The sequence below is a fragment of the Ochotona princeps genome, chromosome 20 (genome assembly GCF_030435755.1).
Source record: "Ochotona princeps isolate mOchPri1 chromosome 20, mOchPri1.hap1, whole genome shotgun sequence".
Classification (NCBI taxonomy): Eukaryota; Metazoa; Chordata; class Mammalia; order Lagomorpha; family Ochotonidae; genus Ochotona; species Ochotona princeps.
The window spans coordinates 12,947,480-13,019,568 of NC_080851.1; the positions used below are offsets into that span (position 1 = coordinate 12,947,480).

At 46.3% G+C, this 72,089-nt stretch overlaps 1 protein-coding gene across 1 annotated transcript; it reads right to left on the minus strand.

The window, feature by feature from the left end:
- Positions 1 to 35,700: 35,700 nt before the first annotated feature.
- Positions 35,701 to 54,405, minus strand: ASNS (asparagine synthetase (glutamine-hydrolyzing)). Its single transcript, XM_058678211.1, has 13 exons — positions 54,277 to 54,405; positions 51,274 to 51,309; positions 50,470 to 50,740; positions 45,854 to 46,091; positions 42,164 to 42,349; positions 41,829 to 41,930; positions 40,602 to 40,729; positions 40,309 to 40,435; positions 39,375 to 39,481; positions 38,484 to 38,584; positions 36,807 to 36,888; positions 36,571 to 36,726; positions 35,701 to 36,057 (listed from the first exon to the last, which is right to left on the minus strand). Exons 3-13 carry the CDS (start codon positions 50,716 to 50,718, stop codon positions 35,848 to 35,850), a joined length of 1,686 nt encoding a protein of 561 aa, XP_058534194.1. The 5' UTR covers positions 50,719 to 50,740; positions 51,274 to 51,309; positions 54,277 to 54,405; the 3' UTR covers positions 35,701 to 35,847.
- Positions 54,406 to 72,089: the final 17,684 nt, after the last annotated feature.

Below are 72,089 nucleotides of genomic sequence, written 5' to 3' on the forward strand. Positions count from 1 at the left end.
ACACCAAATTCTCAAATATATTGCCTTGCATGAGTTTTTCTCTCCCTGCTTTATTTCTATGGTGCCTATCTTGCCCAAATTTCACTCTTTCACTCACACACACACACACACAAATAGAAGTAGTACAGTAAGTACCAAGTACCATATATTTAAACTATATTGGGTGCCACAACTCTTTCTATGGATGATTTCTGTTATCTACTGTGTATACATTTCTGTCCAAAGGAACACATGGTTAAAACAGAATCAGGATAATGCTATTATGACATGTTTTGTAGTGCAAATACTCAACTTTCAACAACGAAATAAGAGGTATATTTTTTAAGATGATAATCTGTATTTGAAATATGCTACAAGTACTTAAATTATTCCATATAGGTGATACTATTTTAAAAGGCCAATGTTACAGGATTTTGACTTTCAGAAATACTTCTTCAAGAAAGAATCAATCCAAATAACTGTGGATCGGTTTTTCCCACATGCTACCAACTTTATCACTGGTGTACAAGTTAGAATCTCAGACACTAAGGGTCTTTCACTTCCACAAATATATAAACCATCTCCTTAGGAAAATAAGCCAGCAAGATGAATTGGGTTCACTGTAAGCCATTATAGTTAAATGATACTTAACATCTGCCTTAATGCTGGTATTGAAACCATAAACATTTATTTACAAGTATAATATAAGAGCATCTCTACAACTTTGTGGAAAGATAGAATTTAGCAACAGTTGCATTTTCCATGAGCTTTTTGAGGTCCCTTCATAGACAAGATTATCCATTCATCTAAAGTGACACAAGTGCAAATTCTCTAACCTTTATAAAGCCGATACTTGAGTTGATTGGACAATGCAACAAACACAGTAAGGACAAAAGGGTCCATGATCAATGCTAAAAAAAAAAACTGGACAACATAAACAGTATCACAGAAGCTCACGGGAGAAAGATTTCAGAGGGTTTAGTGAGCAGACTTTCTTTCTCCAGGTGGTCTCCAGGCATCCATTTGTAACATGCAGGCACAGGTTGATGCATTCAGAGAAGGGATCCCTCTCCACTCACCTTCATTTCATCTATTTAGATCCAGGAAGAGCACATTACACAATGTTGCTACTTCCATTATGGCAGACAGAAATCCCTACAAAGAGAGGTTTGCTAGCAGTAGCCACTGCCAAATAATCAGTATTGGCAGGCCAGCAAAAGCCCGCCTGCCAGGCTGTGGGATCCCAGCTGCACAACAGGGCTGTACCCCAATGCTTAGTACACAGCTTGATACACAGTGAATCTCTAATTTTAAAAAATGAGCTTGGGGTAATGAAGTTATTACATTCCATAGTTGTGTTCTTATTAGGGTATGAACTGTTTCTTCCCGGGTGGAGTATTACATGCCACTGTTGTCCAAGTCCAGGGAGGGAGTCCCTAGGACAGGCTCACAGAGTTGGGGCAGTTAAGTGGGGTACTAATGAATCAGGGAGATATAGGGTCCTGAAAGATGAGGAGACTGCAAGTATCAGAAACCTACAAAGTTCCTGAAAGGTTGGAATCAAACAGCCAAATTAATGGCATCATGTTCAAGGGAAAATGACTTTATTAAACCTGAGGGAGGTTATTGCCCCATCCATGGATTCCCTTTGTAAGAATTATAACATACAACTGACAAATAAATGTATAGAAAAAGCATCGCACAGTTCAGAGAGTAATAATGTAATAAACACCCACATACCCACTAGCCAGGCCAAGAAATGGAACCTCACCATGTCCTACAGCTGCTCCCTCATTGAATGGCCCCCTAAATTCCCAGACATAATTTCCATCCCAAAAGTGCTGGCAACCATCCTCTGGTTTTATGACTGAATATTTGCAATGGGATTGTACTCTCTTCTTCCATGACTTCCTCCTGTTGAAGCTGACACCTTTCCATGTTGATACACACACTGGAAGGGACTCTTTTCCTGTGGTACAGTACTTTACCATACAACTGTGAAATACTTATAGATGTATCTTGCAAATTTTGAATACTTGGGTTTCCCAGTTTCCCTATTACGAACAATGCTCCTGTAAATATCCATGAATGGAAAAGCTTTCTTGTCCATGAGTGGGTAAGTTGAACATCTGTGTCACACCCTCAGTCATGCTTGATTCTGCTAGGCACTGCAGCTGTCTCTCAGCACTGGCTGCACCAGCAGGTGCTTTTGTCAACAGTGGATGGAAGTCTTTCTGGGTCTGTCCCTTTCATGCAAAGTTCTGAAGCATCAAATACGATTTCTATTCTTTGGCTGATTTCCTCCACAGGCTTCCGTATCTCATTCAGAGGAATTCTTGATCTGCACTGGATACTAACCTCTAACTAACCTGAGTTCCAAAATATGTTTTTCCTGATTATTGAATTGCCTCATCCCCTTCATTATGACATCTTTCAAGATCCTAAGAGAGATAATGTTAATGGGTTGAGGAGGGGAGGGAGGGCTTACTGGGCAACGCCAGATAGCCTAGGGCAAGGAAGTAGAGATGGATCACATACAGAAAGATGGAACAAGAAAAAAGAATCGATTTGTAAGACAAAGCTAGAAAAGCTGTGCTGAGGTTCATTCAAATGTAAGTCAGCCTGATGTCATACTCCATTGTGTCATTCTCTTCTCAAAACATCGTCTCTACTACCTCTCTCTGTGTCACGTGCTCACATGTTTCCACTCAGTTGTGTTAGAAGGGCCATCATACCCACCCCAAACTAGTTACAGCTTTGATCTCATATACAGCAGCAGCTATCTAGTCAACTAAAAATATTAAATGGAAAATTCCAAAAATAAGCTGTTTACTGGGTATTTTTAATTAACAAGATTTATTTATTTATTTATAAGAAGAATTACAGAGAGAATAGACACACAAAAGATCTTCCATGTTCTGGTTCATTTGTAAAATGTACAGAATGCCTAGGGCTGGGCCAAGCTGAAGCCTGGAGGTAGGAGCATCTTTCAGGTCTCCTACATGGGTACAGGGGCCCAAGGATTTGTACTATCTTCTGTTGCTTTCCCAAGTGCATTAGCAGGAAGCTGCATTGGAAGTGGAGTAGCTGGGACTCAAACAGGCCTGCATATGGAATGCCCATGTGGGCAGCTGTTGGCTTACTCACCTAGCCACAACACTGGCCCCAGTTTGCAAGTTTTAAACAGATGTTATTATACTATATCATTATAATCATTCTAGTTAATCACTAGTTGTTGTTAATCTCTTACAGTGCCTAATTTCTAAGGCGTAGAAGAAAACTGTAAAGGGGCTTGGTACCTTCTACGGCTTCAGGATAAGGCAAGGGACTCCCGTACATTCTGCAGGAAGAAAAACATGTTTTTTGTACTCTAAACATTTTCTGGAAAGAGAACCTCTGTTTGTTATGGATGTGAGTTATAAAGGCAAAAAGCTAGTGTAAATAGATACCTCCCACAAGCTAACAGCACCTATCCACTCACACAGTTTTCTAGAAAAATTTCAGATGCACAAATCCTTTGGCTTAGGATTTCTATTCTCTAGCATTTATCCTAGAAATATTCATGTGCGTTTATCAGTAAAAGATTGAGTAAGGCATTGTGGTACACCAATTCAAAGACACATGGCACAGTGGTTCAGTAACGGATTGTGGTACCCCAATTCAACATCACATGGTAAAGTAGTTCAAAATGGCTAAACTTCAAAAACAATTCTGAGCCCAAAAAAGTAAACTTTGCATAAGATACATAACTTTACCTAAAACTTCAAAAAACACAATGTGATAATACTGCCTATTATACATGGACACCTACATATGTCACAGAGGAATTACAACACTAGTAGTAATGACAAACATAAAGTGCATATGAGGTGGGCCCCAATAGTGCATGTTTTGGACCACTGCAGAAGCTGAGAAAAGTAAACACTGGTGTTTATTGCCCTCTTAATCCTTTTTGCTGTGCTTGGAATATTTTGTATTTAAAATTACAAATTTATTTTAAAGATACAGGTTTTGGCCTGGCAGACGAGCCTCCATTTAAGACTCCTACACCCCACACTAGAATGCCTGGGTTACAGTTCCCAGGCTCAAGTCCTCATTGCAGCTTCCCACTAACTCAGATCCTGCAGGGCAGCAAACAGCCCCAGTAGCTGAGTTCTTGGCAACTACCTGCAAGACCTGGGTTAGAGTTCCTGGCTCCTGGATTCCGCAATAGGCATTTGGGTAGTAAACCAGAGAACAGAAATGTTGGTGTTCATTCTCTCTCTCTCTCTCTCTCTCTTAAATCTATGCTTGTTTGTTTGTTTGTTTTTAATTACAAATCAGAGCATTCTGATGAGAGCCTGCTAACAAAGCCCCTTCTCCCAGGGTACACTGTGCATCGGATAGAGACCCCTTTCCAGGGGACCATGCTCCTTCCACTGTAGCATTTGCTCCCTTAACCCCTTAACTTGGATCATTGTTCCTTCTTCCTCATGTTCATCCTCATGAAGCACCCACTTTCCCTATGTGCCATGCCCTCTGCCCCTAATCAGCCACTCCCACCCTACAGCATCTTCCCATTAGGCCAGGCTGCTGCCTAGAGACCACCACAGCTTCAGCTACGTCCATTTTCTCCAGCACAACTCAACTGTATGGTATGTTCTAGGAGCCATTTTTAGGAGTCATTTCTGAAACTACCAATAGCATGGTATTAATAAAACATCTCTCCCAGAGCGAGCATTTGTGAAATGTTCTCATTACTGAACCTCAGATGGTGTCTGTCCAGTGACTTATTTGCTTGAATAGTTCTTGCTCACATTCACAGGGAGCTCTCCCATTTGATATTCCGCCCAAATATCTAGAACTCCATGTTTGATAGTTAAGTACAAAAATGACCTGAGATTTTACTGCCACCATCGGAATGATTTTCTTATACTCTTGTTGCACACAATCCAGAACTGAACTAGCGTTTGGTAAAATGACGCCGATCTGCCATCATTGTGAGGTTTTTGTGCAGATTCTCCTGCATTTCTACCAAAGGACATTTTGAATTTTGAAACATTTGAATTCCCTGAAATTTGGCAATCATGTTGTGCAACTGTCTCTGCACCTGGTCAAATCAAACAGACCAACAGGACAGGCAGTTCTTTTCTGGGTTCACCTTCTGAGCTCTCAGTGAACATCCCTTCCCACCTTGTGGCTGGTGGAGCTTTGGCTGCTGGTGCAATTCAGATCACCACTCACTGAACGCTGGTGATGTATCAGTCACTGCCACACCACACCATTGTGTCCACTGCTTTCCTGTGTCTGTCAGTCTCCAGGTGCCCCTCTGCTGCTGTTCTGTCCTCTCCTATTTCCTGGAATATGCCCTCTCTGCTTCACACTGACTGATGTTTCACTGTCTGTTTAAACATGTTCTTATCCTAGCCTATCATCTTAATTCTCCCATTTTTCCAACCTTTTTCATTTTTTGTGCCTACAACAAGGTCTGGAACAAAGTAAGTACTTAATAAAGATTTTTGAATGAGTGAACATGTAAATGAATATCACATGAAATTTTGTGCACAACCTGCTCTGCTATTTTTTTTTCTAAAAATTCCTAGATATCTTTTCTATTTCTTTAAAATATTTTTGCATTTATTTTTTTTTATTTAAACGCAGAGTGACAGAGAAAACAGAAAGAGGGGCAAAGGACAGAAAGATTCCATCTGCTTGTTCACTAGGCTAGGGCTAGGCCAGGCAAAAACCAGGAGCTTGGAATTCCATACGGGTCACCGACATGGGTAGCAGGGGTCCTAACTGTTGAACCATCATTCACTGCTTTTCTGTCCACATTAGACAGGAACTTGATCAGAGGCAGAGCAGCTGAGCTAGGACTCAGAACCAGCATGGGATGCTGGTACCACAGCAGCGGCTTCCCCTGCTGGGTCCCCATTGCCTCCACTTTTATGCACCTATCAGATATCAAGCATGACTCCACCAAGTATCAATTCCATCATTTTCCCCAGCACGTTTTCATTTATCTGCTTGTATTTCTAGTTAACATACTTGTCTGGGAGTCTCTCGTCCATCGTCTTCTTCCCTCACCTCGTGAACCTGGTAAAGGTCTTTGCTAGCTGCTCATCCTGTCTGTTGAGACATGGTGCAGAAAAGCCTCTGGTGTTGGAGCTGAGCCACACAATTTCCAGGAAGCATAGCGCCACCTGGAGCCTGGGCCAGTCCCCCAGCAGAGCATTGCCTGGGAGAAGTGTGGGTTTCTTCTCCCACCTGTCGCACACTGGCTATCTATCCACAGCTGCCAAGAGCCCTGCCACCCAAGTTCTTCCTAGGTGCCTTCCTCTGCTGTCCACAAACCCTCGCTCCTCACAAAGAGGAGAGAGAGCCTTCCTCCTCAGCTGGCAATTTTTTCCCAAACATTAGAGTTTTTCTGATGAGGCTTCAGGAGTTCCCAAAGTCCTTGGTCCACTCTGTTTTCTGCTACCTGCACTGCCTGCCTCTCAGGTATCCTGGGGAGGGTGTGGCTTGGAATCAGGTGCATTGCTTAGCCTCCCAGCCCCAAACACCAACCATATACAAGAGTGCCCCGTCATGGTCCTTCCCTGCTCGCTTAAGCCTTGTTCTCCCCCACAGAAAGCCCAGAAATCTAGAACAGCATAGTGGGCACACATGCTAATGGCTGTGGTCATTTCGCCACAGCAAACACTTCACTTGTGTTGCCTGTAATTTGAGTTTATTTTTCCTAGAGGTTTACACAAGATAGATAACCATAAATTAGTGGAATATACATAATTATAGAAGACATGGCTTGCCTACAGTATTTCCACCCTTCTGGTGGGGTTGCTGAAATGAATGCTGATGACTCAGAAATTAAATTTATCAGGTTAAAATCTACTTTGCCAATGGACAGACCAGTGCTTGCCAATTTGGTGAATAGGTGAAACAGAAAAGTGAGTTTCTCTGAAACTCATCTAATACTGCATTGAAGACATAGGAGATAAATTATGTCTACCTCCTTCCCTGGTTTAAAGGAAAATCTTTTAAGACTGCACTTCGTTTTCACTCTGAAATGCCCTGCCTGAGACAATGCACTTAAGAGCAAGGCAGACAAGCTTTCTCTTCCTTCTTCATCATCTTTTATTTTCCTTATTTCCTCTGCATCTTAGCAGCTGAGCAAGGAACAGATCTGAAAGATGGAACTTCGGGGAATTACACTTGTCTGAGCTCTGCGATTTCACAAGCCATTTCGTGTCTGTTTATTCATTTCCGGCTGGTGACGAACTGAATGTCTTTAATGTCTGTTTGCAGACGAGAGCCCAGGGAACGGGAAGATGAGCATGCTATGGGCGATCACCAGCAATCGCTGATCATGGAGCCGCCGCTGTGCTCCGGCCAGCAAGCAGGGACAAAGCAGGGACAGGCTAATGCAGACAGCGCACCACACCCTGAAGGACCAAAAATCACCTTCTGGGACAGAGATGGTTTATAAGAGCAGAAATAGGAGTATTGGAGTAAATTTCAAAGCTTAGAGGTAAGAGTAGCTACACTGCCTTATTTATTCCAGCACCTAGCACCCAGGAGACATACATTCATGTAAAAGAAAATGAGTGAAGGAATTAGAACCACTGAGGATTTTTGCTAATAGTCAACTTTTTTATCTTCACACAATTCATTCAATTAAAGATGAAAATAACAATCTGCTTTAAATGTTAGTATGAGGTAAATGATGTAAATTTTTGCTAATAGAAAAATGATCCCAGAAATCTTCATACCTACTAAATACCACTGAAGCTCTACCCCATTTATTCACTGAACTGGGAAACCAACTCCTACATCGCAGAGAACTGCTGCCCATAGGAGTGCTCCCGTTGGCTTCTCACTGTGCCATTGCTTGTTCTTCCCTGTTCTCCTGCAGGTTCATCGCTGGCCCTCTTGTGGTGTGCATCTATCCTGCTGGATGTGCCCACCCATATGTGGGTGTATATTCAATCCCTCTTTAAATAAACTCTCTCATTTGTTCACCTTAAAGATATATAAGCCACTGCCTGCAATGCCAACATCTCATATAGGTACCAGTTCAAGTCTCTGCCACCCTATTTCCTGTTCAGCTCTCTGGGAATGTTCCTGGAAAAACAGCAGAGAAATGCCCGAGTCCTTAGGTCCCTGTCTTCCAAGTGGGAGACACAGCAGAAACTCCTGGTTTCAGCGTGGTCCAGCCCTGTTCGTTGTGGCCATCTGGGCTGTGAGTCGGTGGGTAGAAGATATCTCTGTCTCTCTTTGTAGCTATGCCTTTCAAATAAATTAAATAAATCTTGACTAAAAAAGAGGAAAACGCTCATTAAAATCAACTACTAGAGAGGCAAGGAAGCCTCTCTCTGAATACCTGAGTAAGATTCCTCTTGGATATATTCTTAGCAGAAATGTTAGGTAAGTGGGATTCTTATCATTGATCTTATTAGATATGATCAATTTCACCTCCTAATCACTGTGCTCCTTCTAACTTCCTTGAGCCAAGTAAAAGTGATTTTCATCAATCTCTATCTTCACTAGCACTCGATCTTCTACGTTTTTACAGTGCAGGCAGTAGCTGTTGTGGGCTGTATTTTCATGTTTCTTCATTTATATGGGAGATGAAACATCTTTCAATATTTTACTAGCCATTCAGAATTATAACTTCACTCTCCTATGAATTGTTTCATGGCTTGTCCTCATTTTATTGACATTTTCATATTTTTCATATTGATATGTAGGAGTTCTTCATGCAACCTGAACACTCTGCTGGTGGTTACATGCACCAAAATGTACATTCAGCACACTGTCCCTTCAATATCCTTACGAACACTTTGGATATAGTTTCTATGTTAATTGAATCCACTGATCTTTGCTTTTATAACCACAACAGCACTGTACTTAATAATAATGAAAATAGAACCATGCTAAAAACAAATCATCAGGAAAATGAAAAATGAATAAATAAGCTCAAATGTACTCCAACAATAGAATGATACACAACAGTGAAGGAATTAAAGCTATATGCATTGGCCTATACATCTCACAAACAAAACACAGAGAAACACAAGTCAGAGAAGACGATAGGCAAGACAAGCATGCATACATGTAACACATTGAGCAATTTAGCAGGAAGTATTACATTAGTACATGACAAGATGATCAAGAATTCTGAAGCCAGGTTTATCATTCTGTTCCTTGTTTGCACTCATACTTTCATGCTAGAATGATCAGCTTGTACAGAGCAGTAGCCCTGCTGTCTGTCCCCCAAAGGGTCAGCAGCAACCTATGGAAGACCCTTGCGGCTGGCACTGATGCTACCACACCTGTGGCCACACCACCTGCCCCTCAGAGGACATTTTCCAGGGTGCAGTTAGGATGGTTTCAGGGCCTGGGGAGAGGAGGATCATCCATGCTGTTACGTCAACAGATATGAAATCATTATCACTGATCCTTCAGTCATGCAGGTCTGAGGAACCCCACCATGCGACACTTGGTGCTAAGCGTATTATTGGACATTGCCTTAGATTCTTCATTTTCCAGAAGACAGGAAGGCCAAAAGTTGAAGTCAAATACAGAACGAAGGGATTATACACTTCTGTCTCAGCTTTGGTTTAAAAACAAGCATGTGCTCATCTAGGCCAGCAGGGGATGTCAACTGCTGCATCCGAGGATGGAAAGCAGAACAGGCTGGACAATTCTCCTGCCCAAGCTTTGCAACATGTCCCTGGGTCTGTGGACGCACTGAGGTGGACTTTGTCAACACATAGACCTTGGAAAGATTTTTCTCAACCCTGAAGCATTGAAACCAACAACTTCTCAAAACTATCAAAACAACTCAAGTAACATCCTCAGAACACTCTTCCCCACATCAGACTATCCAAGGCCTCATCAAATGATTGGCTCGCATTCCCCAGGTGCTAATGTAGTCTGACAGCAAGGAGCAGCCTTTACCCCTCCTGTCCTACAGACATAGGAGGAGGAAAAAAAAAAAACTGAATCATGCTTCACCCACCTCCCTGCATCATTCTCAACTATGTAAACAATACTAAAAAAAATACTAAATAAGTAGATCTTGAAATTTAAAAAATGCATGTATGGAAACTAACTCTGTCAAACTGGGGTATCTTCATGGTACCAGTGAGCTTTACTGACTCCCATCAGTAGAGCACAAACAATGCTAGAAACCTCACCATTCCTTGCCTTGCAAACAAGCTGACTGTCACCACCAGTACTTGCGGCTTGGACAGGACGATCATGCTCACAAAACACAGGCTGACCTTGGGCACACGACTAGCCCTTTTGATGCATCCATCCTCACTCTTGAAGAACAAGATCTGCTTTGAAGACAGATAGCTTTCTCTAACCAAAGATCAACCATAACAACAGCAAGGTCAAGGACAACCAAAAAAAGACATTCGTGAGAGCAAGAAGTCTAACAGTTTTCTGCTGTTGGTGAACAAGCTAAATACTTGCAGCATCTAGGACAAAGTGTAGACTCATTCTTTCTGAATATTCCTTTTATTTTTTCCTCTTCCTGGCCTAACTATTCGGTCTTTTCCTCACTTAAGTGCCCCTTGTCATAAGCTTAGCCTCTTTTTCTTCACTCTTATGTACAGCACAAAGAGCTATGTATCTACACTAAATGTTTCCTCGGTGAGACTGAAAGCTGATATGTTCCATCATTAAAAAAAACAATAGAAGAAAAAAAATAGGAAGAAACAAAGAGGAGGATGGGTAGGGAACACAGGCCAGGGGCAGGATGTGAGAAGTATCAGTATGCTCTTAAATCTGCCTTGTGATATATGTGATTTTGTTCACCTTATATAAATAAACATTTAAAAGGAAGTGTTAAGTAAATAATTGTTACGATGTGTTGTCTGCAGAATAATAATAAGAAGAAAATCTGAAGAAAGCAGTGGACAATCTTTGTGGTTTACTGAGTCCTGTAAGGAGACCCTTGATCAAGCCAGCGAGGCCCAGGACTCCTGGCCGGCCGCTCTGCGTGCATCCTCAAGAGTCATCCTCAAAGCTAAGAATGCAAACGAGAGACTCAACCCCGATCTGGCACTGCTTCCCCCACACAGGGGTCCAGACCTTCAGCTCAGCTGCAGGAAAGTGTGATCGTGTCTGGCACTGGCTCCTCTTCTCAGCTCTCTCCATCCCTTATTATAACTGCTGGTTCCACCATGATGCCAAATAGGCACGGATCATAATTCTCTGCTTTAACCATCAGCCTGGTGAGCCTACTCAGCCCTGCAAAGCTGGGTGTATGGTATGCAAAGGTAATAAATGCGTTTGGTCTTGTAGATGTTGCTCGGATGAGGAAAACTGATGTGGATGTCTCAGGTGTCTGTCCAGTCCCCGGGTACAGAGCAAAAGGATAAGCCGTGACCATGGTTACCTGAGCAAGGGAGGGACTGAGACTGCAGCCAATCAAGATGAGGAGAGATGCAAGTCAATTCCACAACTTACTCAGACACGATCCCTTCATCATGAAGCCAGAATAGAAGCTGAACAACAAAGATAAAGACCAATGATGACGACAAACAGAAGACCCCTGACCAGGCACTGTCAAGTTGGCTTACGACAATGTCTACTAGCTAGATAACTGAATTTCTGAAAAGCAAGTATATACACCTTAAAAGAGAGGGAGAAAGGAGAGACGAGCAAGGTGCAAAACCCCACGTTTCTCAGCTGTATAAGAACACAGGCAGCTGAATAGAAAGATCACAGAGAAAGTAGGCTCCAAGTAGAAGAGTTCCTTGCCAGAGTGGGCAGGAGACCCCAGCTGACCTAGCATCTTTTCATCATCTGTCTGTTGTCCTGAGCTAAGAGTTTCCACTCAGCTCAAATAACACCAGTGTGGGGAATGCATTGCATAGTCACTTTACTCATCTTGACCCACCATTCACGAGGCCAGCCAGAGCCAAGGGTATGTTCTACCATATCACAAGCTTTTAAAGAGAACTCTGACAGCAGAACTTTATTTTAAATCATATGAAAACTTCAGAATAAATGTCAGTGGGCATCCTGATTATTTGAACATGAGAACACAGAGAGAGTACATTGTACTCAGCGATTCCAAAAACAAACGGAAACCCAAGGCACAACCTGGAATGTAGTGTTCTTCTCAAGCCAAGCGTCACACGAAATGGAAATGTTCCATAACAAATAGTTAATAAAGAGCAGAAAAGCACTGAAATAAAACACAGCAAAATGTGATAGCGGTGTCCTTGGTGTGAAGAATTAGAAGAGCTGGGCTTTTTCTTCTTTATGCTTTCTGCAGCTCCCAGCTGTTTTACAGTAATCACTTCTTAGTTTCACAAGAAGACTCTTTCAAATGTGCAGACCAACTCAAAAACAAAACAGAATTGCCAAAGCTGAGAGATACTGCAAAGGACCCTGGAAGGGATGAGGGAAGTCTAAGGAAATAAAGGCAAAACATACTGGACACCTGGGGATCTGGCAGGCTAAACTTCCAACCAACAAGGACAAAACAAGACATGGACACATTTTAATGCCATCATTTTAATGTTTAAATTGATGCTTAAGCTCCCAAGGAACTGAACAGGCTTCAAAACACAGAAGTGGGATAGGGGCCCAGTGCAATGGTTCAACTGGCTAATCATCCACCTCTAAGTGCTGGGATCCCATATGGGTGCCAGTTCATTTCCCAGGTGCTTCACTTCCCTTCCAGCTCCCTCCCTGCTTGTGGCCTGGGAAAACAATCAAGGATGACCCAAAGCCTTGGGCCCCTACAAACACGTGGAAGACCTGGAAGAGGTTCCTGGCTTCAGATCAGATCAGATCAGCTCAGCTCTGATCATTGCAGTCACTTGGAGATGAATCAGCAGATTGAAGATCTTTCTCTCTGTCTTTCCTTGTCCTGTAAATCTGCCTTTCCAACAAAAACACTCTTTAAAAAAATGGAAGAAGTAGGACTGGCATTTGGCCTAGCAGTTAAGACACTACTTCAGACACCACATCTCATACGAGAGTGTTTAAGTCCCAGCTACTTTACTTCCAATCCAGCTTGCTGCTAAGGTACAGTGGGAAGTTCTTGGGTCACTTCTACCCACATAGGAGACATCCGCACTGAGTTCCAGGCTCCTGGCTTCAGCCTAGCCTTGCCCTGTCTGTGCAGGCATTTGGAGCATGAACTAAAGGATGCAGGAATGTGGACGAATGGGTAGATGAAGATCAGTTGGTGTGTGTATGTGTGTGTGTGTGTGTCTGTGTGTGTCTGTGTGTGTATTTTCTCCTCATTTTACATGAAACTAAAATAAATAACTAAACATTGACCAAAAAAAAACTCAGAAGCTACAGAAGAATCAAGAATAGAACAGATTGTATCTCTTTATTTCCCAAGTAAACAGAGGATACTAACAAGACTTGACCATACACTTACTTTAAAAGAAGCCTGCATAAATCTTAGCATAATAAAACAGAAGTTCATAACAAAAATCGTAAGACTCTTCCACTTGGGACTTTAAAAACTCAGCATTTCGCCGTGCTTTGGTCACATTGTACAAGCTCAAATTTTAGAATTTCTAAGAATTTTGATACGAATACCACGAGTCAGAACCTATGTGGTACAATTAAAGCAATGTCAGTAGGAAGATTGGTAGCATTAAATGTAAATAAGATGAAAAATCAACTAAACATTCAACTCCCAGAAGCTAGAAGAATAAAGTAATCAACTCAAAAATTCAAAAGGATAAATGGAAATGTGAGTTCATATAAGTAATAAAAGGATTTGAAAAGGATAAACTGTTACCCTCATCAAGAGAAAAAGAACACTTCAATCACACGGTGATTGAATCAATAATAAATTCCAATGAGAGAGTAGCTATCCACAGAGGAAATTAAATATCAAGACATTGCTTGCATATATGCCAAAAACATGAACTAAACAACTGAAATGAAATTTGGTGACTTTCTAAGAAAACTTCACATAGAAAAACTAACCCCAGAAACATCTTTAAAAATACATTTAGACAAATCACTTTTTAGTAGAAGAAATGGCAAAAATAACCCAACTTATCCCTACTCCTATGAAAACACCAGACCTAAAAAAACATCACAGGGAAATACACTAACACTCAAAAGATGAATGACATTAAAAAAAGATGAATGACACCAATTTATTTAAAATGTTTCATTTCTTTAAAATGCTCTAAGAGTTTGACGTGTGCAATATTTCAAGAAAAAACTAATACTGTATGTGTAAACACAAGGTTGTATACACACGCACACATGCATACACGCACACACCAGAAAATCATGAACCACTAGCCCTTTCACAATACAAAAATCTAAGAGTATTAGCCAACAAAATCCAACAGCAAAAATATATTGGCACCAAGAAAATTTTTTAAGAAAATTAAGTTTATATTCAGAATATATATTTTATATATACTCACATAATATAAAGAAGTAATATATTTTGCACAAATCTATACATTCTATGTAAATATGTATGCATATAGTTTAAATATTTATATAAAATTATTACATTCATATTAAGAGATCAAGGAAGAAAAACCATTTGGTCTTATCCATAGATGTTAAAATTTATTCACCAGAAATTTTAATTTTCTCATATGGCCCAGATCTTTCAGCCCTGAGCACCAGGGGTGGGGTTCTGGTGGGGCTTGAGTCTCCTGGTCCAAGTCACTGGGCCCACTTGCATGGTGGCTGTTGGGTCCATGAGCCCCGGGAGGGTAGGGGGTGTCCTGGGTCACATATCTCACGGCATTGGGCCTGCCTGCACAATGGGTGCTGGATCTATGAGCCCCAGGGATGTGGGATCCAGGGAAGCCTGGGTTTTCTGGCCCAGGTCACTGGTCCCATCTTATTGGTGCATATCATGTCTGTGAGCCACAAGGGGTGGGGGGTGGTCCAGTGGGGCCTGGGTCTCCTAGCACAAGTCCTTGGGCCAACTTGCACAGTGGGTGCTGTATCCAAGAGCCCAGAGGGGCCTGGGTCTCCTGGTCCATGTCACTGGGCCCATCTGCGGAGTGGGTGCAGGGGGGTCCAGCATGGCCCAGGTCACCAGGCTCAGATCCATGAGCCTACCTAAGAGAACTGGGCCTCCTCAATGTAAAGGATAGAGTCTGGACGGCAGACCATGAAGCACATAGAGGACATGGTAGCCCACTGGGGCCTGCAGAGGACTTCTGGTACCATAGCAGAGAATGGAGAACAGAACATACAACTATCCTAGCCAAACGATGACAGCAAATATCTGAGCAAATGGAGATTATTAAATCAAGCGTGACAGCCAACGGACACTGGAAGGGATTCCTCACCCATAGGTCAGAGAGACTGACAGCATTTTGGAACTGTCACATCCACCTGGGCAGAACCCACAGAGCACGTACAACATTGTGACCCTGGGTTGATATTGGGTGGCCTTTCCATATCCTTGGGTACCAGGATGGTTGGGAGGCTAGATATGGCCTACCTTACCCCTCCCTCCTAGAAATGGAAAAAAGGAAGTTTGGAAACAAAGATCACAGCCACTTCTCCCTAATCCTAGATCCTTCCCATCCTGATCAACTATGTAAACATCATCTAAAGTAACAATTAAAAATAAATTTTTTGAAAGAAATTAAAATTTTTTTCTAATAAAATTTAATGTAGCAAAACATACTTCCTTAACAGGAATTCATACCTTATACATAGGAGGGGGTTTTTATGGGATTAATGCAAGATGAATATCAAGAAAAAAGCATTTTTGGATTTCAAAAATTCTGCACCAAAATAACTAGTTTTAATTCCATTTGCAATGAACTTTTATATATATTAGATACTGTATACTAGATAGAATATAGACTTCTAACAGACTATATTAGAACTCACACATTAGAATACATACTTAGATATTATATGTACATACATATAAATGTAATGTATTATTTTTATATACCTTGAGGAACAAGGGGACTAACAAAATTCTAGAAACAATGGGAATATTTTAATATGCATGATGGATGTTATTGCTAATTTCTTAATCCTGACTGTATTTAGAAGAATTATTATTTTTTTAAGATGTATTTATTTTAAAGGCAGATTTACAGAAAGAGAAGCAGAGACAGAGAGATCTTCATCCGCTGGTTCACGCTCCAAACAGCCACAATGACTGAAGTAAGCCAATCCAAAGCCAGGAAACAGGAGCTTCCTCTAGGTCTCCCACTTAGGTTCATCCTCTGCTGCTTTCCCAGGCCATGAGCAGGGAACTGGACGGGAAGTAGAGCAGCAGAGAGCTGGACAGGAAGTGGAGCAGCAGAGAGCTGGACGGGAAGTGGAGCAGCTGGGATGTGAACCATTCGTATGGGATGCTAGTGCTGCAGACTGAGGGTTAGTGTGCGGTGTCACTTCATGGGTCATGATGGTACTCTTTCTTAGGAAATGCATCCTGAAATACCTAGGAATTGGTGGATCACATCTAAAACCCAGTTTCAAATACTCCCACTGTCCCTGCAGTGACGGTGAGAACTGGGACATGTCCAGGACAGAGGAGGCCAGACACGCTAGTCTGAGGCCTCCGTGCTGTTTTCTGGGGTGGGAGGAGCCGTTCGCCCATCAGTCAGCTTTACATGTACACCCAAAACAACAATTACATCTTTTCCATTCACCACTTGTCACAAGCCCCATAACTGCTTGTCCATTATCTACATGGACTGTTGCAAGAAGAGCATGGGAGTGAGGAGCTGCGTCATCTCTCTGCAGCCAGACAAGTGACAACATGATTCATCCCGGGCAGCAGCAATTGGTTCCAGGGGGAAAGGAATGAATTGTGTTTCAGTAAATCAACTACACTGGATCCCTAGGGAACTGCACTGCGCAGAAGGCAATTTTCAGGTAACCAATATTCACCTTTAAGCAGCACATTCCCTCTTTTAAAATGCAAAACTTTCATCCTAAAATTCATACAGAATCACAAGAGACCTCAAATAGTTAAGCAATCCTAAACAGTAAAATTAAACTCAAAGTATCACAATGTCAGACTTCTGGACACATTACAGGGCAGTTATAGCCAAAACAGCCTGGTATTGGCACAAAAATAAACGTGGAGACCAGTGAAACAGAACACGGGCCCCAGAAATTAATCCATGCATCCACAACCAACTGATCTTACACAAATGAGCTAAAATCACTCCCTGAATAAAGGACAGTCACTTCAAAAACTGGTGATAAGAAAACTGGATTTTTGCATGCAAGACTATGAAACAGGACCTCTACCTTACACCCCACACAAGAATCAACTCACAATGGATGAGGAGCCCAAATCTAGGACCTAAAGCTAAATGCTAAGCTTTACCAGCTGTTGAGTCATCTTAGGCATAAGAATTTAATAAAATGTCCTCTACTTTATATTTATTGTGAATTGTTTTAATTACCAAATAAAGTTCAACTGGTAAGAGAACTCAGTCTTGGGTTGGAAATGTACAGATTGGACAGCCAAGCTCTAACTGCGGTTGACGCCTTCGCTTGCAGACACAACAGTAGTCTAACTCCCTCTGGAAGCCAATATCTCATATCCCAGAGTCAGCATCTTCAAACAGTGCCAATCCAAAAGAATTCCAAGCTATTTCCCCCAGAGCAATGGCTCTGCACATAGACTCAGCTTTTGAAAACATTTATCTTGTTGCAATTCAGGCATAATCTAAAAGCTGATTCCTTGGAATCAAGGACAGATCTGCCTAATCCAGTGAGTGGGGTGACAGACAGAGAACACTTCAATTGCCCACGCATATCTGTCTCCTGTTCCCTCTCCCAGACCGAGTTCACTGATCTGGAGAGCAGGCCCAGGGTCAAGAGTTGGAGCAGCTCTTCAGCAGATTCTAGCGCACAGATCAGGTTGAGATGTTCCTCAAAATTATTGAAACCTCAGATTTTCTTCCACTTTTCAAGCAATTTCCTAAAGTTCTAGAATTTGCATTAGGCATAATACTGGAGTAACAACGGGGAAAATGACAATGGTAGTCAAACGCAACCAAAAGAAAGACAGAAAAAAAAGTTTCTGGAAGAAAGTACTTTGGGGAGAAAAATATTATTCAGAAGAATTAAAGAGCTTTTAGAGATGCCAAGTGATAACAAGAGGGTACCTGTGTAGCAAATGAAATTGTTAAGCACAAGTAGAAAAAAAGCTGCTTCATTGGAAAGAAAGAGGTTACTTTCTGTTGATTTTGTTGTTCAGTTGAAACACTGGTCAGTGATTTTGATTTGATTGAGTATTTGCTGAATTCTCCTGGCCGTTGAGAAAAACTTGTTTGAGTTGTTTGCTCACATAAGTGCTTTGAGAAAAGAGAAGAATTTAGAAGGTGGGGATGCCTTAGAATTATTTCCAAATTCATGCTACAAGGCCCAAACCCAAAATCTGGCGAGAAAGGAGCAAAGAAGACTTGCTGCTGGAACATGGAAACATGCCAAGTATCTCTCCTGTTACAGTTCTCCATGACTCGCCATCTTGGTTTTCACCCACTGCCTGTGTCATGTCTACGTTCTTAGGTGATGAAGAAAGGGAACCACAATCCAGGGACAACGAATGGGAACAACCTGCCACGGTAGGAATGAGATAGCAACCGCCAGGAGCAGCCACTGAGCTCTGGGTAAAAAGCACCTGCCCTCTAGGACTCACTGCGCTTTTCTGCAGCAAGAATGCTTAAGATCATTTAGAGCTGAAAATAACTGGTAACATCAAGAAGTGTAAAAGATCAAGGAACACAAGTGTCTGCCTCATCCAAGGTCGCATGGTTCCAGACAATTCTGAACTTGCTACAGCAAAAGAAAGCCAGTGTATCTCTTCTTCCTGAGAGCAACTACTGTGTAACAGCCGAAGGAAAGTCAGCCCAAGGGTTTTAAAGCACTTCGCAAATGAGCATCTAGAGCTTCTCCTGTGATCCTCACTGCTCCTTCCCTGCCCTCACTGAGCAGCTGGCTACAGGGCTCCAATGAAAGGATCTGAACAGACTGGAAGGCACTGGAAGGCACCCATAAGTGAGAAGGTTAAGCACCTGAGTCCTCACTGGAAAGGTTGCCCAGAAAACACTCTCCAAGCTTGAAAAATACCCAATGTCTAGTGTGTGGAGTCAAACAGCAACCAGCTTTGTGGAGTCTGACAATACGCACCTCAAGTCCGAGTGGTTCATTCCATCCAGGCATTTGAAACATAATCTCAGTAAAAAAAAAAATATATATATATATATATATATATATATATATATATATATATATATATATTCAAATCATCCAAAGTATGCATTCTGACCACAGCAGAATTAAATTAGTAAGTAGATAATAAGAAAAAGAAACCTGGAAAGTCTTATGCTTGAATACTAAATAACACACTTCTAAGAAGCTGACCATAGAACAAAGAAACACTCAAAACGGAAATCAGAAGATGTTTTGAACAGCTGAAAACAAGAACTACACAGTGATAGTAAAGTAGTACTTAGCAACAATTACAGTGCACCGTTCGTATGGTTCTTTCTTTTTTTAAGATTTATTTATTTTTATTGGAAAGTCAGATATATAGAGAAGAGACAGAAAAGAAGATCTTCCATCCATTGGTTCACTCCCCAAATAGGCACAACGGCCAAAACACCAGGAGCCAGGAGCCTCCTCCAGGTCTCCCAAGCAGGTGCAGGGTCCCAAGGCTTTGGGCCATCCTCCACTGCTTTCCCAGGCCACAAGCAGGGAGCTGGATGGGGAGCAGGGCCACCAGGATTAGAACCAGCGCCCATATGGGATCCCAGCACTTTCAAGACAAGGAATTTAGCCATTAGGCTACTGCGCCTAGTGACTATTATTTCTTAAATAGATCATCTTTATAACTCTGTTTCTCTTTTTTGTTATATTCTTCCTGTCCATTGGAGGAAGGAAACTGTGGTTTCATCTTTTTATGTCTTACTACCAGTTACCATGATGTATCTGCTAAACAGACAAGCATCCATAGACGACCACTGGCCTGGACAAGGCTGGCTGTGTGGGAACACAGCAAACATCCAGTGAATTAGTATGTGAGAAAAGTTCAACTTGGACAACTTGGAAAGATGAAATTAAGAAAACAAAGAAAGTCGGAAGCTCTGTTGTGTGCTACAAATCAAAACATTATATTCTCCCTCAAAATCTTGATCCTATTTCTCCCTTAAAAGCCCAACCAGAAAAGCCCATCATCACATCACAAATCCAATCTGGCCATACCTAATGAATAAACATCCTCTGGCAACTCCCACAGGATCTCTGCCAGGCTCCTCTGAGCGTGCCCCCGCAAGACCACCCAGCGCGTCTCTTGGCACAGCCCACTAGCACAACACTTTGGACTTTCCTCCACACTGATGACTGTTTCATGACAATAGAGACATAAGCACCAGCATGGAGTTGGACCTGAACTGCTCCCAGCTCAGATGTCCCACACCATTAACACAGGACAACAAAGGCAGACTCGGGCTCGCTGTTACCTCAGCTTCAGTAGACTATAGATTTATCCCCCAAATTTCTATTCCCTTTCTCAAAACATCTTATTAAAAGACCAAATTTCAATATATGACCTTGATTAGCCACATTTGCATTTCTGTCATCTTGGACTGTCAGTACCCAGAAGGCACAGCTTCTTGCACCTCAAAGGTCACACAAGTCAAAGGTCACGCAAGTCCCAGTGATCACAAGGAAAAAAAAATGATTCTGACCCCACGTCGACTCTCCCTCCCCATTTTGGCTGGAGACTTACCTGCTGAGCTTGCCTCTACTCCCCCTACTCCCTCCCCTTGAATATATATTGTGGCTTCCAACAGCATATGTAACAGGAAGACGCTGTTGTGGTTTGAATTCCCCTACCTTTTTTTTTTTTTAAAGATTTATTCATTTTATTACAGCCAGATATACACAGAGGAGGAATGACAGAGAGGAAGATCCTCCGTCCGATGATTCACTCCCCAAGTGAGCCGCAACAGGCCGGTGCACGCCGATCCGAAGCCGGGAACCCGGAACCTCCTCCGGGTCTCCCACACGGGTGCAGGGTCCCAATGCATTGGGCCGTCCTCAACTGTCTTCCCAGGCCACAGCAGGGATGGGAAGTGGAGCTGCCGGGACCAGAACCGGCGCCCACATGGGACCCTGGGGCTTTCAAGGTGAGGACCCTAGCCGCTAGGCCGCCGGGCCCAGAATTCCCCTACCTTTCTGACAACTCCATCCAGTTTGGACGGCAGTGTTAGTGGTCTGCATTCCAGAATGTCTCTTGCCAGCATCTTCAAAGAATAATTAACCATTATTGCCACATCCTGTTCTGGAGCTGAAACTTAGAGTACAAAATATATCATACATTAAGAATGTTTCAGAATCTAATTTACTCAGATAACGTTATCTGAGTTTGGCCACAGTAATCAAATCCTATTCTCAAACTCTTCTGTCACTATCCAGTATTTTGCATAATCAGGTGAAATATGTTAATTTAAAAAGCCTTTAATGTTCTTTGCCTGACTACCTGATATTTTAAATGACATCTTGTTAAGCATATAAATTCAGCTCTCTCCCCTCCAAAGGCAGTGTGCGAATCGGAATAATTTTTATCAGAACACAATAAATCCTATCACTACATGGGCAAACTAGCACCTTGTATTTAGAACAAATTAATAGCCATAGCCATTTGTAGGTCAAAAAAAATCCTTTGGTTTATACTAACATGTTCTTAGATCAAAGGCAATTTCAAATGAACAAAGTAGTTATATTTCCAAGAGGAAGGCACTCACAGATGAAAACAGACTTGGTCAGTTCCTGCCCTGCACATTTGCAGAACAAATCATACCCCAAGCAAGGATGGAGCACTGGCCACCCTGGGGTCACAGCCTCATGGACCACTGGCCACCCTGGGGTCGTGGACTCTTAGAAAACCCAGAATGGACCCTGTGATGGGGATGGGATGCAGCCCAGTGGACCCCGTGATGGGAATGGGGATGTGGCCCAATGGGATCTGTCTTGGAGCATCATTCCCAACTCTGAGTTGATAAATCTAATTAATGTAACTCCCCACACAAGTTTTCCTGAGCAAATCAGCGCCTTAACCCACTTAATACATGGAAATGATGCTCGACTGGACTGTGCCTCTCAGAGGCCGCATCCAGCTGACGGTAGGTGTTCCGTGCTGGAAGCAAAGGTTGGGTGTGCTGAGCCGACTAAACTCGCACACACAAATCCACAGCAGAAAAAACTGCTGCAGTAACCCAACCAGACACACATTTTGACATCATGTTTTCAAGAAAAGGGTTGTTTAAGATGTCCTCAGATGACAGTCTAACCCAGAGTGTCCCATGGGAGCTGCCGTTGGCATTCAATATGGACAAGGCCTCATCATCTGTGATGGTTCAGCATTCCTGGATCACACTCCTCTATGGGCTGACGGACGTTCCCAGCTGTCTGACCATCAAAAATGCTCCCATGTATTTCCAACTGGCCCCTAGGTGAATGTGCTGCCCTCTCCCCCAAGTAAAGCCCTTTAGGAAGGTTTTCAAAAAGGCCCCAAAGAACTTCAGAGCTGGTTTCCTTAATGTGTGATGAAGGATTCTTCAAAGAACTTCTGAATCAGTGAGACAGAGGAGAGGGGTCAGCTCGGCACGTTAAGCCACCATTTGTGATATCAACATCCTGTGTGAGTTCAAGTCCCAGCTGCTCCACTTCTGAGGCAGCTCCCTGCTCAAGCACATGATGGCCCACGTACTGGAGTCCCAGCCACCCATATGGGAGACCAGGATGGAGTTCCGGGCTCTTGGCTCAGACCTGGCACAACCCTGACTGTAGTGGACATTTGTTGGAAGTGAAGAGGAGGAGGGTGAGGTTTAGCCAGCAGATGGAAGACAATCTCTCTCTTCCTCTCTCTCTATACCTCTGCCTTTCAGATAAATAAAAACCTTTTCAAAAGATACAAAGGAGCTAATGCAGGACCAGAGCAGTAGCGTGGTAAGCTAACAGTCTGTCTGCAGTGTCCGCATCCCTTACAGGCACTAATTTGTGTTCCAGCTGCTCCACTTCCAGTTCAGCTCTCTGCCTATGGCCTGGGAATGGCCCAAGGCCTTGGGATGCCGCACCCACTTGGGAGACCTGGGAAATCCTCCTAGCTCCCAGTTTTGGATCAGCTCAGCTCTAGCTTTGCTTCGCTATCGCTTCTCTCTCTGTAAAATCTGCCTTTCAAATAAAAATAAACGAATCTTTGACAGGGGAAGGAGTGCTTTCCAAGGATCACTTGTAGCGGGTCCTAAAAATGCTCATCTTCCCTCGGTTCCTGATGTGCGCACCTGGCTGAGACCAAGCATTTTCCGTTGAAGCCGGATTCCTTCGCTTTCAGAGTCGCCCGCCTGAACCATTTACCAACCCTCTTCAACAAACAAGCAAGCAAGGCTATAACACCTGTGTGCTGCATGTGGACTAGATCAGGGCCGCAGAATCAGCTGGCAGAAGCTGGCACTGGGGACTAATTCTGTCGAGTCAAATCACAGGACCACCTAAAGAGTGCATAAACCGGGACAGAGACCTGGGAGGGAAAAGTGGGTTCCCCCTTCCTGGATCACTATTCCTGTGGGAGGGCATGAAAACTAGGACAGGGGCTGGGATGGCTAGATAGAGAGGCACTCAACAACATCTGTGAGGGCTGGATGGTTGAGTTGATTAGATAGAACTAAGCTTTAATACCCATTGACAAATACCAGAGCCAAATGGGATGGGGGACAGACTGCTCTTCTGCTACACATACTGGCAAATCAGGGTAGGGGGTGGGCCTGGTGGGGGTTATTGTGGGTCGCCCCGACTAGGCTGCAGCTCCCACTGGTTGATGTAAGGGCCGAACCAGACTGGACTGCAACACCCATTGTTTCCAGTGCAACTCGGGACTGAAAACAGAACCAACCCAGCAATTGCAACCACCAGCTGATCGGGGTGATGGACTGTGCTGGGCCCTGTGCTTGCTGGAACATACAAAAAACTAATCTGGGAATACCTCAAAGTATCTTTGGAGATCTCCCCAATCGAACTGCTGGACTCAGAACTCTAACCAAGAAAAGACAGAAGACAGAACGGGACAGTCATTCATCTCAGCTATATGTTGGCAGCAAATTATGGGGCAAACGGAGACTCTATGATGGACCATATCAATCAGTGGACGACCTCATCGAGTGAAACTGGCAGCGATTCATAACTGGAGAACTATTAACACCACTTGGGCACATATCTCGGAGCATGCCCCACATCCGGGACTTGGGGTTGGAGGGAAACCGGGTGGGGTTTCTCCCTCAATGTCCCCCTTTACCTCAGATGCATGATGGAAACAATATGGACATAATGGCATTGCCCACTTTCCTATCCCCCTGAACATTTTTTTTCTTTTTTTCTTTTCCTTTAACTATAATTAAATATGTAAAGATTGTCAACAATACAATAAAAAGAAAAAAAATTAAAAAAAAAAAACAAGCAAGAGCACCACCTGCTGGTAGCTCACTTAACATGCACCGCACTGGAAATCGGTCACCCAGTGAACTGTTTAAGAGGTGATAGTGGCAATCTTGGTCTTCCACCTCAGCAGGTCCAGCGAGTAGGCTTGCCAATCTTTCTTTCTGCCTAGGATTTTATATTTCAGGGAGGTGATAATTCTGGTCAGACTGAGGAGTACAAGCATCCTGAACTTGCCCTGCCTGTACCATGTCACCAAACAGAAGAGACCCTGTACCATGTCACCTTCTGTGGACGGGTAATAACCTCTTGTAGCAACACACAACTTATCACATAGCATCAGATTCACCCCTTATTCCCTTATTCAGTCTTAAATGAATATAACTTTCCAGGGACTGCACAGCCCGGGCGGGGGGATATATCCACTGAAGGGGAACTCATTGACATCTATGTTCAGTAAAATGAATGTTGGACATTTACTTGGGCTGAGCTGTTGCACCAGGCCCCAGTAGACAAAACCAACATGGAGAAGCCAGAACCAACCTCCTGAGATGCCAGGATTCCGTGTTAGCGGCAGGGTTCAAGTCCCGGCTGCTCTGCTCGCGTCCCGATGCCCCGCTGACCTGTGGGTGTGCAGCTGCTGAGTGTCCAGCTTCCAGGCTTCTGCCTTCCTCCTGGACCAGGACAGGCTACTACGGCCTGTGGGATGAATCGACACATGGGAGATCTCTGTCTCTCTCTTTCTACTGGGTAAAATAAATCTTTTAAAACTTGTAAAAGTAGAGTAAATAAGTTAAAATCACGCAAGCTCGGGGTGAACATCAGCAAAGCGAAACTATATCGTTTATGTGCCTTCAGGAGAGACACGGAGAGCAGTGCAAACCCAGACAGCCCGTTTTACCCTGTAGGAAGTCCCCAGCCTAAACGCTTACCTGGAACGGAGCCTGCAGTGACGTAGGGTTAACAACTCCACTTTCCGCATGATGCCGTTCCCATGTTATGGCTTGAATTGCGCTATGCAGCAGCAGTTCTGCAAGGTCCAAAGGACCACTTGGCTGTTTTCAGATGAAGTGCCACCTAGTTTGCAAGTAGGAAAGAAACCCAATTAGCTCGTTGAACAGGGTCTGTAGAGATGCTGTGTTTTTGCACGTGAGCAGATCTGTTTGATTGTCATCCGGTGAGCAAAGCCTACGACCCTTTTCCAGCCTTTCCCGGGAGGTGGCGCTGTTGCCAGAAGCTGTAGGAAGATGCTTGAGTTGAGGAAGGAGGGAGAGAAACAGCAGGTGCAGGTGCCAGAAGCCCAGACTACCAAGCAAAGGGAGACTCCCAGCAGCTCCCTGCTGAGCCCTGGAGTGTCTCTGGGCACCTGAGACCGGGTGCTCAATGCTGGGGCATCTTGGACTTGGCCCATGAGAACGCCCACCTGCTGGTTCACTTTCTGAAGACCTACGATGGTCATGGCTGAGCAAGGAGTTGCAAGCAGTCTTGGCCTCCCACTTGGGTGGAAGCAACCCAACAACTTGAGCTATCGCTGCTGCCTCAGGAGCTGAGCCTCAGGTCTGAGTGTCGGAACGTCAGGCGGAATACTCTCCCCCACACACCCACTCTACCCTCCCGCCAGCTGCCGCTCCGGAAGGAGCTCTCGGGGTCAGCTTCCCTCCCCTTGGCTGCCCACCCTGCCGCTGGCTCTCCACTTAGCCAGGTCAGCCCCGAATGCCTCATGGCACATGCTTCACACCCAGAATGCATGGTTTTCCTGACAAGACCCTGAGTGATGCGGACATGTGGTAATAAGGCAAGCTGGTCCAGGCTGGAGAGGAGGCTCTGTGGGGTGTCAGGAGGACCCAGCGGCAGCAAAGCCCTCCGGTCTAGAAGGAGCCCGGAGACTTCCCAGAGAACGTGGTGTCTGCATCAGTCTTAAAGACAAAAAGCCAAATTTCCAGGCACAAGGACAGCCTTGGACGCAACGGTCGCTGGAGATAAAGGACATTGTCACCACCGTGGTAGCATCCCTCTAACCTTACAATATGTGTGGGGCTGGAACAAAAGTGCAGAAAGTCTCTCACATACTTTGTGTCTACATAAACAAAAGATCATGGAGACCCAACTACTAACAGCATTTGTTTTGCTCCTGCCCTGATAACGCACTTACAGTGTCAGAAGAACTGAGTGACACCACCCGTGGCCGCCTGGGTCTTTCTTAGCAATGAGATTGCATTGCAAGGCAGGTCCCCTCCGATTCTTGTCTGGCCTTGAAGGACACCACACCCATTCCTTCCCCATTCTGTGACTCACCTGGGACCGGAGAAGGGTTGGGGATCAGGGAGGACCTCCTCCCCCAACTCAGACCCCCACTGAGACAGGGAGTGAAAGATGAAGTGTGGTGGGGGGGTGTGAGTCCTGCAAAATCTGTCATGACAAGAGCAGACCACTGGAGGCGCCCAGCAGGAAGCTGCTGTGTGAGCTGGAGGTGTTTTGATCACAAGCACAGTGAGAAACAGGAGGATCAACACGCCCAAACAGAATGAAGCATGCAGGTAGAACGGGGTTCAGGACATGCCACCCCAAAATATGGCACTCTGACATCTTGACAAGCTGCTGTACATGTATTCTCCAGCCTTGTCCAAAGCAGGTCATGAGACCTAGGAGGGATTTTGCTGGTCTTTCTCCAAACGGTTCGCAAGACCATGGTACTAGACAGGTCCTGCTACACCCAGCGAAGCGGCATCCTTATCTCAGAGGACAAAGGAGCACAGAGAAGTTACACACCGACTGTCTCAGCTCGCCTCGGCTGCTTACCGTTAGGTCAGCCTGTTGCCAGGGAGACTGCCCTGTGACTGTACATCTACCCCAAACCTGGCACAGCAGTTTAGCTGCCCCGTGGGACTCTCGCACCCCATGGGGAGGGTCTGGCTCAGGTCCCCAGCTCTGCCACTTTAGATCCTGCTTGTGCACCCCCTGGTGGGCAGCAGCTCCTGCACATGGCCCCTTGACACCCTTTTGTGAGAGCCCAGATGGAGTTCTGAGCTCTTGGCTTTGAACTACCCCACGCGGACAGCTGTGGGCATTTGGGGAGTGAACCAATAGCTAGAAAATATCTATGTCTATGTCTTTACTTTATAAATAAACTAATTTTTTTTGAAATGCTTAGTTTTCCTTAACCATGAGTTTGCTGGCCCTTATTTTAAGAAGTCGGGGTGGGTTACTAAGCTGTGTGAATAGTATAGATCAACTTACACAGATTGAAGTCGGTATACTGAACATGTCTGATCTGAAGATTCTTACACATTTTTTTATTTTTCTATTGGGAAGGCATATATACAGACAAAGGAGAGAGAGAGAAAGACTTTCCATCCACTAGTTCAGTCCCAAAATGATTGCAACAACCACGTTGAGTTGATCCAAAGCCAGGAGCCAAGAGCCTGAAGCCAGCAGCTTCTTCCAGGTCTGCTATGTGGGTGCAGGGGCCCAAGGACTTGAGCCTTCCTCCATTGCTTTCCTACATCATAAAGACAGAGAGCTGGAACAGAAGTGAAGCAGCCAGGACACAAACCAGCACCCATATGGGATGCTGGCACTTGTAGGCAGAGGATTAGCCTGTTGAGCCACCACTCTAGCCCTTCAAGTTGAATTAACATGTTTGAGTTGGGATTTTTTCAGAAACATCTGGATGTCTGGATTCTCCTGCCAAGAACAGCAGTGTCACAATTGGGCACGGAAGGGCTGGGTCTCAGGGATAACTGTCATTGGCTCCACCCACCATCTGGGTGTGTAGTGTTGGGTTGGGTGACAATGCGTGACTGCTTATCCATGCTCATATGTCAACTGCTTGCCACACACTTCGCTGCCCAACACAGAACACGCATGTCCCCACCCCCCTGTGTCAGTGGGGGACCTGAGGTAGGGAGACCACCTTCCTCCTCCACCTGTCAAGGTGAGTCACAGATTTGGGAAATAGCTCCGGGTGGGTGGACCTCAACATCAGGCTGATGGTGGAGAGCTGGTTCCCCAACGGAAGCCACCCTCTGAGTCTTTACTATTACATGATCCAATATGGCAAAGCTGTTCACAAGGTCACCACCGGAGGTTGTGCCTTTTTCCATTTCTAAGGCCACAAAAAACCCACTAAACCAGGAGTGCACACATGCTGCGGGATTCAAGGTTATCTGGCAGGGAAAGTCCAGCTGCACACACAGAAATTTCCATCGACTATCCTCCAGCGCCACCTTGTGGGCATCCGAGAGCCACGCTGGGAAGAGGTCGATGAAGCAACTGGAGTACGATGGGGCAGTGTTCCAAGATCCCAGGACAGCAGTTCACGGAACGCTATCTGGTCGCGAGGTACAAAACCCCGGACATCCTGCCCCTTTGCCCGAGAAGTGATCATTCTTTCCAGTGGTGTTTTATTCTCAAGCCTTGGAACCTTGCAACCCACACCCAGGATCGCTTTCTACCCCTGGGCTTTCAACTCCCTGGCAGATCCCCTAACGTCGTGGTCCTTGAGAACTCAACTGGGAGAAGCTGCCACTTTGTCGGAAAGAACTGAGGAAGACATTTGCAAAGGCTGGTGCTCACAGCGACGGAGGCTCACCCAGCCTTGGTAGCTCATTGAACGACGTGTGAACACTGATCCGTGATACAGGACTCCTTCCTGGGACTTGTCATCAACAGGCAATTCCCTTGGCCACAAGCTGACCATCTTCTCCTTCACTGCTTGGGCTGCTTGGAAACGGCAACAATAGTGGGTGACTATGAAAATCAGTTTAAGTGGGTTTTTGGACTGCATCCAAAAAGCGAATCAAGAGGCTGGCATTGTGGTGTAGCAAGCAAGGCGACACCTGCAGTGCCCAGTCCCAGCTGTTCCGTTTCTGACCTGCCCCCTGCAAATCTGCCTGTGGAAGCAGAGGACGGGGCCCCTGAGCCCCTACATCCCCGTGGTAAGCCCAGAAAAGCTCCTGGCTCCTGGCTTCAGCCTGATTCAGCCCCAGCCCTGACCAGCAGACGGAAATCAACCTCTCTCTCTGTCTAATCCTCTTTAAAACAAATAGCACACTTCTACTTTAAAAAAAAAAAAAGCAAATCAACCCAGATTTGGGGTGCTCACTTCCTGCCATCCTCTGGGGTTGTGGGGAGCTCCCTCTTCTTAGGACACGCTTTCTGCAGACATGAGCTAGAGGAGGAGGGAGAAAAAAGACACAGTCTGGGGAAACAGAATTAAGAGAATTTTCTGCGAACTTCGGGACAGCCCCCACTCATAAGTGTTTCCATACTCTGTATAAAATCCCCAACTCTGCCCAGATTAAAACTGCTCACTAAAGCCCTCCTGGTGTCTGTGCTGCCGGGGCCTCTGAACGAACACGTCATCTCTTCCCTGTAGAATACATGAGTTTCTTCTCACCACTGCCCTGGAAAACTTTGCAAACCAGCCTGAAGGAGTCCGCATGCTGTGTTTGGTGGCTGCCACCTTGTGGCTTGGTGTGTTATTGCAGCCACAGAGAGCAAGTTCTTTAGATTGTTCCAATCCCCGAGAGACCCCAACCATTCGTAATGACGACTTTGTTTCTGAGTGGTCTTCAACATGCTCCAACTGGTGAAAGGACCATAAAGGTCATGGCAATCTCCTCCTGTCCAGATACAGGCTGAGGGCAGGTGAGAATTCACAGGAGACGCCAAGGACAGGAGGGACGTATGCCTAGATGGGCACGTTGCTAACTTTAAAAACCAAAATAAGCTGAAATCATCATACAGCTGTAAATTAGCAGAGGTACAAACTTACAAGCTACTCGAAAGGGAAATATATGTTACTATTAAAGAATTAGAGAAAATTATGAATTTTGTTTGTCCATGAATGTCATTGCACTTTCTGTTGCTATCCCTTTGAAATGGCACATAAAACACAGTGTGAAACTCAGGAACGTGGGCCCAGACATCCCACATCCTATTACTTCTCAGCTCTGTGCCTGATCCCTGAGCACATGCCCACAGCGTGGAAATTACCTCTGGGTGCATCCTATACTGGGTGACTCCGAAGACCGATCGTGCTTAGACCCAGTGTTGTGGTACAGTGGGGGAAGCCACCGTACGCAATGCCAGCACCCCATTTCAGAGTATCCTCCGATCCAGCCTCTGGCTGATGTGTCTGGGAAGGTAGTGGAAGGCAATGCAAGCACTTGAGTCCCAGGCACCCACCCACGGAGGGAACCAGAGTGAAGTTCAAAGCTCCTAGCTGCCGCCTACAACAGAGCTGGCTGCTGTGGTCACCTGCGGAACAGATGAGCAGACAGAAAGCGGAAGCGCAATCTTAATCTCTCTCTCCTTGACACTCAAATAAGTGAATAGATGTATCTTTTTTTTAATGTTGTAGTTTACAGGAGTCCCTGGCCGTCAGGACAGTCAGCAAACGTTAGCCCCTACTCTGTGTTACCAACATGACAACACGAGCCACATTCACATTACTGCCAGAAACCAGGCCACCACCACCCCCCCCGTGTTCCTGGTGCCGTGTTCCTGGTGCCCAGCTCACTCACGCCTGTGCCAGCTCTGCTGCCTTCTGCTGGGGACAAGGTGGCTGCCTGATTCGCCGTGTCGTCCCTTCCGTCCTCCAGCAATGAGAATGAGCTTTCCTGCTGCTGGTGCGGCTCTTTGGCCCCTACCCTAGCATGTACAGGACAGGTGGGGAACACGCACGTTGCATTCTGAGTTCCCACAGAAGTGCCCCGAAGCAAACTCCCACTCCAGCCCCCTGGTGTAGTTCCAGCTCACTCCTGTGTATGTGGTGGTGGCCGAATGGAATCCCCCTCACCCCCGTGAGAGGCTGAGTTTGCCCTGCGTGGGGAGGAGGGTGGGCTGTGAAGGACTCATGGAGTCGGTCTGCTTCGGTTACTACACTTGATTATAAACCCCTCCCAAATTCAAAGCTGTCTGAAGACCGCTCACGATACTCACGGATGCGTGGGTAAGGAGCTTGTCCGGAGCCTGCAGGGGTGGCTTCTGTGTGGGTCCTGGGCTGGAAGGCCCCACGCCCAGGGGCTGGACTCCAGCCGCTCACGCCCCACGTGCCCGGTGATTGAAGTGCTCCTGGCCGTGGCTCCCGCTCATGCAGGGCAGCTGTGCGCGGACAGGGCTTCCAAACAGCATGCGGCCAGAGCACGAGCGAAGGTTGGGGCTGGGAGGCGGCAGGGTGAGCCGCCACGTGGCTGTCGGTGTCCCAGACATTCCAGGAATCCTGCAAACCAGCTTCCTGCTCCTGTTCCAGGGTGGCAGTAGGAGTCGGCAAGTACTCAGGCCCTGCCACCCATGTGGGAGACCTGGGTGGAGTTCTGGGTTCCTGCCGTGGCCTGGCCCAGCCTGGCTATTGCAGGAATTTGAGTTAATCAGTGCATGGAAGATCTCCCCAGCCTCTCTGTATAGCTCTGCCTATCAAATAAAGACACTAAAAAAAAGGGGGGGAAAAAAGCCAAACTTTGTAAAGAGAGAAAGCAGGAGCCACCACGCTCTGTCACCTAACCTCGGAGGGCACACTGCATCGCCTCACCGCTCTCGTCAAGACTACGGCAAAATCCTGCCAGGCTCCAGGGGCGAGAGGCGAGCATTGAGGATGGCAGGGCTTGCCCTCCTGTCCCTGGAGGTAGAGTGAGCTCCCACAGCAACGCACAGAGCAAGCAGACGGCTGTGCACTGGGTCAGGGGCCACTCCCTGGCTCTCTAGCCTCTCAGCCACCGTTTCCCAATCAGGGAATTCACGCCAGGGATCCTGGGTCACAGGTCCCAGGCCTGACTAAAGTAACCACACAAAGGAGGGGTCTCAGAGCAAGCAATGACCTGCCAGTCTCAACGGAGAGCCCCCCCACCCAGCCTGACAGGAGTCGGTCCCTCACAAGAACAGGGTTCCAGTATTAATAGTATCACAATTCCTGGGTACTACGTCAACACGGCGCTGACACTGAAAACCTGGAGCCTGGCCCCTTGCCATCACAAGCTGGCCGTTTAGCCTCCACGCCGCCTTACTTCTGGCAATGAACGCTGTGTAGTCGCCGCCTGTGTAGTCGCCAAAGCATTCTTGGCACCTCAGCTTGGCTGGTGGAGATTTTATCAGAAACAGGCCAAGAACCAAGGCATGCTAAGCAATTTAAGCATAATCATGAAAACACCACAAACTGGGGACATTTCTAGAGTCTGGGGACATTCATACTTGCAGGTGAAGGCCCATACATACCCCAGCTCCATCACTGTCCTCCACTGTCCAAGCTACATGATTTTCCATCCTGCTTTCCCACCAAGGACTCTCCGGTTTACTTGTCTACTAGTGGCTTCCCAAAGTTCTTAGTAACTGAATTCAGCTCTATGGTCCCTGAAACACCTGTGAGCATTCAAAGGAAACTTCAGTTGATCATCCAATGTTTCCCTGACACCCCTTCCCTTTTCCAAGCCAGGTGATAGAATGACTTTTCTGTGTCAAAAATGCTTGCTTGGCTTGGATTGTTGGAGGACGGAGGCCAGCAAACGGTGGCTCAAGAACATTGAGCAAACTAACAGCCGTTTTCTGTTGCATTTTTATTTGAAGGGGAAGAGAACTCCTACGTGCTGGTTCACATTCCAAATGAGTGCAGCAGCTGGTGCTGAGCCAGGCCCACATGAGGGAGGATGTCCTCCCCACAGCCTTCTGGGGTGCCCGCTGGCAGGAAGCTGGGTTTGGGAGTGCAGCTGGGATATGGGGTGTGCATACCTCCAGGAGCGTCTTAACTGGTAGGCCAACCATTTACCTCCTGCTAGCTATTTTGAGAGTTTTAATGGGACACCATCCGGCCCATTGTAAGCGTATTATCTAAGCGACTATTTTTGCACCCCAAAGACAGCTGATACATCCAACAGAGGTCCACAGAGCCGGGGAGTCCAGCCCTCTACAAAATGAGGTTGGGCTAAGCACTTCGGTCACACTCCAAGCAAGTTACCTTGGAAAATATTTTCATTAGCTGAGTCACTAGAATAATAAATTCTCGCTTCCTACGTAAAGCTTGAGATGGATACATCTTTGAATTTTTACATGAAAATAACCTTCATCAGAATTCTCTCAAATCCACTCAATGCTTAAACTGTACTTTGAGTAAACTTGCTCGCTTCTTAAATGTTTGTAATCAGGCAACAAACTTGATCCAGTCGTGGCCAATTCCAAGCAAGTGCTTCTTGCAGTTCAAAATCAGAGAAATGATGGGATTTGAGGCTGTTTGAACATTTGCTTGGTGACCTCATTTACATAATGTTCTAAGACTCGTTTTCCTTAAGGAAAATTGTCATCGCACTTGAAATAAGGAATAGCAGTTTAGTGTAAGCACAGGAAGCGAATGTACACCACGCCAGTGGACGATTTGAGGCCTTTTTCTCCAACAGTCGTCTTGCCTTTCAGGAGTTTGAGCTGTAATTCAAACGCGCTGGAATGCAATCGCTACCACCAACAGCTGTTTCTCGTTTCTGTGGAATTAGGAATGCTTCCACTCAGCAAACAACTTCCAGGTTTCTCCAGTTTTCATGTTTGACAACTGCCACTATTTACTATGCTTGATTTCTAATTACATGATGACTAGCAGAATTTAAATATATTGAATGATTAATTGGCATTCGGCCCTTGTCCTCGGTAAGTCTTCAGAGATACTGGTTCAACCAAAAAAATCAAAAAGTCAATTAGAAAATAGGCACGCATGAGTTCTGTTGGGAGTAATGGGTGAGCGGAAGACCCCAGCCCCCTGGTGGGAATGAAGCCAGAATGGAGGTGCTGGGGGCGATGGGCAGCAGGGACGGGAAGGGAAACATGAGTGACAGACACAGCTATCTTTTGCTTTAAGATCTACTTTGAGAGAAATGGCACGGGAAATGGGCAAACACTTCACAAAGGAACAAACCCAAATGGCAAATAAACATATGAAAAAATGCTCAAGTTCCCTGGCAATAAGGGAAATCCAAATTAAAACATCAATGAGGTACCACCTAACGCCAGTAAGACTGGCCCACATGAATAAAAGCACCAACAACACTTGTTGGCGAGGTTGTGGGGAAAAGGGATCCCTACTCCACTGCTGGTGGGGCTGCAGGCTGGTACAGCCTCTATGGAAATCAGTATGGAGAATATTCAAACAACTCAAATTCAACATACCATATGATCCAGCAATAGCACTCCTAGGAATATATCCAGAACAATTGTTTTATGAGAAACCAACATGCACTCCTATGCTCATAGCAGCACAATCAGTAATTGCAAAAACATGGAAGCAACCAAAATGCCCATCAACAGAGGATTGGATAAGAAAGCTATGGTTCATCTACTCCATGGAATACTAGTCAGCTATTAAAAAAAACAAAATGCAGTTCTTTGTGGCCAAATGGGCCAAACTGGAAACCATAATGCTAAGGGAAATGAGCCAATCAAAAAAGGTTAAATACCACATGTTTGCCTTAACTTAAGATGATATGATGTTATGTATAACATGTTATGTTTTGAATGTTATATGTTGTGTATAAACTAAATTGAAGTATAGGTGAGGTGGTCACAGAAGGTGGCTGGGAACTCGCATTTACTTTCAACATGTTGGTTACTCATTACTATGTCATTTAATTCCATAATGATGTAAATTTTTGCTGATGGTATGATGGAGCTTTCAATTGACTGGGATAATACTCTGCTAGCTCTGTCTTCAGACCAGAGAGGGTATACCTAAGAAGACGTTGAACTTGACTGGACAATAAGATGCTGGACTCTATGTTTGGTGTATGCTTGCAATGGGGGAATCTCAACTGAACTTGAGCTGTGGTTATGCAACAAGGTGGAGGAATCCACCATGGTGGGAGGGTTTGGGGAGGGGTGGGAGAACCCAAGTATCTATGTAACTGTGTCACATAATACAATGTAATTAATGAAGTTAAATAATAAAAAAAAAAAAAAAAAAAAAAGATCTACTTTGAGAGAGACAGAGATCTTCGCGTCTGCTGGATAGCTCCCCCAAATGGCTGGCTGCAACAGAAGCCACGAGCCAGGAACTCCAGCTAGGTCTTCCACAGGGTGGCAGAGAGACCCAAGCCCTCCGGCCACCTTTCTGTCCCTCCGCTGGTACATCAGCAGGGAGTTGAACTAGAAGTGAAGTCAGGACTCGAACCAGCAGTGCTCCTATGTAAGTGGCCCTCCAAAGGAATGGCTTAACCCACCGGGCCACACGCCAGCCTCAGACCAGACACGGTGAGCCGACTCACCCATGGCCTCACTGACCCCCAACAAAAGCTCTGAATGAAGAGACATAACCAAACCTGCATCTTAGATGTAAGATGTTTATTTTCTTCACACTCAAGTAAGTCTGCGTGGTCAGCCCTTGTCTCTCCCAGTTGGGTCCCCAGCCCCGCACTGACACACACACTACAGGTCACATTTCCTCTCGCTGGGCAGCAGGGGGAGTCCCTAGGCTTTGGCGGCTGACTTGTAATGGGTGAGCGTGCGGGCAGAAGGGTCAGTGGCACTGATCCACTTGGGCATCCAGTAATGGGTCAGCCAGTCGGCCCGGCCTGGGTAGTGGCGCTCGAAGATCTGTCGGTAGTAATAGGCCTCCTTGGTTTTCGGGGTATTGAAGGGGAACTTCTGGGCTGCCGCTGCCATCATCGCGTCATCAACCTGCAGGACAAACAGCATCAGAGCCAAACAGCTCTCCAACGGCCCGGGGACTCTCATGTGCTTCTTCTGCCTTAGTGGAACCAAAAAGTGAAGAGCAGGCAGGTGCAGAAACTACGCAAGCAGCTCTTTGCATCACAAATCTCTTAGACATTATTAGAACAGTCAGAGGCCATGGAGGCGTGGAGAGCTGTAAGGAGCTTCACCTTGTACATTCCTAATTCTTAGTGGCTCAGAGCGCTAGAGTCGGCTGGGCCGAATGTTATCTCACACCCAGCAAATGTCGCATGTGTCAAATGAAGGCCAGGGACCACGATTCATTCAGCCCCTTTGCTCCTTTGAGTCTAAGATACTATTCTGTATGTTTCAGACTCCCTAACTTTTTTACAGTTTTTACAAAGGATTTTAGGACCCATAAGCCAATCCTGTATACATGAAATGCTCAAACTGAAGGCGAAAGGAATCGCGATTCAAGCCGTACATCCAACTTCTCCTACTGCAAAAAGGCTCTTTTACCTGATGTTCGACATATTCCTGCAAAATCTTAAACCAGGAATTCTTCACTGAGGCTATCCCATCACTGAAGGCTTCCTTCGGTCTCCAGAGAATCTCTTTGGGGATCAGGTTGGAGTCCTCGAATGTCTCTCGCAGGAGGTGTTTTTCTATCCCGTTCTGGCACAGAACACAGGCCCATCAGAGTGACGGCGGTGGCGCGGCGGGCGGCCGCGGCTCTCCCACGCTGCCCTGCTTACCTTTGGCACTCTCATCTCTGCGGGCAGAGACAAGTAATAGGAGCAGAACCGATGATCCAGGAATGGAACTCTCAGCTCCAGGCTGGAAGGACAGAGGGGAAAAAACCCACATCACAGCGGGCAGGCAACACCCCTCGCCAGGGTCAGTCAACCAGAATCTAGTTACGCATAAGATTACAAAGCCCTGGAAAATGCACTCTACACTAGCGGATAAGTACAAAGCATCTTCATGAAGGTGATGCGCACTGCCTCGTCCAGGAAGTGAGACTGACAACTTAAAGCTGTTAGGTCTGCTTTCCTTTCCATGAACACTTAAATGCATGTTTGACCCTGAGGCTGGTGCTACTGTGCAGTGGGTTAAGCTACTGCCTGCAGCATTGGCTCTTCTGCTTCCCAACCAGCTCCCTGCTAATGCACCTGGGAAAGCAGCTGAAGATGGCTCAGGTGCTTGGGCCCCTGCACCCGTGTGGGAGACTCAGATAAAGTTCTGGGCTCCTGGCTTCAGGTCAAATCACACCTGGATATTGTAGCCATTCGGGGGTGAACCAGTTGAGGGAAGATCTCTCTCTGCCCTCCCCACCTCCGTCTATCCCCATCTCTGTAACTCTAAATTCCAAATAAATTAATAAATAAATAAATCTTTTTTTAAAAAAATCACCTTGCCTAGACCCTTCAAATTAGAAAGGTTTATTCTAGAAGAACCCGCCTCTTCTCCTATTAACAATTCTATTACTAAGTGATGGACAATTTATACAAGCCACGTTCCACATCGTTTGTCCCCTGAACCCTCGTGTTCTCATGAAAGCCCAACAGAATAAAAGTGACAAATGAGTTCATTCCTCAACCCCATATTTAATTATCTCCAAGTGTGATTCCACAGAGGCAACTAAGGCATTTAATGTCAGTTGTTAATCATGAATAAGAAGAATCTTCATTTTTTCTATTCATGAAAGTGAAAATCTGAAACCCAAAGGCCCCTAGGCTTTCTAGCCAAGCTGGACCTTGCTTCCGGCCTCTGCTTGCCATCCCTGGTATCATGCAGGCACAGTGAGTGCTCAGGGTGGGCTACGTGGATTTTACAACCTTTGCTTTTCTGGAACAGACTTGGCAAAGGCTGCCCCGGTCTTTGAGGCAACGCTTGAGGCAGGTGCTCAGCCTCACAGGGAAGATGTCAGTCGGACACCCACACCCCACATCCCTGTGCTCACGTGCGAGTCCTCACTCGACCCGATTCCAGTTTCCTGCTAATACAGACCCCTGGGGCAGCAGGCCATGCATGGCTCAAGAAGTTTGGTGGCACCATCCACGTTAGACACCTGGCCTGAGTCCCCAGGTCCTGGCTTCAGCCCAGCCTCTCCCGGGCCATCAAAGGCACCTGTGATGGAGTGAACCAGCTGATGGGAGGCTGATGTCTTTCCTTCTGTCTACCTTTCTACTAAGTAATCATTTTTAAAAGCACACACAGCACGCAGATGTACACCGCGTATAACAGGAGCCACAGCAGCCGGGCTTCCCTCTGGCACTGTGCGAAGAGACAAGCATCACCCTCTCTGTACAAGTCACAACTTGCAGCATTTAACCAACTAAATTAAAAAAAATCAGCTATTGGGTCTTTTGGTTTCCTAGTTTCTTTCTGTCCTCTTCTCTTTGACAGTGCATCCTAAAGTCCCAAGTTACCCATGGGCGGCGGTGGTGCGATCCGCACGGAGGACGTCAAACAGGTACAGCTCCCGCAGCAGCCTCTCGCTCTCCTCCTCGGCCTTCTCGGCAGAAGGGGCCTAAGTCACGGACACACAACTCAGACACAGAACAGAACAGAGCGCCAGGCCACCACGTGGCTCACCCCCACCCGGCTCAGAGCGCTGCTCCCAGTCCAGGCTCGCCCGCCTCTGATGTCACTTCCACACTGACGCACCTGGCGTGACAGTGGCGATCCCACGCACCAGGGTCCCTGCCTCTCCCTGTCCGTCTGCCTTTCAAATAAGGAAGTGAATCTTAAAAAAGGAAGTTAATACTTCTTAATACTCTGCAACAGCCCCCAATGCCACAGAAGATGGAGGAATGTCACAAAAGTACTTCTTCTGCTTCAGTAGTTTTTAAATATTTATTCACTTATTTGAAAGGTACAGTGACAGAGTGGGAGAGACAGAACTTCCACCTGCTGCTGCACTCCCACAAATGGTTACAACAGCCAGCACTGGGACAGGCAGAAACCAGGAGCTCACCCAGGTTTGCTGCCTTCCCTGGCACACCAGCAGGGAACTGGACTGGAAGTGGAGCAGCCAGGACTCAGCGTGGCTCTCCGCTATGGGATCCTAGAATCACACATGGCGGCTTAACACAACGCCAACCCCTTTTAATTAGTTCTAAAGAATAACAATTATCTGACACTAAAGCAACTTCTTTCTTCCCCAAGAAAACACAGAGCAGGCACTAACAGATTTCCTCATCTAAACTCACAGGATACTCGGAGATCTTAATGTTTACCCCAGACTAGCAACAGAAAAGATCGAACAGTGCACGCCTTCTTTACTGTGGCTACAGGATACACCCAGCCAAAGGCCTTACCTTGTGAAAATAGATGTAACCCTGTGTCAGCTCATCCGATCCCTCCCCGGAGAAGATCACCACGCTGTCTGTGTTCTTGCGAATGTACTTGGAAATTAAATACATCCCTTCAATGAGAGAAATAACCATCAACATGAGATGGTGTCCGGAACTAACCACCCTCAACTGCGTCATCGATGTAGCTTCTAAAACAATGACCCCAAAAGGGGCTTCCAAGCAGCGAAGGCAGCGCCCACACTGTCAGGACGACAACCCGGGGCCATCCTACAATGCTGGAAGTCTTAAAATTCACACCTCGAAATTCAGCTATAAACCATGCCCTGCATGTGAGTATGCCTATACAGAAATAATGAATTCAGTCATTTCTAACTTTGTTCTCTTTTCTGCTGCCACCCCGTGTGTCCCGCATTCCACATGTGGTTGAGGAGACCTCATGTATGAAGCCCTGCCTTCCTGGTGCCTGGTGCCTGGTGCCTGCCTGGTGCCTGGTGTCTACCCTGAAGGCCTCGAAACAAGGACTCCTTCTCCATTTAGCTTTACTGAACCTCCCTCAGGAGCCTTTCAACTTTTTTTTTCTAATCCCATTACACCCTATAAAACTGCAGCAACATGGACCACTGTTTGTCTATTTACTGGGATCTGCGTGGTCAGAACCTTGGTCATCCCTAGGATATTTTTGCTCAGTCTAGCAAGTCCCTTAAAAAGACAGGCATACTGGGGTGTGTAGCTGAGTGGCTCAAGAAGCCTCCACTGCACGGCGGAGAGCCTGGGCTCCACTCCCAACCCCGGCTCCTGACCCCAGTGAGTGATGGTTCTCCCTGGCTCCCAGCTTGAGGTCCCATGAGCCCCAACTCTTACAGCACTCACTCACTTGCGCGCGTTCTCTCTTCGGTAATTAAAAAGAAACCCTTTTCTGTATCATGAAACTCCTTACCTACTGAAGCACGAACTGTTGTGATGTCGTAAGTTTCCAAAGAAAATATGACCTCATCCAGGGCCTGAATGCCCTCTTCCGAGTTAAAGAGGACTTCGTGGTGTTCACTTCCAATGTGATTTGCTACCTGAGTGCAGGAAGAAATAACCATACCCGTGTCATTACCACAAGTACCTATGAAGGTGAAACAAGGCAACAGGTGTTGGGCACAGTGCCAAAGATGCCCCTGAGGCTGCCTGGATCCCCACATCACCATGCTCTCCCGCCACCAGGGCAGGGAGACAGCATCCTACCTTCCTCGCGGCCAGCAGATCGGGGCTGTCCTCCATACCGATGGCAAAAGTCTGCAGCGCATACTGTACCTTGGCCTCCTTCAGCTGCTTCAACAGCGTGGCGGCCACGAGGCTGGAGTCCAGGCCCCCTGCAGGCAAGACGGCCACGTCCGTGAGATGGCACCGGAGCGATGTACGCTCAAGAGCCCCCGGTACCGCCAGCTGAAATCGACACTGAGAAGGCGGACAGCCAACAATACCCTGCGGCAGCACTAACTGTATTGCCATTTTGGGGCTTCCTAGTGCAGCAAGTGTAGCCACTGCTTTCAGGACACCTGCACCCGATAGTGCAGTGCCTGATTCCAGTCTCAGCCGCCACACTTCACAGCCAGCTTCCTGCTAATGCGCCTGGGAAAGCAGCAGATGACAGCACTCGTGGCTGGGACCTCCCCCCCACATGGCAGACCCCACAGCAGTCCTGTCTCCGGGCTCCAGGCTCCAGACTGGCCCAGACCAGGCTGTTGCAGCCACTTGGGGAGTGAATGAATGGTGGAAGATTGGTCTCTCTCTCTCTCTCTCATTCCCTAACTTTCAAATAAAAAAAAGAATATCAATCTTAAAAAAAAATACCTACACAGTATTCAAAAGAATGTGTATTCGCTCACTTTAATAAAAATTACTATAACTATAAAGAACAGATTTTGTGTATTTCATATGCACCTCATAGCTCCTTTTTATATTATATATACATCAAAATATGCTGTAGTATAACCATGAATACTAAATACAGCTTGTGAAAAACTTTTTCATGGGTCCAGCATGGTAGCCTAATGGCTAAAGTTGTCGCCTTGCAAGCGCCAGGATCCTATATGGGACATCGTGTACCGGCTGCCCCATTTCCCAGCCAGCTCCCTGCTTGTGGCCTGGGAAAGCAGTGGAGGATGGGCCAAAGCCTTGGGACTCTGCACACACGTGGGGTAGTTGGAGGAGGCTCCTGGCTTCTGGTTCTGGATTGGCTCAGTATAGCTACTGCAGCCACTTGGGGAGTGAACCAGTAAACGGAAGATCCTCTTCTCTGTCTCTCCTCCTCTCTGTATATCTGCCTTTCCAATAAAAATAAATAAATCTTTTTTAAAAAGTTTATTTTATAATAAAAGATTAATCATATAGCAAACATTCTACCATGAAAACTTCGGGGACAGCTAACCGTTTCTTCCCAGGCTGGCAGTGCCCTCTACTCGCCCTCACCTGATAAGAGGCAGCCGATCCTCCGGTCGGTCATCAGCCGCTTCCTCACGGCGTTGTCAAAAAGGATCCGGAGGTTGCTCTTCACCGTTTCTATCTCAAAGCCTATAAACACAGCAAATAAACAGAACAGCTCCATGGGAGCCTGGCCTGAACCAGCTTCCAGGACGGCGTGCACACCCTCCACGGCCACCGTACGGCACCTGTGCAGCCTCGGAACTGGGGCGCACTAACGCCCCGAAAACGGGGGAGCCAGGTCTTCAACCTGCAGTCCTTTCACTCTTCCGGAAGGCAGAGAAGGGGAGTGGGGTGGGAGCAGGCGGGCGGGGGCTTGTTACCTGGGAAGAGCTTCTCCACGGTGTCGTAGAGGGCGTGCAGGGGCTCATCCCTACAGTGATGGTATTTGACCATTTCCACGGAGGCGACTTTGCCATTCGGCTTCAAATCCAAAACTTCGTAGTGGCCCGGAAGAAAGGGCTCCACTTTCAAGAAGGGGGTGGTGGAGTGCTTCAGCGTAACCAGCCCTGGCAGGTTGAAGCACAGCCTTATTGAAATCAGCTCTGCACAGCACCCACCGAAACTCTCTCAGATACGTGCCACCCTGTAAATGCCAATTTAATTTCTCTTTGATACAAACACATGTCAGTTTCATAAGCAAAAGAGGGAAACCATTTCCGTTTACCTAAAGGCCTGCCGTCCACTTACTAGTAAGACAACAGCGGCTCAGAAACATGCACCAAATTATGCGGACTTCAACTCAAAGCAAAAGCAACATCTTCTGTATTCAGTTTCTTTTCCAAGGAAGGGATCTAGGGGCTGGCACTGGGCCTAGCCACGAAGATGACAGCTGGGATGCCCTGGTCCCATGTGGGAGTGCCCAGGTTCAGAAACCGCTCCTGGCTCCCCACTCCAGCTTTCTTGGAAGTCAGACTTGGGGAGGCTGCAGGAATGGCTGCCACCCTCACGGGAGGACGGGGCTGAGTTCTTGGCTCTGGGCATTGGTCTGGTACCGCTCCACTCTTTGTGGGCACCTGGAGAGTGAAGGCAGATGAGAGCTCTCTGTCCCCTTTCCTACATGTTAAAAAACATTTTTTAATGCATTCCCTATGAAAAAAAAGCAAGTATATAAAAAATATCTAAGCTATTTATGAAGCAAAGGGATGAACCTGAGCCTGAACTTTGTGGTTCTTTTTGGTCATCACTGAGATATTTTAATACAACTGCCTGGGTCCTAATCCTGTAACAAGCAAACCCGTCGGCTATCAGGGGTGCTAAAGCCGGACGTGACAAGTCAAGCATGTATCCCCGCGCGGTCATACACTGTGAGTAACGCTGGACACTTCAGATTTCATCAGCAAGTTCTTACAGGCAGTGACCAAACGGCCATCATCATGACCTCTGGTATGCACAAGACCCCCAAGGTCCTCTGGCAAACAGTCACAGCCTGTCCACACAGGATACTCTCAATTTACCAGCTGAGCATCAAATTCAAAGTCCAGACAAAGGCCTCTGCTGCCCTCCCAGTGAGCTCAGGGAGCCAAGGAGGAGCTGGCCAGGGAGTGCTCTGCCCAGAGGAGGACTCGGCAGGCTACCCCAAAGGGCTGAGAAAGGCAGACCCACAGGTCCCAGGCCCATCCGGTCTGCAAGAGGGCAGGCTGAGGAGGGAGAGAACACGAAACCCCAGAGTAAGTTGGGTTGAAGACTATCTCCCTATCAGCTGAGGAGGAGACGCAGTGCAAGGACCAGCCTCTTCCCAGGCCACCCTAACAGCGCTGGGGGAACAGGAGAACGCTTGAAAATGTGGCTACTGGGCCATGTCCCATTTCCCCATTGATTCAGATCTTCTTTCCCTCCTTTCAATCAGGCCTTATGGTTTCCGTAGTAGTACAACTTTGGTGCTTGTTTTGTTAAATTTCTTCCCAAATATTTTATCCTTTTCAATTTCTAGTGTAAATAAATTTCTTTTCTGATTGTTCCCTGGTACTGGGTAGCAAGTTGCTTTTGTAGCTTTTCGAGCTTCTGTCCTGCAACCTCGCTGAACATTGTGCTGAAATTTGTGTCTAGAATATTCAGTATGAGTAAACTGTAAAAAGATCAGCTCTAAGATGAATAATTAAAAAAAATGGGTAAGCAAACTAGGGCACAGCTATGCAGTGACTGTTATTTAGCAATTTAATTTTTTAAAAGTTATTAAGGCACAAAAAGACACAGAGCAATTTTAAGTGTACTTTCCTAAGTGAAAGAAGTCACTCTAAAAAGGATTCCAAGTATATGACATACCAGGAAAAGGGACACCATGGTGGCTCTAAACAGATCAGTATCATCCAGGATTCAGGGTGAGGAAGAGGGGAAAAATGAGCAGGTGGATCCCAAGAGACTTTTAGGACAATAAACTATCCTGTACAATACCATAAAGACTTGCATTTTGTGAAACTCCTAAAACCATTGACTTCGGTCAATAGTTAGTGTCCATTCATGAATTCTAAGCAACATAGTACAGCAAGGCAAGCATTCAAGGCAAGGGAAACTGGCTGAATGGCCTGGAGCCCATGGAAGCTCTCTGTACTTTTGCTCAACTTTTCTGAAACCTGAAACTAATCTAAAAATCATTCCATTAACTTTTTGTTTTAATTAGGACATTCCTACAAAGAAGAAATAAAATGGCCAAGACTCAAAGATGCCGGACATTACTGTAACCCGGGCAAGGCCAAGCATGTAAGAGTGCTTCACACACACTACAACGGCTGGAGAGCCCTTCAGGTACTGCTGCTGGGAAGACAGAACGAGGCAGCCAGCCTGGCCAACAGTATGGCAGTTCCTCAACAACTAACCTAGGTAGAACCCAGCAGTCCCACTTGTAGGTATGCATCCAAGCCTGTACGACTGCATGACAGCAGCAGTATTCATAGTAACCAGAACAGAGGAAGAGCACAAAACCCCATCAATTGGCAGATAAACAAAATGTGGCATTCCTAGGCAAAGGAATAGTATTTGGCCTTAAAATAAGTACAGAGGCAGGTGTTTGGCCTAGCTGGTGAGATATGGCTTGGAATCCAGCCCACAGGACCTAGGTTTGAGTCCCAGATCTCCTCCCAACTCCAGCTTCCTGCTAACAAGAGCACCCTAGAAAAAAGCAGGTGTTGGTTCTTATAAACAGGTCCCTGCCACCCAGGTGGGAGTGTGGGAGACCTGGGTGGCGTTTCCAGCCCCTGGCTTTCAGCCGGCCCAGACACAGCTGTCTCAGGCACATGGGGAATAAACCAGCAGACAGGAACACACACTCCTTCTCCCTCTCACTCTCAAAAAAATAAAAAAAGTATTTTTTTATAAAAAGAGCTAAAATATTTTATGACATGGACAAACCTTGAAAATGTTATGCCATGGGAGAGAATCCAACCACAAAATCCCTTGCAATGATATGATTTGTTTTATATGAGTTCTGCAGCGCAAGAAACCATAGACGGAGAAGAAGGTAACCTGGAAGCTGCCAGAGGCTGAGACGGGGCTAGGGGGTAAACATATGATAAACGGTGGAGGGTGGGCATGACAGCTAAGGGGCATAATAGTTCTTTGTGAAGTGGTTAAAAAAAAAGGCCAAAATGACTGGGCTTTCGACTATCCATGGCTATCCAGTAAGCTAAACATGTTAGGTGGGTAAAATACTTGGTGTGTGAATTGCAGATCAATAACCCTGTTTTCACAATGTGGGCTCTACCTACATCGCAGTACTGCAGTACAGCAAATGCAGAATTGCACAGCGACATGGGTAAACTGCAAACAGATGCAGGATCGCAGCAGATGCAAGGCTACGAGCAACACAGAAAAAGAGGGGCACCTACTAGGCATTCATCATCCAACCCTCAAGGATCGAGTTTCGGCAGTGAAAGCGACAATCCAACACCTTCGTATTTTCAAACACATGCTCAGAGGATCCATGATCCATTCAGTCAGGGGATCTTCAGATACAATCTGGGAAAAACCCACGGGTATGACGGTAAGGAAAATCAACAGAAAAATCCCATGAGTACCTTTAGCTTCTGAACACACAGCCAAAAATCCATCTTCGGTCATGGCTTTAAACAGCGGTCTGACTCCGTAAGTATCTCTACCCAGGAACACCTTCTTGTTGGCAGTGTCCAGTAAGATGAACGCAAACACTCCGTCCAGCATGCAGATGGTCTGCTCAATGCCTCCTTTGTCGTAAAGGTGTAGGATGATCTCACCATCCACTTTGGTTTGGTATTCAAATTCAAAGTGATGCTGCATCTTCAGGGAGCAACAGCAAAACACAGCATTAGGATCCTTGTGCACGCGTTCACAATGCTTTATGCCAAAGAAACTTCGGTTACGCCTGTGCTCCAAGAGTCCTCCGATTCCGAAGAATCAACTCACAATTCTGCAACATGTTTACAACACCAAACTGAACCCTGAAGTTTTTAGCTGCATCCTGAAAAGCAGAATATATAGTAACATACCAGAATAACACCTGGAGGGCGCAAATGCATACTCACTGTATATACTATGCAGGTAAAACATATATTCACATGGATGCTAATAGGTTGGCTGGTTGCCAGGACCCTCACAATGTGTTTTCCACAGCTGTAAACTTTTAATTTGAGAACAAAACCTAAGCTGAGGCTCTGCCAGTTCAGCCTCTAACTCCTACCTATGAAAATACAAAGTGGAGGACAACTCGGCTGTGTTCCGTAAAAACAGTGTTCCAGCACAATGACACACATGGCCCAAAGCACGTGCTGGCCAAGGGGAAGGCTGGCACATTCACTACTTCCATCCCTGCAGCGGCACTGAGGCTGTGCCCGCCATCACAGCAGGGCAGGGCAATCACGGTGCACCCACACTCTCCCACACACCTCTGCCAACTGTGAGGGGCAGAGGCCTCGCATGGCCCCCTTGGTATCTGTACTCATGTTCTCAATTGGCAATGGAGAAGCTATTGTGAAACCTGGTGAGAATCCTGCAGGAGTTTAAACATTTCCAACATGCTTTTAAATATGAAACCATAAGCCCATAGGAATAGGGCTGGTACATAAATAGGCTTCACGGCCTAACTGGTTTCACGATTTCTGAATTTGGAAGCAGGCAGCTAAGCGGTCAGAGCCTTCAATGTAGATGCTAGATTCCGTCAGGCACTAGTTTGCCCGCTGTCTCCCAGACTCCCTCCCTCACCGTGCTCTGTTCTGCTCCACTGTATCTCAAGTCAGCTCCTAGAATGGAGGCAGTGCTACAGCCAGCCAGGCGGGGTCCTGGGTCACAGACCCACGAGCTCACTGGCCCACCTCCCCCACAAAGAACACCTCGGGAGTAAGTCCCATCTTGAGGGCTTTTTCCAGAAATCCCAGGCCCTGAAAAAGAAGTAATTGCCACCTGAGCAAGCCCACTTTGCCATCTTCATAATTTCCAAAACGTGATCCTACGATCGAAGCAGAGCCGGGTACAAGCCAGAGACCTGCACATGAGCCCAATGTGCACATCTCGCCCCAACCTCCAACTGTAAAAACCTTTACCCATCAAGGAGTTGGGCAATCAAGCCACCACTGCCGGCTCCTGGCTCTGCACTTTGCAAGACACCTGCTTCCTTCTGCCACCCAGTGCCAGTGGCCGCCCTGCTGCACATTGGATGGGCCGGCTCGGGTTTGGGAAGCTCTATGACCAATTTGTCTTTATGCATTGGTAGACTTGTTCAGAAATTGACTTTGGCTGCATCCACGTAGTTAACCCTCCTGGCTCTGCCACACCAAAGGCGGGAGTGGTTCCTGTCATTGGCAGGTGCAGCTGGGAAACAGGCTGATACTTCTAGACTGTTGCACCTGCAGGACAAATATTCCTAAAGCACTGGATGACACTAGCAAGGAACAACTCCCTATATCTCCCCTACCACCCTGCCCGAATCACCTGTCTTTGACCTAAATCTGCAGGTAACTTACTCAGGAGAAGGACTCCTTGGAGGACACCCAAGTGTGAGACCAGGATGGAGTGAGTTCCTGGTTCCTGGCTTCAGCCCAGCCGGACAGACTGCTGTGGCCAGAGAGGGAGTGAAGGAACTAATGGAACTGCAGTATCAGTCTCTCCCTATCTCTGCTTTTCCAGTAAATAAATAAGTAAACTTTTTTTTTAATGCATGGGTTGTGACTTTTTTGGTAGCAAACCTCTCTTTCAATTCCTTTTTCCAGGAGCCAGTTGAAGCCCCCTCCTATGCCTCGGGACACTCTGAATCTGCCTGAAGCCTTCCACTGAGCATACTCAGAGTATTCAGGGAGGTTGCAGGAAGAAAAGGGACAAAACACAGCAAGCTTGGCTAACCTGGAGTGGAAATACTTTAAAATAATTCACTTTTGTAACAAATTATTAAGGAAATGAATAGAAGCAAAACTGTGATTCCCATAATAAAAGGCATTTTCCATCTCAATTGAGGCGGAAAAGCCAGCCTAGATTAGCATACCACAACCTGGCATTCTCACACGAACTCTGACCTAGGAAGCAGGTGAGTCTGTCCCCCCACCTCCCAGTGGCAGAAAAATCCATTCTTCCACCACAGCCTCTCCAACCACTCAATGAAATGATGGTAAAGGGACCCAACTGAATAACTACAAAGACTTCCTAAAGGAGAAGCCTGCTACCTAGAGGGTTCCCAGAAGCAAGCAGCAGGAAAAGCTACTGCTCGGACATAAAACTCTCAACAGGGTGACTAAAAACACAGGGCAGACACACAGGAAGAAGTCTCAAAAGACAGTAGGGCACAAGGCAACCTCATTGTTAACTCTGCTTTAGGCTCATTTCATTTATCTGAGAGGCAGAGTTAGAGAGAAAAGGAGGGGGAGACAAAGATCATTCAAGCATGGAGTCAAGCTGAAGGGTGGCCCCAGGCTGAAACCAGGAGTCAGGAACTCCATCCAGGCCTCCCGCATGGGTGGCAGGGCCAAGTTCCTTTGCCTTCCAAGGTCTTTACCAGGGAGTTAGATCGGAATTTGGCCTCCCAATGCATGAAAAGCTAATACTCAAATCCAGTAAAAACAAACGAACAAACAACAACAACGAAAAAAACAATAGCTGCAGTATCTCACATCGGAGTTTTAAGTCCCAGCTACTTCACTTGCGATGGAGCTCCCGGCTTACGTGTTTGCATCCCTGCCATCCACTTGGGAGACTCGGATAGAGTGCCTGGATCCTTGCTTCCACCTGGTCCAGGCTTAGCTGCTGCAGCCATCTGGGAATTGACCCACCAGATGAAAGATTTCTCTCATGTGCACTCTCTGTTACACTTTCCAATAAAAATTATTGGGACACTTGGGAAAATCTGAAGCTGAACTAAACACTGAAAGGTATTATAGGCTCTCGGGTTTCATAAAAGTATTGTTTAGGTCAAGAAAAGGTATTTATTCCCTGACAATAAATGCCTACATATTTGAGGAAAAAGACACCATAATACTGCAACATGCTGTAACAAGGAACCAGCCCAAGACCCAAAGTGGGTGTGCAGAAGCAAACAGCAGACACAGCGCAACACTGAGGCGTGTTCAGACCAGCCATCACTGCTCCGTTCTTCGTGCATCGCAAAGTTTCTCCAAACTAGAAGTTGCAGAGTCCTGAGCAAACAAAACAGAAACTGCCAACTCTAGGCTTTAAGAAATTTTTTTTTTTCATGAAACATTAGCCAGATTATCCCAGATTGGGGGGCTCTCATTAAATACAATTTCCTCAGGTTGGAATTTCCATTACCTACCCACTCACAAGTAACAGTAAGTTTTTCTCCAGATGAGAAAGCTGCTGCAATTTTAATGCTGCTGAACGCCTTACTCTTTGCACTCCATCACATCCAGCCACCTTTCTGCCCCGGCTCTGAGAAAGCGAGGTATGTATTTGCAATAGTATCCCAGAAGCAACATTACACAAGAGCTACAAATGGGATTATCTCCGTATATACCTTAAAACCTTCAACTGCCACACTCTCGGGTGGTTCTCTCATTGACGACCACAGCTACCAGGACCTGCTTAGCAGTCCTGCCTACCAGCCCGGCCGCAGCCTGCCCAGCTGCCCACTGACTCACTGCAAACCCGGGGCTGCCTCCCACCTGCTTCTACCCATGTTCTTCCTTCTGCAGGAACTGCTCTTCCCCATCTCGCCAGCCGGCCCTTGTCTACTGCATCTCGATTCACGGGTCATTCCTTGGAGAGGCCTGCATTGAGGACCCCTCCTCAAGCTGGACCCTCCCCATTCATTCTTTCAAAACATCTAGGAGAGAAGCAAGTTTCATTCTGTTCTCTAACAGACTCGGCTCCACTGACAAACTACATCTGCCAGGAAGCAGGAAGCCCAGCACACAGGCCTGGATTGACATTAACATTCCTAACAGAAGAGCATAGCCCAAGAATCAAAGACTCACACTGTGGCTTGATTTTTAATCACTGCTGTTTTGTGTGTACATATAAAAGACAGATCCAGACACTTTAGTTTATGCCTTGATGTATCAGTGCCTTGTCTATCTGCACAGCTGAAACAAATGAGATCATGAACATGAAAAGGCTTTGAAAGCAGCCAGCGTCATACGACATGTGTAGTAAATACTACAGTAACCAACCGGCTCTGAGGTATCATCCACACGCTCTCTGGTTTGGCCCTGCTTACCGTCTTATGGTTATAGATTTCACCGTTGTAACAAAGCCACAAATATGGGAATTTCTTCACTCGAATTGGCTGCATCCCAAACAGCTGGTCAACCACTGCCAACCGATGAAATCCAAAGCAGCAGTTGGTGTATCCATTGACGTTCTCAAAACGAAATGCATCTGGACCCCTGTGTGCAATCTTCATAGCACTCAGACACTGAACAGACAGGCAGTCATCGCTGCCAAAGAGGGCCCAGATACCACACATGGCGCCCGGAGCTACAGGCTCTCTACAGAGACAAAAACAGAACAAATGCTCAATACCCAGTCCAAGTGTGCCTTAAGTCCTGATGCCAGAAAGTTGAGTAACACTTCCAACACCAAGATAGAAACCATCTTATCAACAGCAGGTTTCCATTAAGCCAGCAGGTGGACACGAGTAGACAGTGACTTAATTGACTTAGAAATACCATGATTGATGAATGACCTTCACATCCAAGCAGGCACACAGCAGCTTGGCACCCACCAGCGCCTACGCCCTCCCCCGGGGGGCGGGCAAGCTGCACTCTCTCAGCAGGTGGAGTTTGCTCTCCAGTCACAAGGCCACATGCAGATGCCTCCATGTACAACTTTCCCACCCCAGAATCTCAAAAGCCTTCAAGGACCCCACAGCCCCCTAGAGTCCCATTGGATGTCTTTGAGGATTTACCGCCATCTCTTGGACCAACTGTAAGAACAGAGTGGTAGACCAGAAGGTCACACTGCTGAAGCATTAATACCAAAACACACAGCTCATACAAGCACTTCACAAGGTTCAGCTTACCTCTAAATGATCTGTTCAAATGTGCCGAAGGAAAGCCTAAAGAGAAAAACAAAGTAATATAATGAAATACTAGATATCCTGGCCTTGGAACAAACAAAACATGCCAATAGCACACACAAAATGTTCCCCATCAAAATGTCCTGGAGTGGGCATCTGGGGCAGCGTCAAGATGCAGCTTAGCGGTCCAGCAAGTTAAGCTACTGCCTGAAGTGCCCACATCCCATATGGACACAGGGTCTACTCTCAACTGCTGTGCCTCTGAGCCAGCTCCCTGCTAATGTGCCAGGGAAAAGGAGGATGGCCCAAGTGTTTGGGTTACTGATCCCCATGAGGGACCCAGACTTTAAACTGGGCAGCCCCAGCCATTTCTCTCTCTCTCTCCTCTCTGCTACTTTGCCTTTCAAACAACTGAATAAACATTTTAATAATAATAATAATAATAATAATAATAATAATAATGTGAGGAGTCAGATGGGCTAAGAGGCAGTTAGGGTCTCTGGGCCCTGGTGACGTTAGCATTTAAAATATAAAATCTTGCTTCTTCCCATTGCTTATCCTTCTGGAAGCAAGTTCTCCCTAGCTTCTCCCCCTCCCTTCCCAAGTCTCCTGCAGCGAGAACAGAGACAAATCAACAAAAGCAAGGAGACACAGCCTAGCGCAGCCCCCCATCCCCGCCGAGTTCCTGTCAGGGGAACGGCGCCTGAGATGTCAGCTTATCCGGATGGGAGGAGGAAGCCGCCTGTCACACATTTATGACGTCCATTCTGTCCTGAGCAAAGTGCCAGACCTGGCTGCCCAGGACGCGGCAGCTTCCCTTTTCCTCCTTTATTTTCTGCCCTCCCAGGAGTCCTGCTGCTCCTCCTCTCCTGAGATGATGCCTGGAAGACACCACTCCCACCAGTTCCTCAGGTTTTCCTCCTATCTCTACGGGGCTGGGTCAGGCTGGAGCCAGGAGCCGGGACTCCAAATAATTGGAGGATACTCTAAAATGACAGGAATCCTTGGATGTTATTTATTTCATTTTTGGTACCTAAATGCACCACAGCTCTGGCTGGCCATTCCCAGCAACAAAACTGAGGTTATGGGAGACAACATCATTTCAAGTGTCTTGAAAACCAAGCGTCACACATCCTGGGCCCTCTCTGCCACGCACCTGCTCAACAACCCATAATGAAGGGTGACTTAGACTGAAAACTGCAGATACATGAAGTTCCATTCAGGAGTAATCTCTCTTTGACCTATTCCAAGTCTAAAATGTCTCCACCTAGAGCGCCAACATCCCGTATGGGTGCTAATTTGAGTCCTGGCTGCTCTACTTCCGATCTAGCTCACGGCTAGTAGCCTAGGAAAGCAGTCAAGAAGGACCCAAAGCCTTGGGACCCTGCACCCGCGTGGGAGACCTGGAAGAGCTCCTGGCTCCTGGCTTCAGATCAGGGCAGCACTAGCCATTGCAGTCACTTGGGGAGTGAATTATCAAACGGAAGATGTTTCTGTCTCTCCTCCTCTCTCTCTCCTCTCTCTCTCTCTATATATATACATATATGTGTGTGTGTGTGTGTGTGTGTGTGTGACTTTGCAATAAAAATAAATAAATCTTTAAGAAATATATTACATGATTCTTATAATGAACTGGGAAAGTGATTTGAAAGCCACGCAGATCCTCAGCAATCATCAACCAGACCCATCTGAATGTCATTCGGTGAGCAGCGCTACTAAGTCTGCTAGAGGCCCACACTGACCGCTGGACTGAGTGTGGGAAACGGCAAACACGTTTGCGAAGTACATTAGTTTCTCCAGGGAGGACGCAGCAGCTTAAAACCCAAACCTTTTCTTTTCCCTCGAACCAGTCTTTGTGGAGCCAAGGTCCCACCTGCAGTGCTTTCCCCAGCGCTGCCTGCTCCGCTCACCTTCCATGTTTCCTAACTTCTACAGCAGTGCCTCAAACAGAAATAGAAGCCACGTGTCTAATTTCAAACTTATGTGCAGCCCCATCAAAAAAAAAAAAAAGACAAAGGTCATTTTAAACATAGTTTAAGTCCTTATACCCAAAATAGCATCGTCTCAACTCATAATCAGTATAAACATTGCGTTTGCATAAGAGAGTTAATACTGCTTTTCCTATGACTGTCAAAATCCAGTATATGCTACTCTCACAACACCAGTTCAGTAGGGCTAGCCAGGCTTGCAGGAGCTCCATTAGCCACTACCAAACTGGACAGCGCCATTCCAGAGCAGTTAGCTCAAGAAACACCCCAGGTAAAATCTCTGCCAACCCCTGGACAGGCGCAAGTCCTATTTCATTTGGAATTACTCTGACAACTACACCACGGATCCTTGAAAACGGAGTTATCCGAGCTTCCAAAATATTACCAGTCAAGATATCAGGGCTGTGGACAGGCAAAAGACCAAAGAGGCCACCCGCCAGAAGAAACCGCCCCCATTTTGTAACCCTGTACAAAACCTTAATCCAAAAGTAGCCCTACAGAATAGCCAGTCACCAGGGAAAAGACTCTCTGCAGGGTTCCTCTGCATTCAGGCTGCCTTAGTCGCCCACCCGGTCACCCTGAACAGATGCTTGCTTGGACTGACTGGCGGGTTCCTCGCAGGGCCCCGCAGACTGCAGAGGAGGAGCGGTAGAGGAGGGAAGAAGAGGCAGACTCCAGTCTGAGCTCCACAGCTGTCACTCTCCTTGCAGGCCCTGGGGAAAGTGGCCGGCCTGCACCAGGGCCACGTGCGCACTGCAGCCAGTCGGTGGCAGAGCCCTCGGACTGCGAAAATCGTCCTAGACTTCGACGCCATCACCTAGGGGCCGACCCAGGCTGCCTGCGCGCACCTCCTGTCCAGCCTCGGGGTTGCTGCAGTCGCGCCACCGCCCGGCGCACCCGGACCGTAGGCTCTCCCTGGCCGCTGGCCCGCAGGTGCGCAACAATCGCGCGGCGCCGCCCCGCCCGGGGTCCGGCGGTATCCCGACAGCGCCACCGCGCATCCCTGTCCCGGGTTTACCTTGGCTCCTAAGGTCACGACCGAGCTGTGCAGGCCGAGTGACAACCTTCTGGGCGAGTCGGACCGTCTTCGGCTCGCGAAAGGCGTGCGCGAAGTTTCATCATGTCCGCGAGCGCCAACCAGCGCGCAGGGCGGGGCCTGCGCACGCACGCCAGGCCGGGGCGGGGCGCGGGTGCGGGTGCGAGCTCGCACGGGGGAGTCCTGCGTGGACCCTTGCTGACCTCCCGCGCTCCTGGGACACCCTGCCCGCTGGGCTTCCCAGCAGGCACCTTCCCGCACCTGCTTTGTTCCTAGCGAGGTTACCGGCTGGGGCTGCAGCTGGCCCGTTCACCCTGGATTTTGAGGTCTCCAGTTATGCCTCCCCGTGGATTATCAAAGGCATATTCTTGCCCATCTGTTTCTGTTTGAACTTGATTGTGAACCGGCTGCCTTTAAAGGGAGTCCGAATTGTGTCGTAACTTGTGTGGCTCTGTTGGTCCTAGGACCGCTAGTTTTCTAGCTTTAAAATAAGAAAAGTCAGTGGAACCCAGATTAAACCGCTGAGAAACCTTCGTCTCTGGTGAGCACAAATTCAAGTCCCCAACTCCGCTCCCTGCCAGTGCAGAGCAGCCAAGATGGCACAAGTACCTGAGCCCCTACCACCCACCTGGGAGATCTTGGTGGTGCTCCCAGCACCTGGCTTCAGCCTGGCCCAGCCCTGGCTACCGCAATTATCTGAGACTCAAACCAGTAAACGGAAGAACTGTCCCTCTTTCTAACTCTGCCTTTCACATAAATAAACAAATCCTTTTTTAAAAAAATAAGGAGTGCCCAGTACGATAGCCTAGTGGCTAAAGTCCTTGCCTTGAATGCGCCAGGATCCCATATGGGCGCTGGTTCTAATCCCGGCAGCCCCACTTCCCATCTAGCTTCCTGCTTGTGTCCCAGGAAAGCAGTCAAAGACGGCCCAAAGCCTTGGGACCCTGCACCTGCATGGAGGATCCGGAAAAAGCGTTGGACTCCTGGCTTCGGATTGGCTCAGCTCTGGCAGTTGTGGCCACTTGGGGAGTGAATCATTGGACAAAAGATCTTCCTCTCTGTCTCTCCTCTGTGTATCTACCTTTCCAATAAAAATAAGTAAGTCTTTAAAAAATAAGAAGAACATTAGAAACTAAAGCGGGGTCTTCCAGTTCTGAAATTCTGTGATGAGACATCTCATAACCATGGCATTTAGAGAGGGAAATTGATGTTTTCCTCTGTACGCTGCCAAGGTGACTCATTGAAAGTCAAGATAACCTTGCAGTGCTTAGAGCGTTGTGGTGGTCTTCAATACAGGTCAGTTGTCCAGCTTCACACCCCTGGTCCTTGGGGCTGCAGATAGCATCATCCAGGTCTGTCGTCCATGTCCACCTGCTCTGCTGGTCACACTGCACCCAGAAGTGTAGAAGGACCAGGCAGCCAGGCTGACCACACACCCCAGATGGCAGGAGGCTGGCGTGCTGTCCTTGTTTTCACTGAACATGAGTTAAAGTCCATAAGGAATTAAATGCATTTTCTGCAGGATTACTGTAAAGTTGACCTTTTCCCATTCATTACCTGCATTGAGAATTCGAATCTCTTGTTTTAAAAGCACGGTTGAGCTGCCTTCAGAAAGGAGTCAGGAACAGATGCTTAACGTGCGGGCTTTAAGAAAAGCTGCATCAAATCAGTGCATGAAGCCAAGATAGAACCATGTCTTGAACATTGCAACTGCAAAGATTTCTTCTAGACTGAAAAAAAGAAATTTCTCACCCCATCACCTCAACCCACCACCTGGTCAACAGTGTGCTCCTGTTAGCTCTGATAGAAGATAATACGCCATGACCAAGAAAAAAATATCATGACTCCATAATGCCCTTAAGTCAGCTTGGATTTCATTAATTACATCAGCATAAAAACAAACTGAAAAATAGTGAAAATGATGTGTTCAAGACACATGCTCATATCAGACCATAAATGATGCTTACACAGCACACAACTCTGACATCCTGCTTACAATATGTGCCCAAGTTCAAAACTGCCAAGAATATAAAATTCCTGAGCACAGCCTGTAGTAGGCAGTAAATAGCAGACAAAAGCAAAATTACCAGGTAACTGAGTTCAAAACATGCTTCTTCAGTGGTCATTGAGGTCCAGCAGGTTAAGATGCTGCTTGGAATGCTTGCATTCCAGATCGGAGTGAGTCCCAGCTCAGCTCTCCATTCCAGCTTCCTGCTAATGTGTGTGCGAGGCATCAGATGATGGCCGGCTAAGTGAGACCCTGCCTTCCAGAGACAAGGGTGGACGCCCAAGCTCTGTGCTTTGTCCTGGACAAGTCCCAGGAGATGTAAGATCTCCCTCACCCTCTCTTGCTGGTACCCTGGCTTCCACATCAATAAATCTTTATTAAAAAAAAGTTTCAGTGTCAGACTCACTTTATGGGTCATGTGTATGACCCATTTTTTTTTTCCGGAACCAAAATTCAGTTGGATATAACACTCCTCCCTTTTATTTCTGTGTCCCCTACATTCCCTGATACCTACTTTTAAATTGGCAAGTTAAAGAATAGTTTGAAAAAACCAAGAAGCTCCACATCCCAGAAAGATTATCATGACACTAGTTATTCTTGGTGAAACAAAAAGAGGCACATTAACACAGAGCATGTACACATTCCTTTTGTGTGTCTATAAATGTCTCAAACCCAGAACTACTAAACTCTTCCACCCAACAATTATTTGGTCCCAAATAAAAGAACCAGTAAGGCCAGCACCCTGGCTTAGTAAGTTACTCCTCCGCAAGTGGCAATGGCATCCCGAAAGGGCATGAGTTTGAGTCCCTGCTGCTCCACTTCTAGTCCCCCTCCCTGCTTATGGCCTGGAAAAGCAGCAGAGAACAGCTTAAGTCCTTGGACACTGTACCTGTGTGGGAGACCCAGAAGAGGCTCTTGGCTCCTGGCTTTGGATCAGCATAGCGACCATTTGGGGAGTGAACCAGCAGATAGAAGAACTCTCTCTGTGTCTCTCCTTCTCTCTCTGTAACTCTGCCTTTCAAATAAAAATAAATATATCTTTAAAAACAGAAAGAAACAGGGATTTAGCATACATATTACAAAACACTGGAATAACTATTGGTATGAATGGGGTGAACCGTAGCAGGGAGCTCCGGACACAATGGCATTGGTTGTTGGTATTCAGGTTCACAGTAGCCACCGTTTATTAAGGACCTCCTAACCACAGGCATCTTGTGTAAATTATTTCTATTCTTTTTTGTTAAGATTTATGTATTTTTGTTGGAAAGTCAGATTTCCAGACTGAAGTAAAGAGAGCAAAGATCTTCCATCCGCTGGTTCACTCCCCAGTGGCCGCAACAATCGGAACTCAGCTGATCAGGAGCCAGGAGCTTCTTCTGGGTCTCCCAGTCCGGTGCAGGGTCCCAAGGCTTTGGGTCACCCTGAATGGCTTTTCCAGGCCACAAGCAAGGAGCTGGAGGGGAAGTGGAATAGCTGGGAGCCGAACCAGCACTCATATGGGATTCCCGTGGATTAGGCTACTATACTGAGCCCGAATTATTTCTATTCTTCATAGGGGCAATAATCATTATTTTTTTTAAGTGTTTACTTCTCATTTTATGTCAAAGGCAGAGAGACAGAAATACGGACACACAGAAATCTTCCCTGCACTGATTCACTCCTCAGCGTATGCAACAATCAGGGCTAAGCCAAGCTGAAGCCAGGAGCACGGAACCCCATCCTGAACTTCCCTTCACGTGGCTCCTGCCTGAGCTATGGCCGGCTGCCTTCCAGGCTGCGCCTTAACAGGAAGGCACTCTGCACCTTGATGTGGCCTCTGGGTGCCCCAGGCTGTGGCTGTGCCCAAAGCCCGCCCCTTGTATTCTCTTTTGACAGTTAAAGAAGTAGCAAGTGTTTTGAAAAGATAAGTGAATGTACCCAAACAAGACAGTGGCAGAAGTGACGGAGCCAGAGCTTCAGAGGCAGGGTTGTGACGCAGGAGTGACTCTCCCGCCCCCGGCAGGTCCGGTAGACAAGAAGGAGCTGGCCGCAGGACACAGAAGGTGCCAACCCAACCCTTCAGCCAGCAGAAATCAAGATGCAAGCCAAATGGAAACAGGCAACAGAGAGAGACTTTCCTTTAAAGGAACAAGAATAAATGGATCAGGCTGAGAAGGCAGCCATAGGAAACAGGCAGAATACAGTATGCTGCAGTTTGTGTCTTTGTTCAGAAGCCCCCAAAGGCAGCAAAGTTAAGAAGAGAAGTACAGTTCTTAGAATAGGTGAGCATCTGGGGAAAGAAATGAGAGCCCAGTCTGCATTCAGACTGGAATTCTTTTTTGGATTTGGGGATGGGTCCCCCATTTCTCCCTGCTCCTCCCTGCCTGTAAGGGCTCACTGAGTAAAGGGTTTCTTAGATGTGGAATGCTTCAAGTACCTCCCAGAAGATCATAATGCACCTCGTAGTCCCCTTGGTAACCTTTGGGAGGAAATTTCCTAATCTGGAAAAGGGATCGAGACCCACTCAACCAAGCTATTGAACAGGACAGGACTTTTGATACACATGTGTTTGTTTGCTTCAACATTTCTTCCCTTATCCAACCATGGGGGAAGAAAACTCACCTAAAGCAAGGCCACTGGATCAGAGCAATGCTTTAGATGTGGATGTTGGTCTGCTCCTAAGGCTGTGGCTGTATTTCTGTCCTCATCCATCCTCACAGAAATTCTCACTGTCTTCAGTCCCTCTTACACACACAGGCTAATGTCTACCAAGCTACCATAGCACTCCTGCCCAAGAGCAAGTGATGGGTGTCACTTGTGAGCAGGAAGAGCCACAGTGGCTCACTACCTCCTCACTGCACTCCCACTAGTGTTCTGGTAAAAGCAACTCTTCCTAGGGCCAGAGCAAAAATTGTACAGAGGGGCCAAGCACAATAGCCTAGTGGCTAAATCCTTGAGTTGCATGCACCAGTGTTCCATAAGGACACCTAAGGACACCAGTTCTTCTTCCCCCTCCCCTCCCCTCCTCTTCTTCTTTTATAATGTTTACATAGTTGCTTAGGGTGGGAAGGATTGAGGTCAGGGGAAAGCAGATGAGACCACTGTTTCCAAATTTCCTTTTTCTTCTTCCTGTATCTCGGGGAAAGAGAGACATAAGGAGAGAAGCTACATCCAGCCTCCCAACTGCCCCAGTATCCAGGGATGGGGAACAGTCACCTGATATCAACCCAGGGTCCCCAGTGTGGGGCATGTTCCAAAGGTTCTGCTTTCGTGGTTCCGATGGTTCTGAAATGCTGTCAGTCACGATAGGCATCGGTTCTTATCCCAGCTGCTCCACTTCCATCCAGCTCTCTGCTTGTGGCCTGGGAAAGCAGTCAAGCATGGCCCAGAGCCTAAGATCCCTGCACCCACCTGGGAGACTTGGAGGACGCTCCTGGCTCCTGGCTTTGGATTGGCTCAGCTCTGGCCATTGTGGTCCCTTGAGGAGCGAACCAGTGGATAGAAGATCTTTCTCTCGATCTCTCCTTCTTTATATATCTGCCTTTCCAATAAATATAAATAAAATCCTTTTTTTAAAAAAAAAGAAAGAAAATTGTATAGAGAAAGGTGTAGTCTTCCTACAATACCCAGGTATAACTTGAATGTGCAAAGAAACCCCAACACTCCTGTGGTGATAACATCAGATTTGGGAGTAGTTTTCAGCTGCGGCATAACTCATCTCACCAACAGAGCTTTTAAGCTAAAAGTGGAAGAACTTAAACCAGAGCAAGTTACTTTATTTAAAATGTTAGAGAGATTGAAGCCGTGCAGGCTTGGTTTTCAGCTAGTGAATTACAGGAGTAGAAGAAACAGATGAACTGGATTTTCTCATGGGAGGAATGTGTAATTCTATACCATGAAATCAGGCCATGAGTGTAAGATCCTGCAGCCCAGGTCTGTGGACACAGTGGGCATTACCAAAATTCAAGTCCTCCCCACAACATTTCTTCAGCATTTCTGGGCTATGCCATGTCCAATCAAGATATGTATAGACCCTGGGCTGGTAACTATAGTATGGCATAAAAGCTCCTGGAAAAACCTAAAGCATCTAGCAAATTCTAAAGTTGAGCAAACACCACCCTCCTGTTTCCAACCTCATCCCCTCTTGCTGTTTTCTTAGTTCTCCACACTCCAGCCTCACTGGACTCCTTGCTGTTTTCAAGTATGACATGCAGATGGGGATGGGGGCGGTCTTCAGCTCCTAAAAGTTGCACTTTTATATTGAACTAATGCAATTAATAATACAAGTTACAATTTTTCATGCTTTTATTCATATCATTCATAGGAAGAAATACATGTTTAGTGATCTGGGAGCAAACAGCAGAGGCGAGTGTGTCTTTCCAGTTTTTCAGACGCATTCCAGTGGGAGAAGCAGTCAGCAGGCAGCCCTGGCTGTTCTGGACTCAGCTGCAACGCCTGAGCAGATGACTCAGCAAGATCCTCGGGTCAGCCTTTGCTTCTGAGGCTCCTTCCCCAGGGGGACTTGAAGGCTTGGGATGTTACCACATGTTTTAGAGCCTGCTTCTGCCGCGCGCTGAACCCCGCACAGGGTGCTAAGCACTCCCACTCCACAGACTCAGCTCCCTCGCTCATAGAGCCACAGCTTTGGAGAGGATTTCCTGAAGTCACTTTTTTGCTGCAGATTAAAAACATGTACAGGATAATTCCTTCTGGTGCATTTCTTAGAGCTTACCAGGTCGCAGGTTTATAATTCTGGGTAGGTAACCATGCGAGCTTGGTCCTTTGGGCTTTTTTGTTTTTAAACTTACATTCACCACTCAGTCAGCTATCTGATCCAGTCTCATAACTTCAGAAAAAAAAAAAAAAAACTTACATTGCTGGTGACTCTCCAGTTTCCATTTAAAGCCTGGACTTTCCAGAAATTCCAGAATTCTCTGTCCACCTTCACATTAAATTTCTCACTAAATTTTTTAAACTATAATTTTGAAATATGCATTGACTAAATCAATGCTTCCTAACCTTTTCATATATGTGGACATTTTTGTAACATTGACAAATTAACACACCGCACAAGAGAGAGTACTTATAATTTGTCATTGAATATGATAGAACATCATAATGTGATATAAAAACATGTTTTAAAAAACAAATGGGAGGCGTGGTGCAATAGCGTAACGGCTGAAGTCTTCACCCTGAATGTGCAGGGATCCCATATGGGCGCCGGTTCTAATCCTTGGGCTTCTGCACTCACCCTGGCTCCTGGCTTCAGGCAGGCCCAGCTCTGGCCGTTGGTGGAGTGAATCAGCGGATGGCAGATCTTTCTCCTCTCTCTCTCTCTCTCCTTTTCTCTCTGTAAATCTGCCTCTCGGTTAAATAAATAAAGAAATATTTTAAAAATATTAGAAATTGCGTTTTATGACTGTGCTGGTGTTCAGAAAAATAAACACACTCATGTCCAAATACTAAAGTCTTCTCTTTGATCTAAAAGATTTTTTCCCAAATTTTCAAAGACATGAGGCAGTTACACGTTGGTCCTTAGCACTGCACCTGACGGAGAACTTACCCAGCCCACTTCTATCTTCCAGGAAGCGCATTTAGGGCTTATTTGTTGTTAACTTGCCTATTAGCCAGTAACCCAAAGACAGCAACGAATTTTTTCTTTTATCTTCCAATCTAAGATTCAAATGGACTTCTTTTTCTATTTTAAAGTTTTTTGTTTGTTTTGTTTTGTTTTGTTTAGAAAGTCAGAAATACAGAGAGGAGGAGAGACAGAGAGGAAGATCTTCTGTCCAGTGATTCACTCCCCAAGCAGCCACAACGGGCCAGTACTGCACTGTTCCGAAGCCAGGAGCCAGAAGCCAGGAGCTTCTTCTGGGTCTCCCATGCAGGTGCAGGGTCCCAAGGCTTTGGGCCGTTCTTGACTGCTTTTCCAGGCCATAAGCAGGGAGCTGGAAAGGAAGCTGGGTCGCCTAGGACATGAAGCGGTACCCATATGGGATCCCATCACATGCAAGGCACGGACTTTAGCCACTACGCCACTGTACCGAGCCCTCAAATGAACTTATTTTTTGACACTTGAAATACAGATTACAGCAAACAAAACTTCAAAACCATTCCTGTGTGTTATCTTGTATGATTTCTTACATCTACAGATGGGCCCAGGCCATAAGTCAATGTGTTAAAATGCAGGACAGAAAGTTCAAGAGGAGAATTTGATTCCCAGATGTATTACATTGCCATGTTTACTCACTGTACCACTTTAGACTTCTTCGTGTCGTATCTCTTGGTGTTGCCTGCATCCTGTACAGAGAAATTGTATAATGAAGTTTTACTTTATTTATTTGAAGGTTGAGTGTAAGAAAGAGTAAGTTTCATTTCCTGTTCATTTGCCAATGGCTACAAGAGCTGCGGTTGGGCCACATCACAGCTGGGAGCCGGGAACGCCATCTGGGCATTCCACACGGGTGGAAGGGGCCCGTGCACTTGGGCCATCTGCTGCTGCTTTCCCAGGTGCGCTACCAGGGAGCTGCATTGCAAGTAGGGCAGCCAGGTCTCACACCTGCACTCCCATCTGGAATACTGGGCTAATCAGTGTAAAGTCTGAGGCATTAACTCAGATGCATTTGGCTTCAAGGAATACAGATCCTCTTGGGGGCTGGCAAGTGTGGGTGGTGGAGCTGCTCCGTGCGACAGCAGCTTCCTCTCCAGGCACAGGTTTGTTTTCCGGCTGCTAGGCAGGTCCCTGCTAACGGCCTGGGAAGAAAACAGAGGAAGACGGCTTAAGTATTTGGGTCTTGCCACCCACATACAGTGAGCTAGCTAGCTAGCAGATGGAATATCTTTGTGTGTGTCTTTCCCTCTTTCTCTGATTTTCAGGCAAATAAATTGTTTTTTAAAATTAAAAAAAAGTAGCTCTGGACGCCGTGAGAAGGCGAGTTGGATTGTGCAGACTTGGGACACACAGGCCCAGGGAAGAGGCTCAAGATGACACAGCCACAGGGAAGCCCAGATGTGTCCAGGACAAGCTCTGCAGAACATGGGCTGACCACACTAGAGTAAGTGTAGTGGTGACTGCCCCACATGCCTGTGAGCAGTTTGTAGCCTCCAGGTTCCAAATTTACGCAACACCTGCTCTATGACGTTGGATCTGGGCTTTTTAAATATTTTCCCAGAGCCAGCTGACACAAGGTTGAACTTTGTCAGTACAGGGCACGGGAGGAAGGGTCTCACTTCCTGTGCTGGGGACTCAGGCGTGCATGGCTCTCCGCAGCACCTGCTCCTGGAGCCCTGGCAGTGGTGCCAGTTGGCAACAGTCATCAGCCAGTTTCCTCCTCCCATGGTTTGACAGTGATGCGCCTCCTCCAGCGAGAACCTGCCTGTGAACAGCTTTGCTCCACACCCCCCAGAGCTGATTCCTGGCACATCTTGCCCGCTCAGCACACTGTGGCTTTCGTGCCATCTTCTCCAGGTCCCAGCCTGGCGGTGTGCCAGCTGCCCTCCTGGAGCTGCTATCCCAATCACTCTTCCTGGCCAATACCTGGTTGCTTTATCACCTTTTACACTTAGTAAAGTTTTTATATTAAGCATTCCTAATTTACTAAGTGTCTCATAGTCAAATTCACAGTTGGAATGCCTGTGTACAAATCTGGGAACAAGGGGCTGGCAATATGGCACAGTGGGTCAAGTCCCTGCCTACAAGGCTGGCATCCCATATGGACACTGGTTCATGTCTCAGCTGTTCCACTTCAGATCCAGCTCTCTGCTAATGCACCTAGGAAAAGCATCTGAGAATGGCCCAATTTCTTGGCCTCTGATACCCACATGGGACACCCAGATGAAGCTCTTGGCCCAATGTGGCTGCAATGGCCATTTTGAAGAGTGACCCAGAAGATGGAAATCTCTGTGTCTGCCTCTTCCTCTTTATTTTAACTCTGACTCCCAAATACATAAATATTTAAAACACAAAAAGCAAATAGATAAAGCTGGGGTCCCAGGGAACAGAGGGTGCACCTCCAAAGAAAGTTCCCATCTGAAAACGCAGTCCTAGCTGCTGTGGGCGTTCAGGAGGTAAAGCAGTGGATACAGCCTGTTGGTCTCCCCACTCCTACTCCACCCTGTCACTTTACATTTCAGATAAATTAAAGACTGTTCAGTGTGTTCTGACTGGGGACAAAACAATGGACAAAACACATTAGACCGGCCAGGCTAATGAGGAAATCAGCACCTGCTGGGAATTATCCTGTTTATCTACCACCCCTACCTTTATTGTAAACTGGCACCCATTGTTTGCTTTCGTTTCCCCTTATCAAATTCAACACAATACTGGTGAAGTCATGTTCCTTAAGCATTTGTTGCGTGCATGCAAACTCCTAAACAAGGTCTACCGTGTGATTCACAATGCAGGCACCTACAGCTGGGATGGCTGTTCAACCATTGCAAGAATGGGATGGGACAGCTACACCCTATCGCACAGAAATCAAGGAGAATGGGATACAGTTTCATCATGGGATTTGGCAAGATGTGGCTGAAAAACAGCAACCTGAAGAGTTCAGTGAGGACGGAGAAAATCCACAGAGTTATCGAAATTCAGACTCGCTAAAACAGACGCATAGCTAGAAGAAAGAACGTCATCTGGACCATAGCTAGAAGAGCCTAATGAAATGTACCAGCTGGTTTTGAACCGTAATTTGGATCAAGCTAAATATTTGTGCGTCTTCTTTGATGCATTTTGTGACTTATTTTCTGGTTAAGAACAGGGAAAACTTGTCACTGTAGATGAGAAATGTTCCAGTGTTTCCTCACCCACCCCACCTCTCTGCAGCTGTCTCCACCTCGCCTCCGCGCCACCCTGCCTATGCTGGTTTCTGCCCTTCCTCTGGCTCCTGCAAAATCCATGCCTGCCACCACTGTACTACTTCTCAACACATGCATGAACTGGATTGTGTGAATTTGCTGTTTTACATCTGTTGAAGATGCACACTTGTACACAGACTAAAATCCAAACTGAGAATTTGGGGATGAGTGACATTCAGCATGGGCTTCCCCAAGACAGTCATTCTGACCTTACTTCTCCCACAATCCCTCCTCTTTCACATTGCAATCCTAACCATTTTACTTTTCAACTTGTACAGGTCAAGCAATTTGCTAAGGGACTTTCAAACACCATCGTGTTTTGAACTAAACTAAAAATCCCCTTCGCTCACCAACCTGTCCCACGGCATTAGCCTGTTCCTTAATTGAGCTCGTTGTATGCCAAGCACTGTTCCAAGAATTTAACATAGATTTTTTAAAAAAATTGATCTTCATCACCATCTTGTGAGGTAGCATTGTCATAGCATGAGGTTAAGCAATTTAACCAAATCTCCTCAACTAAAAAAAAAAAAAAAGAAAAAAGAAAACCCAAGAAAACTACTGTCAGGCTGCTCAGGGTGGAGGAGGAAGAAAAAGAGCGAGAAAGATAAATACGGAGACATGGAAAAAGACACAGAGAGGCTGGAGAGAGACAGGCTGGAGAGAGAAAAAGGGGAAATGAATTCCTGAACTTTCAAGTATCGTGCTAATCCCCTGCACCTATGTTACAATACCTGGCAAATAATAGACCCTTGATAAACAGTAATTAAACAAATTTATATAGCAACAAGGAGGCCTAGTCAAAAATGGGCATTTAAAAAATACATTTATTTACTTATTTGAAAATTCGAGTTATCAAGATCTTTCATCTTTGGATTCACTTTCTTAATGGCCACAATGGCCAGGGCTGTACCAAGCTAAAGCCAGGAGCCAGGGCTTTATCAAGGTTTCCCACGTGGGTGCAAAAGCCCAAATCTTGGTCCATTTTCTGCTTGTCCGAGTTCATTAGCAAGGAGCTTGAGCAGAAGTGGTGCGAGTGGGGCTAGAACCAGGGCCCATATGGGATGCTGACAGATGGTAGCCTTGTTCACCACACACTGCCAGCTCCCCCAAATAGACTTTTATCATTTGTCTGCACTTCAAGAGCTAAATAAGACTACAAGGAAGGCACCCTAACTTCAAGGCTGGAATGAGTTGGAAGAGCAAAAGCTGACCTACTCCTGGGAAATATCACAGATGTCTGGCCCAGAGTAACTAACATACAAAAGGACCACTTCCCAGAAACAAGTGAGTGAAATACAGATGTTCTGACATTGCCCAGAAAAAGGGCTATTGAGAGGACATTGTTAAGGAAAGCCAGTTACAATGGGAAGCAGTATAGAAGTTACTCTAGTGGAAGATTGGATTTGATGGAACCAAAGATGCTGGCACTGGCACATATCCCAGTCTGGCTATTCTAACCATGTGACTTACAGGTGGTAGGGTGGGGAAGGAGAATCTGAGTTCTACTCCCTTGATGAGGCAGATGTCCATAACTGCGTTAGGAACATGACTTCACAGAAGTGATAGTGGGCAAAGTCTGGGTCGTAAAAGTAGGTGGGTCTTCCACTCTGTTCTCTGTCTTAGAAACTGCACCTTGGAAACCCTTGCTCATGGATGCGCTTGGCCAAGCTTTTAAGACACCTGCAACCTATGTCAAGGGAGTCCAGGCTCCACTCCCAAGTCCAGCTGCCTGATAATGTGTAGCCAGGACACAGTGTCTCTTCTGGACATTGGTAGCTGTCTCAACAAACAGCCTGAGGCAAAGTGACACTGTCTGGATTTTGAAGCAAATTCCGCCCACCCACTCCCCAAAAAAGTGATACATTTCCACTGGTTCTCTGACTTGGGTTATAAGCCTTAGGATCCGAACAGCCATTCTGGAGAGACGAAGAGAGCTACCCAGAGGCTCTCCCCTAAAGCAGCACCCAAGTGCCTAAGTCTCTCTAGGGTCAACCTCACCCTAACAGGTAAGGGAACATTCATGTGATCTTAGCGCCATGGTTAAGCTCACTGGCACAAATGAGCACATACTGTATATTTGTGAGCAAGATCCTTGTTAACCCACTAAGTTTAGGAGCGGTGCATTACACAGTCACAGCAGCCACAGGCACAATGCTGCCTCCATCTGCCCCTGCTGCATCACAGCAAAGAAATTTTGTTTTCTTAAAATTGAAGTGCCCAAGGCACCTGCTCTCCAAAATAGGATCCTGCCAGTCAGCCAGAGTTCTGCTGCTCCGACCTCGGCTCCTGGGTATCCCTAGAGTCCAACAGCCTGGATTTTGGCAATCACCCGGGAATTTTCCTTACCTTGCCTTCTTTAGGACAAATGAGCATAACCCTGTCAAGAAAAAAACTTCCTAAGGATCTCCTGAACCATTTATTCTGTGCTGTTCTACCTCAATGCTTATTCTGATTTTGTACAAGAGGTCAAATGTGCGGGTACCATCTTCCGCCTCCCAAAGCACACGCAGTCCACGTGATGCATCTGTGGGGTCTGTATGTTACCCCTCCCAAATCCAGCACCACTGGCTCAGCTACTCAGGCTATGCTGCCTTCAGAGGAAAACATTGCTCTCGCCTACTGCTGCACTTCAAATGCACCAAGTATTTCAAAGAGTTGGTGGAAAATGGAAGCAGAAGATGTGCGTCTGGGTACAAAACAAGCTTGAAATCCATGCAGTTTTTTTTTTAAATAATACACACTTTTCAGGAACTTTTGAGAACCTCGACTCTGTGTTCCTTGAATGTTCGTATTGGAACTTAACCCCACAAGTGATGTTTCAAAGGAGTGCAGCAGGTGTTAGAACCTGAGACCCCAACCTCAAGCGGGGAATACATGCTTCATGGGGTACCAGGTCCTTCCATTTCTCCTCCTGGGTGATGCAACGGACCAGCTTGGCCGGGAGCAATCAGTCCAAGGGGAAAAGGACCCCGGGAACGGTGGGCAAGGATTCGGCGAGTGACAAACAGACATGACAACTCAAGGCAGTTTTATCTGAGTGCATTTTGCAAAAGCAAGGCATCAATTTACATACTATAGATTATTGCAAAAGGACATTTTCTTCATTTATCCATGTGGTTACATTTCTACAATTATTCCAGGGAGGTAAGTGAGGCTGTAGAGAAAAGATTGTTCTCTGATAACCTGGTGACAGACTGCAGTTGCTATTTCTTGTGGACGTGGTTTGGCACCAGTTGCAGTTTTAATCATTAAAAGATCGGCTCTCATTGTGCCTTGTGCCTTACATTGGTTTTAATATTAACCTGTCTGTTTTCTTAGTTTTCCTTCCTGTATGGGTTCTACTATAGTCTTCTTTTTAGGAATCCTCAAAAATAGTCCCAAGTAGGTTTATTAAAGCTAGTGACCTGATAGTTTTTATCCCATACTGCTTGCAATTCTTGTCCAGTCTCCCGTCTGAAGGCTTCATAGAACTATGCAATTCTATTGCCAGAACTGCATCCAACAGAACTGAAAATAGACAAACATGAGAAAATTGTGCGAGGGTGTGTATAGCAGTGTTATGCCTTTGAGCAATAAAAAGTGAAAATTAGGTGTCCAGCATTTGATGAATAGATAAGAAAAACATAATACATGAATGATGGACATGTTTTAAGCCATAAGAAGAAATGTAGTTACAAACTCCTGTGGCAACATGGGTAAACACTGAAAACACATAACAGCCACACGTCTGTGACACATGTGTACGAAAGCAGACTCTAGCATCTACATCCTACCTGCATCTGATTTCCTTTCATCCCCAAATAAGTCAGTCAGTTACATGCTGTTTTCCCTGGTGATCCTATTCCTTCCACGATCCCATTCGCCAGTGCACTTGCCAAATACAAAGACGCTCCCAGCTATGCCCTCTCTGGCCTGCCTCCTGCCCTGCTGATGGTCCAGGCACCTGCATCTCCCAGAAGCTCCTGACAGCATCATGGACCCCAGCACTGAGCTTCTGCTTCTGCCCTATCCGTCCATCACTTCCTCTCCACACTGCTGACAAACTTGCTTTTAGAAAATACTATCCCTTGAATTCTCATTTGACTTCATCTTGCCCAGGAAATACATTTTAATCTTCTAGGTATGTCTCCCACGGCCCTTGAAAATTGGTTCCACGTCCCTTACAGTCAGTTATTCTTCGCACATATATGAGTGATTATTTTGCAAACAAATACAGATGCTATCATGATAGAGAAAACGTTAAATTATTTCAAAGATTTTCTGATTTCAAACTGACCTTATTAATGGATTTTTCAATCAGCGGAACACATTTTAAAAGCATAGCTATAATAATGTAGAGCTGCAATTTAAATTTTTTTTAATTGGAAAGTCAGATATACAGATAGGAAGATCTTCTATCCACTGATTCACTCCCCAAATGGCTGCAATGGTTAGATCTGTGCCAATCCAAAATCAGGAGCCTGGAGCCTCTTCTAGGTCTCCCATGTGCGTGCAGGGTCCCAAGGCTTTGGGCTGTCCTTGACTGCTTTCCCAGGCCACAAGCAGGGAGCTGGATGGGAAGCAGGGCGGCTGGGATTAGAACCGGTGCCCATATGGAATCCCAGCATGTGCAAGGTGAGGACTTCAGCCGCTAGGCTATCACGTCAGGCCCTACAGCTGCAATTTTGTTAAGAAAAGGATCCTCATATTTTGAAGGTTGGATACCTTGGTTTTTTAAAATATGGTAACAATAGTTAACTCGAGATCTGCCACTTATCAGATTTTTATGTATAAAAGATAGCGTTGTCATTCACAAGGACAATATGATAGAACAGAACATTTGAGTTTATTCACTTTGTATGAGTAGAATTTGAACCTGATTTGTTTTGCTTATTAAATTTTCATTTTAGTTTAGATATTGCTTACAAAGTTGAGAAGGATGCAGACCCATGTGTGTCTCTAATTAGTGTAGGGAAGGTCAAGGTATAGAGGATGATGGGGTAGGACAAATGTTTCAGTTAATTTCTCCTGTGTTTGCCAGGTGGGAAGGAGGCATCAGCACCCAGGCTTGGGGGACAGTCATTTGATGACACCTTGGATACCCCGATATGGGAGAACATGTGAGGAGCGAACCAGTGGATGGAAGCTCTCTCTGTCTTTCCTCTCCCTGTAGCTTTTCAACAACAACAACAAAAAAAAAATTTGTTGTTTTGTGCAAAAAGATTTTTTAAAAGTGTTGAATGAGACAACAGTAATGTACAATGTACCAAATTTTCTATTAAGAATCGGTAATGGTGGATAGCATTGTAGCACAGTAATTTAAACCTTTGCCTGCTGTGCTGGCGTTACAAACTAGCACTGGTTCGAGTCCCAGCTGCTCCACCTTTGAACCACTTCCTTGCTAATGGCCTGGGAAGACAACAAAAAATGGCTCAAGTGCTTGAGCCCCTGCACCTACATGGGAGACCTGGATAAACTGCCAGCCCCAGCTCGTGTGGCTCTTTGGAGAACAAACCAGCACATGGAAGAGCTCTTCTAATCATCTCTTTCCCGGTGCTGGTCAAATCTGTTGTAGCCCATTTGGACGGTTAAGAATGCCTGGGCTGGGGACAAGAAGGGTATTATCCCCAAGCTTGTCTCTCGCAGGCTCTGCCTTTCCACCTACTGGCCACAGGGGGGCAGCTCTCCACGCGCCCCTCGGCTGTGCTGACCGTTTCAGTCCCATGCTTTTTCTTCAAAAATACTTACCAGGAGAAGAATCAGTTTCTCCTTCTAGAACTGGGTCAGGTTGGGCTAAGTGCTCATTATAACAAAGCACGTTTCTCTAAGACAAGGCTGCTCCCATCTGCTCCCTGCTTGAGCCCTCTTAGCATGGGAACCAGCACAAAACATGACCCCAGCTACTACTGTTGCAAACATTCAATCCTTTGTGTCTGACCCAGGGGTCTCATGTCTTCTGCTAGCATCCATAAGAAATGGCCAGCAGAACTTGTTCATTGGAAACTCAGGGGCAAATCTCAGATTCTTTAGATCTTGTGACATTTGGCAAGTATTCTTAATTATAAAGGTTCCTTTGAAGTCCTTTAGGAAGAAGCTAAACAAATGGGCTCCCTGGTGGCTTTGTTCCGACAACTAACGGCTAAGGCAAACCTAGAAATAGCAATAAAAACCACTCTGTAAGGTAGAAAACTCTTGGGGGCCCCATTAAAATTCCCACTGGGATGGCAACTAGCAGCTCTGCCCTAATCCTCCCACTTTTGGGGGCTTTGCTACTAACTGTTCTGGCTGCAGCCTTCTAGAAGATCTGCTATAGGGTGGGGGAGTCGCTTTGTCTACACAGAGTGCAGGAAGTGGCCAGAAGTTCACACAAGACGCACTAGGACATAATCAGTGTTTCCAGTGGGATCCGGCCAAGTCTGGGGCTTTTTCGGCTTAGCCTCTTTCCTGGTCCTACTTCTCTCTACCCAGTCCACACCCCAGGTCTCTCTTTGGAGCTTATTCTTAATCATTAACGAGCAAAAGCTTGAGCTGGGTCTAATTCTGAGGCAAGATTCAGCTTTCGGCACAAGAGCTTTTTCCCATATTCTGGCTCCCTGCCTCACCCATGACCTCTCCCTCCTGCTCCCACCACCATGCCCACTACCCACCATCCAGCTCTCACCCAAGGCTGACTCATCGACACTGCCCAACATTGGACTTGCAGCCTCCAAACCCGTGAGCTAAGAAATCCTCTTTTCTTGATAATCTGAAATATTTTGTATACCAAGCACAAATGGACTCATAGACTCTCTGAATACCAAATTTAAACAAATTTGTCAATACATATACAACTTTGAACTTAGAAACCATACACTTCCAGTGGTTTCTGGCTTTAAATCATTAAAATCATTAAAATTATGAAATCTAAAAGAAATATGTCCTTAAAAATCAGATCAAGTTGGTTGTCAGATCAAGCCAGGAGCCAGGAGCTTCTTTC

Bases quoted from the DNA above. Each gene is read 5' to 3' on its own strand.
- ASNS (XM_058678211.1), bottom strand. From the start codon at position 50,718: ATGTGTGGTATCTGGGCCCTCTTTGGCAGCGATGACTGCCTGTCTGTT. The intron at 39,482-40,308 runs GTAAGGAGTTTC...CTCTCATTGAAG, and splicing joins AACAGTTCGTGCTTCAGTAG to GGATGTATTTAATTTCCAAG. The intron at 36,889-38,483 runs GTAACTTGGGAC...CTGTCCTTCCAG, and splicing joins CGCACCACCGCCGCCCATGG to CCTGGAGCTGAGAGTTCCAT.